Source organism: Urocitellus parryii, chromosome 5 (genome assembly GCF_045843805.1).
Source record: "Urocitellus parryii isolate mUroPar1 chromosome 5, mUroPar1.hap1, whole genome shotgun sequence".
Taxonomy (NCBI): Eukaryota; Metazoa; Chordata; class Mammalia; order Rodentia; family Sciuridae; genus Urocitellus; species Urocitellus parryii.
In genome coordinates this window covers 98,793,024-98,865,112 of record NC_135535.1, presented here as the reverse complement: position 1 = coordinate 98,865,112, position 72,089 = coordinate 98,793,024, and the positions used below count along the sequence as shown (strand labels likewise).

Here is a 72,089-nt window from a genome sequence, read left to right as displayed (position 1 = left end):
AGAGAGAGAGAGAGAGAGAGAATGAATGAGTGTCTAGGTATATTCCATGCTATATGTTAAATTTTTTACATTTTTTCCCTTAAGTCATGAGTGAAACTCCTTGCTCAACTTTTTTTTTTTTAAAGGAACTTGAACAGAATAACATGACTGATATTAGTTATGCTCATTCTTTTATCCAGATTGTAAAGAGTACTTAGGAAATGGCTTTTGCATAGATTCTCTTCCTAAACAGGTGTTGTCTGAGAAGCAGATTCTTTGTGAAGAAACTTGATCTTAAGGGCAATAAATAGCAAGTGCTAGAATAAAGTCAACCAGAAATTACTGACACAGAGATGACCTAAAGCATTACTCAGGAAACTAAACCATAGACCAGGCAGAGGAATTTTGAATTACTAGTTGATCAGTCAAATGGAAGTGGTGCAGCAGAGATGTGAATGGAGCACAATTAAGGGCCAGACTGAAAATGTATGACAGAAAGAAAGGGGAAACTGAAAAGTGTAGCCCAGATGCAGTTTATCATAGGCCAAAGTAAAATCTTAGAGAAGTTAAAAAGGCAACACAGACCTAACATTTGTCTTCAGAGGATAAGAAGAGATGCATGAGCCCTGACATTGTTAGAGGAAAGGGAATGCAAAGATGAGAAAGTCTGAACTATACACAGCAAAGGATTTATTCATTAGGTCCTGGAGTGCCTAAAGATATGCATCCAAAATAAATGGCATAACTGGAAAAACAATAAGAATAGGCCCATTTTTTGTTGATTTTTGACACAGGGTCTCACTTGGTTGCCCAGGCTGTCTTCAAACTCCTGGGCTCAAATGATCCTCCTCAGCCTCCCAAGAAAAAAATTGTATTTCTTTTTAAATCAGAAAAGAAGATTTGCTTTTTTTTTTATTGAGAAAATAAGATTTGCTTTTAAAAAGTCTATTTATAAATTCAATATTTCACATCATGCAGGTTATTTTTCTACATGTCAGCATCCTGACAGATGGCTGCCTCAGTTTATTATTTCCAAAAATTAAAATAACTGAGTGTCCTGATGGATAGAGAATTGCTACAGCCTCTCCAACCATTATAGTTAATATTTGTTCTGTTATAAGATAGCTAAAGGTCACTAAGAGAGAAAACACACAGTAAATAAAAAAGAAGAAGAAGAATGAAGTTATAATTATCATGGCTTTCACATGAGCCTGTGTGTTGGGGTCTCTACAACTTTTAGAATTCATTTTCATTCGGTTAATATGTCTTCTTAGGGATATTATTAAAAGAAAAAATGAGATCAGTGAAAAAATGAATGGTATCATAGAAAACAGGTGAAATAAAGTTATTGGCTCAAAGTGTTGAATTTTACTCATTTCAGTGATGTTTCTTGTATCTTTTATAAGGTAATGAAGTTTATAACCATAAGTCACTGTTGGTGATACTATAATGCCAACCGAAAAGGAGATGGTGAAGCATCCCAGCAGGACCCAGTGAACCATTCTATCAGTTTTCCACTTCAGCCAGAGAAAAAATGGGTGGGAGAAATTGGCTATCTTGAGGCAATAGAAGACATTCAGACAGGTTGTAAACCACATACTTAAGTAGTTAAAGAATGTCCAGAGGCTGTTAACAACTACGTGTATTTTCTGATTTTTATACACATCTAGGTATAGTGTTACCAAAATACCATGTAGTACTATAATTGCAATCAAACACATTCTTGAGATAGCTAAACTGGCCAGGACATAGTCAATTGATGAGATCTTTCTCTTTTTAATCCAGTCAATCCAGTTGACTAGTCCAATATATCCATTGCCTAACATTCCTATTATGAATTCTGCAGTGATCACAATCGTAAAGATATCTTTGATACTGAACATGCTTGTAGAGAGAATATTCTAATCTCCAATATCACTGCAAATGGTTTAGTTTACAGATGATGAGTTAAAACATGATTAATACATTCTTCAAAGCATGACATAATGTTTTCATCTGTCGTTATTTTGACATTGATCCCCCTCCTGGAGCACCAGGATCTCACCTGAGATAGGATTATTTTTACATTCATAAAGACTAAACCAACAGTTTGATCCGAACAAATGTCTTGTCTTTTTTCTTTCTTTCTGTCTTTTTTAGACTGGAAAGATTATAATTATTACCTTTAGTGAGTGATGACTGAAGCATTCGGTTGAAAGTGCTCTCATGCAAATTCAGATAATTTATTTCATGAATTTGCAATAGGCTTCTTGAAGTAGGTTCTTTTAACTTGGATCTGTGAAGTTGAATTTTGAATTAGGAGTCATTAAAAAGCACAAAACCCATAAGTGTTAACTAAAAATAAAAATGCGTAAATGAAGCTTCATTTTCATCATCATAGTTAAAATTAGACACAAGTCATGTCTACTCTGGAAACAGGATTTTGTTTCAGAAAATATTAGTACAATTAGATCATACAGAAATAATAGTCAGAGGATAATAAATTTTGTCTTCATTAGATGATCAATTAGGGAAGGTTATGATACAAGTCTCATTATAAATGACAAATTGTTACTAGTCAGACAGGCACCTGGCAATAGTTACTAAGAATTTGTTCTGTGAAGTTGTTTATTAGAAGTAAAACTGCCTGACAAAGATTTGTTGTCTATAGTTTTATTTAATGTTAGAAGTGCTCCCAAAGATGGTTCACAACTTAAAGCATTCTCTTTTGGATATTAAGCATTGTCCTCTAAAATTAAGGAAATTTACATTTTATTCTAGTTCCAATACATTTCTTTTGATAAGACTTACCATCTCATAGCACTCATTACAGTCATGTCTCTAGATAGGGCAATCACATAAAAATATATATTTTTAAAATGAAGTAGCATTTACAGGGAGTAGGACTAAACCTACCATTAAATTAGATTGATTCTCCTTTTTGGGAAACATGACTTATCCCACAAAATATTTGAATATGGGTAACACAAATCATAATAATCCAGGGTGCTTGGAAGATCAGGATTGTGAGATTGTCCTTTAGTTTTGTTTGTTTGTTTGTTTTTCAGGGGTGGAATGGGGATTGGGGATGGAGCTACATCCCCAGCCCTTTTTATTTGGGACAGGATCTGGCTGAGTTGCTTAGAGCCTGGCTAAATTGCTGAGGCTGGCCTTGAACTTTCAATCCTTCTGCTTCAGCCTTCTGATTTGTTGGTATTACAGGCATGCACCACTGCACCCAGCCTGTCTTTCAGTTTGAAGTGGGCAGGTTTTCACCAGCTGACTTTATAAGAAGGATCAATGAGTTCTAAAATCTTCCTCACAGCCTGTGTGACTGAAATTCTTCTACTTACTGAGTTTAAGGCCTTTGCCAGCACATGGCAGAAAGAAGTAGAATATTTTTTTTTTTTTATTTAGTCAGTGACAGGACACGTTATTGTGGGATTTATGTTCATTTTCCTGCGAAGACAATGAAAATGTGATTCAATGACAGCATCAGATTCAAAATGAAATGAGAAAAAAAAATGCAAAGGAAGACAAAAAGAAGCTTCAGAATAATGTTAGATGTTAACAATTTCCAATGGCATGTAAGAAGAAATGAATGAAAACACATAGGAGGTGGGAGAAAGTCTTTGGTTGATCTCTTTTTTTTAATCTCTTGAATTAAAGATATTCTCTAGGGCTCTCTAGGGAACAGAGGACTTTTTTCCTTTCTAGAAACCATCCAGGAACCTTAACACCTTCAGAAAGGCTTCCCTCAGTTTGTTTCCCATTTCCAGGAGGAATGAATGGTGTGATGGGAAATAACAGTGAGACTGCATCAGCACTGACTCTCCCCTGAGGAACCAGAGAGCCAGAGGTTATTACCAGAGACCCCCACGACACACAGTGAGGCGGGGTGTCGAGATGATTGCTGCCTTCATAGCCCTTGTGCGCACCACTTGCTGGGATCTCTGGACCCTGTGGCATGGAGTGTCATCTGCTTGGTGTGTCTAAATAGGGAGAAGAGTACCAAGAAAAATGAAGTCAGGCAAAGAATACATGGAATTATAGCACACAGGTTCACAGAACTCTAAGGATTCTGTGTTTGGGATTGAGGTCTTTGATAGCTTCATGACTATGTCATGCTTGGTGATTAGGAAGTTTCTGTAAAAAGACACAGAATGCTTGGCTGCTAGGAAGTTTCTGTGCAAAGACACAGAATGCCTGACTGCTGGGAAACATCTGTGCAAAGACACAGGATGCCTGGCTGCTGTAGCAATGTCCTTCATGAGGAGGCTGTATGTTAGAGTCTTCTCAGCCTGGACCTTGATCTCAGGCACACAACTCCTTGGAATATAGGGACTCGGTAGTTAGAAAACCACAATGTTTCACTGAACCTAAAGCTGTTCACATAACAGTAACTTTATACAATGGACTTTCTTGAGAGCCACACAAAACTCCTAACACTGCACATTGCAACTTATTATGTAACTGAGGAATAAGCTGCATAATGTTGCTAAGTCCGTAACCTGCCTACCAATACAATGAACAATATGTACTAATGATCAATGACCTAAAGTCACTGTTGATATAAATAAAGTTTGGCAGCTTGGCCTCTCTGCCATTCTGCCATCTTTCCTGCCTCTGCATCTTGTCTCTGTGTCTCATTTTTATTTTCCTTACAGAAATCTGTTTCAAAGCATTTAGGATTTTACTCACTTTGAATTCACAAATTATGTTTTTTTCAAGATTGACCTTGATGAAGTGACACCCTATGTCGTCATGAGAAAGAATGCCTGAATCCCAAGGATGACACAGTTGATTTTAGCTTGATCCAGAGGAAAAGTGGGTGAGATGTATAGGCCACCTTGAGTCAATAGAAGCTGCTAGGACCAAAAGTAAACGAGGCACTTTTAATTATCCAGGAGGCTAGATAGCTTATCTCTGACCTCCGTGTCTGGAGACAGCAGCATAACAAAACCATTCAGAGGCATTAAACGTAAGAAGCACATTCTAGAGAAGGCCAAGCTGAGTGAGAAGATGTCATCCCAGGAGATAGCTCTCTTGAGCCGGCCAATGCAGTTCACTAGGATGGTGAATCCATTTCCTCAAATCCCTTTAGACAGTTCACCAGCAATCAGTCATAGATATTGTCTCTATTGCACTTGATATGTCAGCAGAGAGTTCTGATTTGGAATTCACTGATGATGAATTGTATATGGCTGCTGCTCATGTCATGCTGCAGTTGTCTTTATTTGTCCCTGTTGTCAGCTGTGATTCAGGTCAAGTAGATAACCAGCTCTGCTGTGGGCTAGGACTGCCTGAAGAGTTTCCTGACTGAGGCCAGTAACTTCTTATTTAAATAGTGGTGATTGCAAGGCTCTAAGATGCAAATGAGAATGGATCTGATTTCTTGGATTTGCACAGTCTTTCTCATTTTAAGCTCTTTACATCTTGTTTCTTGTTTTTAAATCATAGCTCTTTGTTTTTTTTCTAATTGACAGAAAGAATTGTATATATTTATTATATATATTTATTGCAACATGAAGTTTTGAATTCTATATACATTTTGGAAGGATGAACTCATTTAACATGAATTACTTCACATAGTTATTGCTTTTGTGGTGAGAATACTTAGCATCCACTCTTAACATTTTCAAGGTTATGATATATTATCATTAGCTGAACTTATGTTGTCTGATAGGTGTCTTGAATTATTCCTATTATTGAACTTTAATTTTCTATTAATTGACCAAGTACTCCCTGATCAACTTCCTCTACTTCGTAACCACTCTTCTGTTCTTTACTTTATGAGATCAATCTTCTTATATTTCACATTAAGTAAGGTCATGCAATATTTGTCTTTCTGTGCCTAACTTAATGGACTTAACATCAATGTTTTCCTGTATTCCCTTCTATTTATGAATTAATACTATTCCACTTTGTATATATACCACATCTTGGGTATAGCACATAATGATGCTATAAACATGGGTGTGCAGGTCTATTTTCAACATAGTGATTCCATTTCTTTTGGATATATCCCAGCTGTATGGAAAGTTGAACAATATTTATTTTTCCTATCCATGAACACAGGATATCTTTCCACTTATTTGTGTCTTCTTTAGTTTCCTCCATTAATGTTTTACTGTTTTCAGTGTAAGGATCTTTCACCTCCCTGTATTTATTCTTACATATTTTGTGTTGTATTATAAATGGCATTTTTTGATATTGCTGAATTTTTGTGATAGTTCTATTTTTTATTTTTTTGGTATATTTACTGACCACTTCTATGTCTTCTTTTGAAAACTGTTTACTCAGGTCTTTTGCCCCTTTTTTAGCTTGGTTATTTGTTTTCATGCTACTGAGTTTCTTATGTGTAGGGTATTAATTCCTTATCAGATGGATAGTTTGCACGTACTTTCTCCCAATGTGTAGTTTGTCTGTTCATCTTGTTGATTGTTTCCTTTGCTGAACAGATGTTTTTAATTTGATGAAATTCCTTTCATCTACTTTTGCTTTCATTCCCTATATTGTCAAGGTCATATAAAAATATCATTGTCTGGACCAATGTTGTGGGGCTTCCCCTCTGTTTCTTTCTAGTGATTTCATAGTTTTAGTCTTACATCAAATCTTAATTCATTGTGAGTTCATTTTTGTCTATGGTATGAGATAGAACCTAATTTCATTCTTCTGCATTAGGATATCCAGTTTTCCCAGCACTACTAATTGGTGAAACTGTCACTTCCCCTTTGTGTGTTCTTGGTTCCCTTCCACTTATTTGCATCTTTCTTCCATGTTTTATAGTTTTCATGTAAAGATATTTCACTTCCGTGGGTTTTTTTCTTACATATTTTATGTAGTATTATAAATGGGATTTTTATATCTTTTTTGACAGCTTATTCTTTGTGTATAGAAATCTTATTGATTTTTATGTTAATTCTGTATCCTACAACTTCATTGAATTTGTTTATTGGTTATAACAGTTCTGGGTAAAACTTTTAGGGTTTTCTAAATGTAAGATCATATAATCTGCAGACAGTGTCAATTTAACTTTTTTCTTCAATCTACATGCCATTTATTTCATTCTTTTATCTAATTGCTCTGGCTAGGAATTCCAGCACTATGTTAAATAGAAGGGGTGAGAACAAGCATTCTTGGCTTATTCTAGATCTTAGAGGAAAAGCTTTCAGCTTTTTCCATGGAGTGCAATATTGGTTGTGGTTTTGTGATTTATGGTACATTACTTCTGTGCTTAGTTTATTGAGAGTTTTCATTATGGAGGGATGTCAAATGTTGTCAATGCTTTTCCTGCATCTATTGAAATGGTCATATGGTCCTTATCCTTTATTCTGTTAATGTGAAATATCCCATTTATTGGTTTGCATATGTTGAGTTATCCTTATGTCCCTGGAATTAATCCCATTTCATTATCATTAATAATCTTTTGTATTGTTGAATTTTGTTTGTGAGTATTTCATTACGAATTTTTGGCATCTATATCCATTGGAGTTATTGTACTATAATTTATTTTTCAAGATTCTGATTGGAAAATAGAGCTAAAATTTAATTTAACAGTTTAAGTATCATTGCATTTGCTAATATCTTGCACTGTCCCCCAAAAGTGTGGTCTACTTTGCCCAAATATAGACTTTGAAGCTTAAAAAGTGATTATGAATTTAGAGTTTAAAAAGTTAACATGAATACTTCTGCCATCAAAGTAACCCATTGGCTTCATTAATTAGAAAATGCAGATACAGCAATAGTAGTTTTTAATTTTCTGGAAAAGACACCATTATTTGAAGTCTAGCTATTTCACTCTGTAATATGGGAGAAAAAAATATTTTAGTTGTGGTAGGTATTCATATTTGCATTAAATTTATTATGGTTCATTAAAAAATGAGTATAATCTTTAGAAGCTTTTATAAGAATGGATACTCATTTCAAAAGCAAGACACATCTGATTAGATTTTTATTATTTGCATACTTTTTGTTTTTTTATAATTAAGGCACACAGCATCTTAATCCTTAAAAAAAAAAACCCCCAATACAGCAAGATTATCTTGCATTGACTTCAATATTTTGCCAACTGAACATATAATTTGGAAACTTTCAGCCCTTATTATAATAGGAGACAATCTCTATCAGAGTGAAAGGACATTCAACAAATGCCCAGAATCATTTTGCATATTTATTTTGAGAATGTTGGTAGTAACCTAAACTATGTATACAAATTGGAGACAAAGAACCCCACTCATCAGGTGGGGTGAGGACTCAAGTTTCTTTTCATGAATTTATGAGCTATTAAAATTCTCTTTTTGTCAACTGTTTATATTCTGCTCATTTTAATCCTTTTTTTGTGGATTTCTAGGAGGTCTTTATACCTTTTTATGAATTAATAGGATGTTGATATATAAGCATGGAGGGAAATAAATTTTACTGTGGTAAAAATTTACAGTAATTTCTCAGTTTTCCATTTGTCTTTAGATTTTTCTTTTTCTTTTTAAATTAAACAGAAGTTTACAAATTTTAAAAAGATATGTTTGCCAGTGATTTTCCTATAACTTCTGAATTTGGAATTATAACTTTTCCATTGAAATTTTCATGTCTCTCTGTGTGTATGTTTTTGTGTGTCTTAATGTCTTAGTTTTCTTTTGCTATCATAAATGCCTGATGCTGTGGATAGTTTTTAGAGAAAAAGGTTTATTTAGATCAATGTCTTGGAGATTGAAAGTTCAAGATTAAATTGTCTATCTATTTGGCCTCTGGAGAAAGTTTCATGCAGATGAAATTTCAATGGCAGGAGTACATGTAGAAGAAATCTCATAGTGAGGTAGGAAGCCAAAGAACAGGGATGGGGGTCAGGTTTGATCTTTTATAATAACTTACTCCTGTTGGAACTAATTGGAACCCCACAAACACTACCTTAATTTTTTTTCTAAGGGCCATGCCCTCAATAAGCTAATCACTTCCCATCAGATCCCACTTTTTTAAAGATTCCATCAACTTAATGGTAGCACACTAATAATCAATAACCAAGTCTTCAAGTCATGAACCACTGGGGAACAAGAAGAATAAATGAGAGGAAGAGAGAGTTCCAATAATTCTGACTTAGCAATTCACCTTCTCCCTTGCTTTAAGGTGCCAACATTGCTTAAATAATTCACCTTTTATATTTGCAGACCAAGAACTAGAAATATGACTGGTTATAATTACATAAGAGAACTTAAGAGCATTGAAGGTTTTAAATTTTTAACTGATGAAGATCATAAATCTTCTATCATCACCCTGAAAAATCCTCTTATACCATTAGTCAGACCTAATGATTTATTGTGGATACAATAGAGTTACTACATGAGATGTATTCACAGATATACTAAGTCTCACAAATAAAATTTGGGGCAATAAGTGGGAAAGAATAGGATCTCAGAATGAAGAGAAATAAAAAAATAATAAAACTGAGAAAGAGTATATCTGTGTGGACTTGGATAGATAAAGGTAGGAATCCAGAACTCTCATTCTAGTGGAAGTAATTTTTCTTCCCTTGTTGGGAAGGATTACTCTCACTTTACTCCAATACTGAACAGTAGTCTTTTCTAGGAATGACTGAGATGTCGTCACAATTTCTCACCAAAGATGAAAACACTTTACTCCAAAAGTGGACTAGACACTTGAGCAATACATCAGAAAATGGATTTTATAGTTTTTAGACCAAGAAGAAAATATCACACTGGCTCCTGGGCGATGTAATTACCCCATCACAGACATTGGATTGAAAGTGTTAGTTCATGTAACCAGTTTACTTGTTTGGTTGACCAAAGCTTGAAATAAGTTGTTACTTACATTAAATGAGATTTTAATGCCCAAACTGATAGAATGTACAACAAAGAATTCTAAAGATGTAGGAAGATAGATACATTAGTTGAATTTATTTTATGTTGCCTTTATCCTTACCCCATTATTATATCACTTGAGAGAGCCTGAAGGACACTCTTTTTACTTAAACATTGAGAAATAAATTATTGAGTGAATTACCAGTATTCTTGAAAAACTCTGCAATGCTATCTCAATAGAAAGTGTTATGGTGATAGATGCTTGATATGGCTTTCCTAATTTCATTGGAATTATGGGATCCTGAAGAGTCAGATCTTAACAGAAGCCAGATGGGCACAAATACTATACTTAACAGCAAGAACTTAGTGGTGATCAGAATGCTTTGATCCTCAGTTATCTTCAATAGTATCTAATTGATCGTAATATTTACAGAATGAAAGAGATGGGAAGCTGACCAAAATCCTACTAGTCTTTACAGCAGTAGCCATTCTACACTGGCACCAGAAAGCTGGCTTGAATTGCCAAAAACAGACATGGATTTCACTTGGTTTTCAATCATAAGTCACTGTACAAATTCAATGCTGTTTAACTGCAGATGAGGCCAAATTCTTTAGAGGAAAGGCCTTTAGCTCTCCCACAAGTATCTATCTGTCTATCTTCCTCTAACACATCCTCTGCTGCATTTATTGGGTTGACTGCAAAATACTCAGAGCTTTGATTGAGTAGTGGACATAATTTCTAAGTTGACATTTATTCATGAGGACCCCAAACAATACTATAGTTAACTGATAAAAACATAGAGAATTATATTTGTGGGTATGAAATTATACTGGGACCTAGAACTCATGCGCTGGTCTGTGGTTATTTTTACATTACTTAAATGTGTAATTGAAACAGGCATACCTAAAAACCAAGGAAAGGAGAGATCCAAGATGGTGGAACAGAGGAGATTGTGTTCCTGGCTGCTTCATGGCATGAAACTAAGAAAGCAGACAGGCAGCTTCTTCACAAGATGGGTGAAAAAAAATTAAAAAAGAGGGGGGGTACTTTACTGGAACCTAAAACGAGGCAGTCAAAGCAGATTGAGGACATAGAGGGGTGTATAGAATAAAATAAGAAAAAAATCCCCAGCTGCATGGCTGCTTCCACAGTTGGGCTGGGAGCTTCAGCCACAGCAGTCCCTCCATGAGTATAGTAGAGGGATAAAGAAATCAAAGAAACCCACATTTTTGGGAGGCCAGAGGTGTGACTGAGTACAGAGCCATTTAGAGACCAAGGACATTGCCCAACAGACCTGAAGAACTCCCTGAATAATATCCAAGTGTGGGGAAAGAACCCTCCATCACTCCAGGTGACGTGTGGCAGACAAAGGAAGGAACAATTTTGCAGCTGTGGCATGGGGGCTGGCAACTGAGGAAGGCTATTCCTGGGAAACCCAATTTTGGCTTGAAATACAGGCCCAATAAACACACAATGCACAACAGAGAGTGTGCTTAACTGACCAGAAGAAAATCAAATGTGGAGAGAGGTTTACACAGGGGACAACTGGTCACGGAAACCCACCTGGCTCTACCCCTCCTCCTCCAATCTGATTGCTTGTAGGACCAGCTGAGAGAGGTGCATCTGGCTGGGAACTTGGAAGGGCTGGGGTGGGAGATATTGTTTAGAGACTGAACCCGATATCAGGAAAAGTGGCGTCTGTAGGTGACATAAGGGACTGAGAATTGGCTCCCTTACCACAAGAATGGTACCCAGGGAAGCCCTGGGGTAAAGTCTTCCAGGGTGGACCAGCAAATGTTGGTCCCTGGAGGTACACTGATATCAAATCTCCAGACCAATTAGCATTTAGGGAAGAGCCTGGAGCCAACCTAATCCTAAACTCTGCCTCCAGGAATTCTGCCTATGGGATTACCTCTCTCACTCTAGCATCCAGAGGGTGGAGCATCACTCTCCAGAAGACCCCACCTAAAACTGCTGAGAAGAGAAGCTGAGACTATTTTGAACTCCAACAGAAATAATTCTTTAACTTTTTATCAAGATTTTTAAAATTCTTTTTCACTGCTTAATTGTGACCTTAATGGTACATGGACATTTATTCAGTTTCCTATTTTTTTTTCTTCTCATCTCTAGCATCTTTGAAGCCAGTTATTTCACATGGATTAGTTTTTTGTGAACTAAGTTGTTATTTACATTAAATGAGATTTTATTGCCAAAACTGATAGAATGTACAAGAAATCTAAAGATGTAGGAAGATAGATACATTAGTTGAATTTATTTTATGTTGCCTTAGTATATTTTATTTTATGTTGCCTTAGTATATTTTATTTTATTATTTATTTTATGTTTGATTAGTACATTTTAAGTTTTTAAATATTCTTTTGTTTTTATTTTTTATTTAAATTTTTGCTTTATATATTTTCTCCTACATATTTCCCTTGATTCTCTCTTTTCTTCTGCTAATTGCAAATCTCTATTGTTCTTTCTCACTCTTCCTTTAATCTTTTATTTCTCTTTTCTCTCCTGTTTTGTAATCTTTTCATCCTATATCACTTCTGTTCTCTCCATGTCCACCATTTGAAAATGTAAACCCTCCTGCAAACTTGCTATTTTTATTATAGGCATAACTGATCATATCATTTATGTTTGCATTGGTTGTTATTATTTGTCTCCTTCTAAACAGTGAGATACTGGAAACCTTCAGGGACATGATAAGTTCACAAAGCAGAAACTCTACTGCCTTATATTTGTACAGTTAGATAGGTAGACACACAAACAACATGAAAAAGCAAAGAAACAAATTGCCCCAAGCAAACCAAGATACTCCAATAACAGAATCCATCAATACCACAGTGGAAGAAATGTCAAAGAAGGAGTTTAGAATGTACATAGTTAAACTGATCTTTGAAGTAAAGGATGCTACAGATACATGTAGCAAAAGATTACTTCAAAAAAAAGAGATGGAAGTTCTGAAAACAAAACAAAAAGACAAAAATCCTGAAAATAAAGGAAACAATAAACCAAATTAAAAATTCAATATAAAACATTACCAAGAGACTAGACCACTTGAAAGACAGAACCTCAGGCAATCAAGACAAAATATATAATCTTGAAAATAGAGTTGGCTATGGAGAGAAGATGTTTAGAAACTATGAACAGAACTTCTAAAAATTATGAGATAATATGAAAAAAATCAAATTTAAGATTTATTGGAATTGATGAAGGCACAAATGCTAATCAAAGGAATTCACATTTTTTTTCAATGAAATAATATCAGAAATTTCCCAGTTCTAAAGAATGAAGTGGAAAATCAACTACAAGAGACTTACAGGCCCCCAAATGTGCAAAATTACAACAGACCCACATCAAGTAACATTATAATGAAAATGCCTAGCATACAGAATAAGGATAAAATTTTAAAGGCTGCAAGAGGATAATATCAGATTATATATGAGGGGAAACCAACTCAGATCTCAGCTGATTTCTCAACCCAGACCTTCAAAGCTAGAGGGTCCTGGAATAACATATACCAAGATCTGAAAGAAAATGGATGCCAACCAAGGATCCCATATCCATCAAAATTAAGCTTCAGACTTGCAGATTAAATAAAAACCTTCCATTATAAACAAAAACTAAAAGAATTTGCAACCACAAAGGCTGTACTTCAGAATATTTTCAACAAAATATTCCATAAAGATGAAATGAAAAAAAATGTGAAAACTAGTGAATGGCTACTACACAAAAGGAATAGTTATTCAAAGGAGAAACTAATTCAAATTAAAAACTAGAAATGAACCAAAATGACCAGGAACACAAATCATATCTCAATAATAACCTTGAACATTAATGGCATAAACTCATCAATCAAAAGACGTAGACTGGCAGATGATTGAAAAACGATACCCAACAATATGCTGTCTGCTGTTGTTCAATTCTCTCCCTTGTCCCCCCCCCCCCTTTCCCCTCACATCCTCTTCTATGTAATTTTGTGAACAACAGCAGATGAGGTAGAGAGGGATGATGGGAGGGGAGGGGAGGGGGGATAGTAGGGGATAGGAAAGGTAGCAGAATACAACAGTCACTAATATGCCATTATGTAAAAATGTGAGTGTGTAACCGATGTGATTCTGCAATTTGTATTTGGGGTAAAAATGGAAGTTCATAACCCAATTGAGTCAAATGTATGAAAGATGATATATCATGAGCTTTGTAATGTTTTGAACAACCAATAAAAAAAAATGCTGTCTGTAAGAGACTCACCTCATAGGCAAAGATATTCACAGACTAAAGACATAAGGATGGGAAAAAACACATCACTCACATGAATCAAATAAACAAGCAGGGATTTCTATCCTCTAAAAAAACCAAGTTGTATAAGCTATATAATTGTGATTATACAATTATAGTATTACCTTAATACATTTTTAGCATTTGTAAAGTTGTTTTGTTGGCTCCCTTTCCACTGCTATTAATTTTTTCTTGATTAGACTTGTTAGATTTTTATCAGCTTTTAGCTGTATTATTTCTTCTCTATATCACATATTTCTGCTCCTATTCTTATTTTTTTCTTTCTACTACCTAATTTGAAAATAATTTGATTGTTAATTTAGCTTCTTTCTGATATAAGTACTTTAAGTTATAAGTGTTCATCTGAGTACTATTTTGTTTCAGAGATTCTGATATTTTAATCTTTTATTATCACTTAGCTCAAAGCACTTATTATTTACTTTTCTTGTGCTTTCTTCTTTGATCTATGAGATATTAATAAGTGTGCTGTTTAATTTTGAAGTAGTTGAGACATGGGGGTGGGGTTCTAGATATCTTAAGGTGATTGATTTCTAATGTAATAAATCACACAGGAAACACAGTCTGCATGATTTCAAATTTTTAAAATTTCTCAAAGCTTATTTTATGACAGAATATAGTCTATCTTTATTAACATTTTACTTGTCATTTTTGTGTATAGTTTTCTATAAATAACAAGTAGGTCAAGGTGGCTGATAATGTTAAGCCTTCTATATCATTACTCCTTCCAGCAAAGTGAGGAAGCTCAAAATCTCTATGATTGTGGATTTGAAATTTTAGTTTTATTAATTTTTACTTCATATATTTTAAAATTTTGTTTTTAGTTACATAGACATTTGGGGTTGTTATACTTTCTTAAAGAAGTTACCCTGTTATGGTTATAAAATGTTCTTTTTTATCTCTGAAAATACTTTTTCTTTAAATTTATTTATATTAATAGCTCTTCTTAGATTTCTCATGCTTATTTCTCCCTTCTTTTGCTTTTAACCTATTGTTATATTGATATTTAAAGTGTTACATATGTATAGAGCATATAATTATTTTTATATAGTTTGTTTTTACACATGTTGAACATTTATATTTTTAAATTACAATATCTAGTTCATTTATATTTAAATTAATAATTGCTATTGTTGGAAAAAAACAAAGAACACCTGACATGAACGTCAGTGGAAAGTTGGATAAATGATAGGTTTGATGATATAATATTTTAGAAAATGGGTTGAATGTGGGACGGGTTCCTCTTCCCCTGTAAGGCTGTCAAGCTCAGAGAGAAGATTGTTAGAATGCTTTTGTTGCAATTATTCTTCACTCATTTATCATAAAGTACACTGCAACAGATTTATTTTATTGTTTGTTAACACTTTTTACTTTGCAAATAAAAATAATATATACATATATGCAAATATATACATACACACACACACACATATATATATATATATATATATATATATATATATATATATGGGTATTTTTTATATGTTCATTTGCCATTTGATTGTTGTCTTCAATGAAATACCTGTTTATGTGTTTTGTTAATTTTTAACTGCATTATTTGCTGATTGTTGAGTTTTCCAGTCTTTTTGTATTGTGTAAGCAAGTATGTGTATTGCAAATGTTTTCTCATAGTTAAAAAAGAAACAACAAAAAAACAAAGTCAGGCACAGAAAGACAGATGCCACACATTCTGACTTACATGTGGGTGGTAACGTTGATCTTATAGGAGGAGAGAGCAGAAAGTGGTGACCAGAGCTTCAGAAGATATGGGATAAAGGGGAAGGTTAACAGGTACAGAGGTACAGTGGTATAGGAAAAATTACTTCTAATGTTCTATAGCAACATAGAATAACTATGGTTAACAATACTTGATAGTGTTTCAAAATGGGAAGATTCTGAATATTCCCAATGAAAAGAATTGGTAAATATTTGAAAACAAAATATTTGAGGTGGTTGATATACTAATTGACCTGATCTGATTATGCATTGTATATATGTACTAACACACTGAAGCTCATAAAAATATGTACTTGCTATTTTCCAAGAAAAATTATATGTGAATAATTATTTTATATTCATTAAAAAATAAAAATAAAAAATTAAAATACCTCCCAAAAGAAAAATCCCATGTTGGCTCTTATAATCATGGAGTGAGAGTTAATATAGTTAAAGTTCCATGAAGAACACTTCCCACAGAGAGAGCAAAGCTAAATTTTGTATTTGGCAGAATTGCCAACATTTGTTTTATTATTGAAGACTTGAAATATGCAGGAATAGTGAAATTTTATGATATGTCCATTAATAATGTATTAATTAAATATCTATAAATTCTAGATAAAATTAATTTATTAGATATTGCTCTCAAGAATGAGTGATGCAATTATGAAATATCTTTTCTAAGTTCATGGGGATGATAACATGTTTTTTCCCCTTTGGACCTCTATAACTCTAGTTAATTATTTAGATAAATTTTCTAATATTAATTTATTTTTTTATTCATAATGTAAATTCTACTTGGTCTTGGATACTATGATAAGAAAACTCTGTTATTTTTGCTTGTCAATATTTATAACTTTATTTTGATATTCCCAAAATTTAAAAAAAATAAGATTAGGTTGTAGTTTTCCTTTTTTTTTTTTTTTTAACTCACTCTGGGCAGGTTCTGATACCAATGGAACATTTCAGAAAAAATTTAGAGTTTTTATTTTGTTACATGGTTAATGTTAGTCATCACTTCAGTGCTGTGATCTTTATACCTGACTAGAACAACTGAGAGAAGGAAAAGTTGTTTTCAGACTCACAGTTTCAGAGCTTCAGTTCATCACTGGTTGATTCTACTGAATTGGGCCAGAGGTGAGGCAGAACATCATGGTGAAAAAGGTGTGGTGAAGGAAAGCTTCTTAAGTCATGGCAGCCAGGAAGGAGAGAGAGAGAGAGAGAGAGAGAGAGCAAGGAATCTAATCCCCAAGGGCACTTTCTTAGTGACATATTTCCTCCAATCATGGTATACCTGCCTAAAGTTATCACCCAGTAATCCATTCAAATTGTTAATGCATCAAATGGATTAATGAAGTGATGTGATGACAGGTCTCATCATTGCCTAAAAGCCTCACATCTGCACCTACCTGAATTGGGGACCATGCTTCCAAAACATGAGCTTTTAGGGGGGCATTTCCAGATACAAATCGTAACACTTGAACAGCTTAAATAATGTTAGAATCATCTGTTCTTTTAAAGTGCTGGTAATTTCCCCCCCAGAGCTTGCAGTTTTCATTTTTTGGGTTGTAATTCCTTAACAAAATTCTCATATTCTTTTAAGAAAATCAGGATGTTTATGTTTAATATTTCTCCTAAAGTTTCATTAAAGCTATGACACATTGTCCCATTTATTCCACAGAAGTTTAAAAATTTATTTTCAAAGAATTAGCTTGCATACTTGCACTTTGTCTCTTCCCACTATTTTTCTTGATTACACTATTTGCTAACTAGTATTAATTTTTTCATCTCAAAAGAGTATGCTAACTCACACATTTAAGCATTTAATTTTACCTCCATTCATTCTTCTTCTTATTATTAGAGTTTTATAGTTATACATACAGTAGTTGGCTTCATCCTGACACACTTCACTCATTTGTGCACAGAATTTGATTTCAGTTCATGATACCCTCTGATCCTTCCTGTTCTCCCTCCCCTGCCCTGTTCTTCTTCTACTCTAAGAGATGTCCTTTCATTCATTCATTTATATTTATTTGATTTCTTCTTTTTACTTATACATAAAAGTGAATTTCCCTGTGATATATTTATATTTGTGCATAACATGATTTTTAAAGAATTAATTCTGCATTGCCTCCCCTTTTCCATCCCTCCCCTCTGTCTCTGGATCTCCTTCTTCTAGATTACTGATCTCTAGTCATTCTTTCTGCTTTCTTCTGGTATATTTTGTTTTTCTTTGTTTGATTTTCTGAGTTGGGTATTTTTTGGTATTTGCAATTAAATATGAGTTGTCCTGCGAGTGGTTTTAGATATAATCTGTGGCCTAAGACTGTTAGACTTAGAAAGTCCCACTTTTTAAATTGTTCCTTGGTTGGGATCTGGAAACTTAGATTTCTGGAGAGCTTCTTCCTTTCCCTGAAGAGAGTGGATCATTGTTCTTAAAACCCTGTGTATAAACAATGTGGATTTTGCTCAACACCTGGCTTTCTTCTTGGGAACCTGGAGTTTCAGTACATGCAAGATATCACATACACATATGCACACACATTATTGTATAAGCAGCAAACTTATTCTAAGTACCTCTTTCATTCTATCATACTCTTATAATTTTTGTCAATTGTATTATTATTACATTCTCTTGGCCCTTAAAATATAATTAATTTGTTTTAGTGTTAGTTTTATAGTCAGATATTTTCAAGTGTTAATGCTAGTTCTTCCACTATAAATTGTTAATCATCTCCTGTTGAGATATAGCTCAAAATAATTTCCTTCAAAAAAATTTTGAGTTCTTGCATTTCTTAAAAGATTGTGTGTGTGTGTGTGTGTGTGTGTGTGTGTGTGAGTGTGAGTGTGTGAGAGGGTGAGAGAGAGAGAGAGAGAGAGAGAGAGGGAGAGAGAGAGAGAACTTTGTGATGACAGTTTGGAGAAACAAAATTCTTGGGTTATGCTTTATTTTCTTGAACTTGTAAAAAAAATCTTAAAGTAGAATAATAATAAGCCATGCTTTTTTACAATATATGTTTCTATAAAAAAATCTGAGTTTAGCCATATTTTTAATCCTTTATAAAATGACTCAACTTTTTATTCTGGCTTACCAATCAAAAATTGTTTAATTCATATGTCTAAATTTGGCTACTCAGGATCTGTTAAAACTGGTAATGTGTGTGGTATCTTAAAACATATTCTGTTCAAGTTTTTATTACTTTAGGAATTATCTATTAAAGTATACATTCACATATGTATAATTTTCAATCATTTTTATTTTCTGCTTTTGGAATTCCATCTATCCATATCTTGTACCACTTTGGCCTATTTTTGACATCCAATGTTTTTATCTGCATCTTTTGAACTTTTTTTTTTCTTAATTTTGCTTCATTTCATTTGCTTGTTCTATTTAAAGCCTCTGCATGTCATTTGCTGTGTTTCCCATTGTATTTATGGACTCATTGAACAATCATTTTTTGTTTCTGAGATGGTTTGTTTCTTTCCTTCCTGAGTTTTATTAGTTTAGGATGACTAATGGCTTTCTGATATTTCTTCATAGAGAGTATTGCTTTATTATTTAAAAAAAGATCCACAGCAAATTTTGATCATGATTTTCATCTACTCTGTGCTGGTATTTTTCTTGTATTTGACCCTTGTTAATGTTATAACTTTTATATTAATTTTCCTTCTTTTAATATTTATCTTTACTTATATGTTATGCCAGTGCAATAATTGAATGGGTTGGTTGCACGCTGTTGGAATAGCTATTTGCATGTTTTCTGTGTCGTTTTCATCATCTAGAGGCTCCCTTTTCCTCTGTTTCTTCAGGCACAGGCTGAGTCCTACTAATAGAATTGATTTAAATGATGTTTTGTATATCCTCACCTTCTCCATTACGCTTAACCAAACCAGGATTAGTAGAGTTTTGCTCATGAGCTCTACTTACATATTTCTTGCAGCTGGTGTTGCAAATAAGGGTTACAGGTTTTGCATTTCATCATGCAATCCTCACGCTCAGGATTCATATTTTGGCTGTTGCTTTCTGAGATTGCAGGCTTCTTATCAATCTCTGTGCTGCTTCTTTTCCTTTTTTTGTACTTTCTTTTTCACAAATTTAGTTCAATTGTAACTGCTTTTGGCAGCTCCCACATTTTACCTATTCATTTTATTTATTCACAGCGCTGGGGATTGAACACCAGGACTTGTGCATGCTAGGCAAGCACTCTAACACTGAGTCAAATCCCCAGTCCTATAGTACATTTACTTTAGAATCAATATATTATACCTGCTTTCTGGTTTCATCCATAATTTTCTTTTCCTCTCTGACTTTCCCTGCTTTCTAGGATAAGAGGAAAAATAGTGATTTTTACTGTTACTGTAAATTGTACATATATTTACTTAGCTTAAGAAACAAGGCAGAGGCAAGGGCTATTTTAGAACGTGGAAACACAGTGATTTAAAATCCATTTTAGGGAGTCAGGTGTCAGCCGAAGACGGCTGCCTCTGGGTGAGTGGGAGTAAAAGTTGTAGCTTAAGCCCCAGCCTGTTAAAGGAAGAACTGGAGAGGCATGGACTGTTGGGAGGAGAGCAACAGGGTCAAGATTGAAAACTATAAATCACATGATAGTATCAAGGAAAATTTAATTTTTGATATCATAAACAGAAAAATTGAACAACTACCAGAAGCAAAAAGGAATCTACTTGAACATGAATCCACATATATTGGACTTAAGGCTGCTGTCTGTGGCCTAATAGAAAACAGTCTTTTTCCACATGTGGTGCATGTAACACAGGCCCCAATAGCTGCTGGTTTACCAATGGCAGTGCTCCCATTTTTGACAGCAAATGCATCTTTCAAAGGTTTTGTAAGTTTACCTTTGAGTACCGGTGATTTGAATTGGGAAACCTGTACCATGACACAGGGTGGACTTGTTGGCTTTGTTTTAGGAGGTCTGTACCCTGTTTTCTTGGCTATTCCTGTAAATAGTGGCCTAGCAGCCAGGTATCAGTCAGCCCGGTTACCAGAGAAAGGAAATACCTTAACTTACTGGATTAAAATTTCTTAAGCCTACCTTCAGAAAGATGTTGATTCCCATTTTTCTTCAGACTGTTTGTAGCATACCTTGGGTCTAGACAATAGAAAGTAATTGTAAAGGCTCTTCTGTTACCTGAACCTGGCTTCGAAAATCACTGATTTTAAGCAAATGTGTATACAAAAATACAATTGTAAAGATTAAAAAAAAATTTAGAAAGCACATGTGAATGTAATTTTATTTTAGCAATGAGAAATTTTCATTAACATGTCACTAAAAAGAAATATGAGAGGAAGTAAATCTAAAGGAAAAATTTAAAAGGCAGACATTGAATTGTAATGCTATTGGTAAAAAGCAGTCAGAGATTTCTGGTTAGGATAGTAGAATTTCTTAGGGTGGTTTTGCTTTGTATCCGAGAGTATCCTCACTATGTAGAAAAAGTCCTTAAGTCTTAGTCTCTTTTAATTTAAGAGACAGGAAACAGATTTATCTGTGCTATGGAGAAGGAAAAAGGAAAGGTTAGAAAGTGATGTTTTGGAATTAACAAGCCTAAGAGACATGTAATTGTTCAATCTGAACTGAGTAATGAGAATACCTGCTTTGAATTTTCTTACCTATATATTTTGTAGACAGTGTACTATCATATTAGTATGTAATTAAGGAAACAAACACATATTGTTTTATTAGGACATATTACAACATGTCATTGAATCAAATGGACAAATTGGAAATGATGGAAATAAATGCACAGTGACATAGTTTCCAAAATTTTAATTATTAGTTTAACTTTTAAGCTAAATATTGCTATTACTAATAAATGAACTAAAATAATATCTGTAAATATGTAATGATATAATGTCTCACCTGCTCCTCTGTTCATTGCAAATGACTGTGTTCTTCATATTTGTGCACCAATAACAATAGAATGCTGCCAGAGTGATTCTATTTTATAATAACTTATATTTTGTATAGTTGCTGCCCTTATCACTCACTCCATTTCAAACTTTTCAGTGGATCCACTGAAATCTTTTCTGTTTGAACTCAGGGGGACTTGAACTATTTTGTGCAGGGCTATTTTGGCAGTCCAGTGCCTAGAAAGCTCGCCTTAGAATTATGTTTTCAAACACATGAAATAAAATATGCAGAATTTCTAAGGACTCCAGATAGATTAAAACACACACTAATGTGATGCAGCAGTCTGTGTGCTTCTTAATTGACATCATAATAATATCTGTGAGAAAGAGCACTGATGATAGTAAATGCCTGTTAACTGTGATAACAGGGATCTGTGGTTTCCAGAAGCAGGAAAATCACAGGTTCTGCAAATTTGAATGATTGTTAGTTACATTCAAAATGGAAGGATTGCTAGATATGTTAAAGATAGATTGCAAACAATGGGTAATTGGGTGCCCATGAATTTTTGTCCATCACTGAATTCTCTCCACGCACCTCTTCGTTTTGATACCCTAGAAGGACATCCTGCCTCTCTCTGAAGGTGTTACCTTCCCTAATTCCCTTTTATGCAGCAACTCTTTACTCTTCCTCCCATACCACGAAGTCTAAAGCTGGGGACATTGTGTGCCTCCTTGTGGCTTCCAGATCACTCTTCCTACACTTCCTCATAGGGCGCACAGGAACTTGGACTTTCCCATCATCAGTTTACACAAAAATTACCTCTTTGTTGCAATCACTCACCAGCCCTCCTTTCTTGATTTTGGCCATCTATGATTAAATATATTTTATTTCACCTTCATTATTTTTGCCCAAACTCTCTGAACCTCTATTGATTGGATGAAGTCTTTATTCTCTTTCTCCTACAGCACTAGTGAATGCACTATTTCACAAATTTTTACCTGTGAGAAACATTCCCTCACTGCCTGAATAGCTTTGATAGCTGAGACAGCATGTCTTAAGGAAAATGATAGTGACTCACTTTTTTGCACTGGCAGATTATTGATTTTTTCTATTATTTTTTGTTAGGTATTATACTATTCATCTATCTATCTAAAACTCATACTGAATAATCAGTTTTGGGTTGCAAAAGAGGACTTATTTATTTTTTGTCTTTCCATATTTTTTATTGGTATATTTTCATTGCACATAAAACAATAAAGGATTTATTTTTTTGTACATGCTATAAATCTTTTTCCACAAGCAAGTGATTTTCCCCCCATTATTTCTATTTATTTTATTTACTTATTGTCCATACTTTTTATTAATGCCTTAGCTAGTTACACATGTACGATTTGTTTTCTTTTCTATCAAAATTAAAGCTGTAATGCAACACAAACATGTTTACTGTAACTGAAATTTCAAGTGTATACTGGAGCCATTTTAAATTAGGTAACTATGTGGTCTAGAACAGGTGTCCAATCATATCTGGAGCCCTTTTCCGTGCCCTCCCCAATTTCAAATTAGCTAATTACATAGACTGTACCAACAAAGTCTTCCTATCAGAATAAGGGGCAGTGCATTGTTAGGGATAAAAACTGGTTGACTGCCCACCCAGGTGTGCTTACTCCCTGGATTCCCTTTGTGGGCGCACCCTTCTGCAGAAGTACAGATAGTGCCTTGCTGACCCACTTCTGAGGTTGATTTCTTGTGGCATCTCAGTAATTCTAACAAACATCATGGTGAGGTTTGTTGTTATATATTTAGATTTGGTCTTTTTGTCTATTGACTCAGAACCATTTTCTTTATATTTAAAGTCTTATCTGATTCAAATGTATGATATGTCAAGGTCATTGTACTGTCATGTGTAACTAATTAAAAAAATTAAAAAAAATCAATAAAGTCTTAGGTTATAAGATCTGAGGTGACTTTTCTGAATCCAATTTTCTATGGACACTATGTCTTTCCAATATATAAAGTAAAGTAATTTATTTTAGAAAAGCTTTTTTTTGAGCATTTTTTTCTGTTTCAATACTTTGTTTTGTTCTTTTCAGAGATTCAGTTACTTCTTCATCTCAAATCTCCATATTTGTCTCTGTCTTTTTAGTATTATTATCCTTTTTTATTGTGAGCATTTTTTCCTCTTGCTCATTTCTGTCATTTATTGCTTTTATAGTATTTTATTGAGCTGGTGTGTTCTTGTGCAAGTTAAAATTCTCTTTATTTCTAAGGTGATTATCTCTCTTTTTTTCTTGATTGCTATCTGCTTTTTGTTGTATCTGTCTGTATATGAAGTAACTTTTATAATGTTCCTCACTTTTAACCCCTTTTAGTTCCCCCAAAATACACCTGCTTTCTTCATGGTGTATTTTTGCATGTATGCAGATATTATTTTTGCAATTGTAATTCTTGTTGTGGTAGTTCTTCTTTAAATTTTATTGTTATTCCTATACCAACTACCAGCAAAAGGATCTGGTAGTTCAAGGGCTCTGGGTGTCTTTTTTGCTTATTTCTCAGTTCTTGGGGTCCTTTTGAATTGCTTCAGTCTTGCTGATTATGAGATGGTACTAATTTTTGCACTCACATCTTATAGTTTTGTCTTGTTTCTCTCATTTTCTTGGTTTATATTGTCTTATTCCTTGAAGAAACAATGCTTCAGCACCCCGTGAAGCCTTTCTCCCCTTCTGAAAACTTGCTGCTTCCCTAAGCTTACTCACAGTACAACCTATCTTTTCCTTAGGGTGTGAGTCTCCGTTGATGGCATCTGGGTCTGCCATTTCTAGAATCTCTCTAAAATTTCTCCTCCTGCGCACACATTAGCTGGAATTTTCCTATCAGTATAAGCTCTGTTGCCAAATCTCCACCCATTTCTACATCAATTGTTATCCATAGGCCTTCCATGTGTTATGATTTTGCTGTGAATTTCAGTTGTGATTGTTATTTAATTTCTAAGAGCCTAGTTAACGTCTTTCAATATGAAACAGCAATAAATGTTTCAGAATGTATACAGAAACCCTTTCCCCAAAGTTTTGGAAGATGTATCAGTAAAAGCTGAAATGAGGTTAGAATAAGCCCATATAACATATGGGGAATAAAGTTTAGTAAAGAATTTTGCAAAGTTTATAGTGTCTGATATTTTTGAAAAAAATCTTAAAAAACTATATCTGGATATCAGGTAAATAAAACTAAAATTTCAAGGTAGATCAACACATAAATATCTGTTGTTTTTCTACATACCAGTCATGAAAAATCTTTAAATTAAAAAAATCCTATTTATAATAACATCCAAAAGAACCAAATATTTCACTAAGGTAACAAAATACTAATGCCCTGAAAAATATAAAATATTGCCGAAAGAAATTTAAAAAGACACAAGTAAATGTTCATTAATAAGAAGATACTTTTGTTAGAATGTCGATACTACCCTATGTTAGCTACAGGTTCAGTGAAATACATTATTAAAATTTCCATAGGCATTTATGAGAACACATTAAATTGATTCTCAAATTCATGGAATTATAGAGATCCTAAATTCCATTCCAAATTAAATATTAAAAAGAAAAAAGTTGGAGGACTCATACTTAATGATTTTAAGACTATAAGGCTACAATAATTAAGACTGTGGTATTGGCATAAGGACAGACATTGAGACCAAAAGTATAGAATTGAGTCCTGAAATAAACTCTTAAATTGACTTATGGTCAATTGATTTTTGACAAGGAAAGCTAAAGAATTCATTAGGACACAATCTTTTTAGCAAATGCTGCTGGGATAACTGGATATCTACACAAGAGAATAAAGTTGGATCCTACATTATACTATATACAGAACTGAAACTGAACTCCATATGAGCCAATAGCATAAATAAGAGAGCCAAACAATAAAAAAAAAAGAGAGAGAGAGAGCCAAAGCGATAAAAATTAAAAGAGAAAAATCTATTGGTAAATCTTTATGAACCTGGGATTTGACAATGAATTATTAAATATGACATGAAAAGTATAAGCACAACAAAAAGTACATAAATTGGACTCAACTCAAAATGAAAACTTTTCTGCATCAAAAGCTGGTAAAATAAATTGAACAATTTACAGAATGGGAGAAAATATTTGCAGATTTTATACCTGAAAAAGGTTTAATATTCAGAATGCATATAAAACTGCTACAACTCAGTTACAAAAAAGACAACCTACAGTGGTGGCACACGCTTGTAATTGCAGTGGCTTGGGAGGCTGAGGCAGGAGGATCATGAGTTCAAAGTCATCCTCAGCAAGAGCAAGGCGTTAAGCAACTCAGTGCGATCCTGTTGTAGTGCCACCCCCTTCTTCACAGAAAATCTTAATTAAGCTTCTCCAGAGACCCTCAAAAATTCTGTTTAACATAATTGTACTTAGACTATCAGCAAGAATTTCTACAACAGAGTTGTCAGGCAGGAGATAATGTTTGCTCAAGCAGAGTGTAAGACTAACCCAAGACCTTCACAGAGGCATTTACATTTTTAAAGGAGAGTGGAGAAATCCTTGAAAACCAGCTCTTCAAAGGAAAGAGGAGAAAAACTCCCTTACCCAGACACTGATTTTCACAGAGGATGTCCTAGGCCTGAATTGGGTGCCCAGAACAGTGAAAAAGCTACTTTTATGTGAATTTTCACAAATTGTGAGCCCCTGAGCCGTTCCCCTTACATACTGGGCATAAAGTTCTAAAACTTTCTAAACTCGGGGTTCAAAGGGATGATTTGAAGGAGGCGAAAAGCCCCCCTTTTGAACATGGCTGCAGCCAATAAGTCTGCTTCCTGCTATGCTTCGGTGTCCAACTTCAACTGTTCTACTTCACTGTCTCTAAATAAAATACAAAATAGGGCTGGGGATTGTGGCTCAGGGGTTGAGTGCCCTGAGTTCAATCCCTGGTACTCCCCCAAAAAACAAAAACAAAAAACAACCAAACCTAATTTTGAAAAGAGAAATAAAAAAATAGACATTCCCTCTGAAGATTTACATGTTATTAGTCATTAGGGAATGCAAATCGAAATAGAAATACCACTTCAAATCAACTAGGAGAGTTACAAATAACAAAAACCTGGAAAAACAAGTGTGGGTCAGGATGTAGAGAATCTGGAACCCTTGTACCCTCGTTAGAAGGGAGGTAAAATGGTTCAGTTACTGTGGAAAATACTTTGGTGTTTCCTCAAAACGTTAAACATTGGAGTTATAAGGTTTGGTCCAGTAATACCACTCAGTGTAGTGTTTTCATAGAATGGAATGCTATTCAGTCATACAAAAGAATGAGGATCTGATTAGTGTGTGAATCTTGAAAACACTATGCTGAGTGAAATAATCCAGACACCAAATGACAAATTTTGTGTGATTCCACTTAAATGACATTTGTAGAATAGTCAGATTCATAAAACTAGAAAGTACGCTACAGATTACTGGAACAGGGTGGGGGGAAGGAAGATTATGGGTTATTATTGCTAATGTGCTCATAATTTCTGTTTAGGATGATAAAAATGTATTGGAAATAGTGTAATGGCTGCACAACATTGTGAATATAATAAATGTCACATGATTATGCCCTTAAATGGTTAAAATGATAAATTTTGTTATACATATTTTATCAGTTTTTTGAATAAATATATAAATAAAAATCATAAAACTCCAGACCATATTCACACACAAGATGAAGTATGAGATAAAACCAATTAAAATTCTTTACTTTATTTGGAGCGAAGAGAAAGTATTGATGTTTAACTCAGCATATGAAATTCTGGTATCAGTAGAAACAGGAAAGAAGGAGAAAACAAAACAAGACAAAACAGAAAAAAAGCATAAAAAAGAAAAAACAGATGGGACAGTAGAAAGAAAAATAATATAATCACATTGCAATGAATACAAAAATAACTAGTCAATGATAATTAATTTTAACATCTTATTAAATAAAGTATCAAAACTAAAAATTTGTTTTCTACAAGAGACATTTAAAAAAAAAAGAAATGTAGGGATGTAAGAAATGTTACCAAATACAAAGCAAGGTAACAAAATTAGTGAATATTAGCACAGATAAAATAAAACTTAAAGTGGAAGCATGCATAAGTTTTGGAGTATTGAAAGAAGGTTTTCAATATGAGTTAAAATAATTGTAAAAATGTAATGCTCATAATCAGGTTCTATAGCACATGCCTGTAATCTCACTGCTCAGGAGGCTGAGACATGATGATCATGAGTTAAAAGCCCAGTCTCAGCAACTTAGTGAGACCCTGTATTAAAATAAAAAATAAAAAAGGATGGGATGTGACTCAGAGGTTAAGTGCCCATGGGTTCAATCTATGGTTAAAAAAAAAAAAAGTAATGTCTTGAAATGCAAATGCAATATCAGTATTGTTTCCAGTTCAAGGCCACTTTAATTGAAAAAAATAATGAACAAAAACAAACAAATCAATAATTAAAGTGTATGTTTACTAACTTTACTTTTCCAAGTTGGTATACATTATGCAAAGATAGAGGTAATATAAGTAATAGGGTTCACATAAATTTAACACTGGCACTATAAAACTCTTTTAAGAAAACTTGGTACATTCATAAAAATAAATCTTTATTTGGCCAAATAAATATATCCTATGCCAAATATCATACAAACATGTTGTCTGACCCAACTTCAGTGAAATAGAATATTATTACAAAAAAAGTTACCTAAAATAAATCTCATAGCTATAAAATTACTGTGTTAAATGACCTTGGCATTTAAAGGAAATTATAAAAAATATATTTTTTTTAAAGAGAGAGTGAGAGTGAGAGAGAGAGAGAGAGAGAGAGAATTTTTTTTAATATTTATTTTTTAGTTTTCAGAGGACACAACATCTTTGTTTGTAGGTGGTGCTGAGGATCCGACCCGGGCCGCATGTATGCCTGGTGAGCGCGCTATGGCTTGAGCCACAACCCCAGCCCAAGAATATTTTAAAATTTTTGAATTAAAATATAAAAACCATGTGCCAACATTTGTAGAATGCATATGATATCCAGGCAGAAAACAGTTTTGAATACTTTTTAAAAATAAATGACAGTGGAATGCATTATAATTCTTATTACACATATACAGCACAATTTTTCATATCTCTAGTTGTATATAAAGTATGTTCACACCAATTTGTGTCTTCATACATGAACTATGGATAAAGATGTCCATCACATTCCACCATCTTCAAAAAAAAAAATCTCAAAGTTTTTAATACACTTATAAAAAATGTAAAGATTGAAAAGAAGGATAAAAGAAGGCCAACTTTTGCTTTTAAAAGTACAGTTAACCACATGTCTGCAGAAATGCTTCCAGTTCAGAATATACAAATAAACTGAAAAACATGTTTTCAGAAATATTTTAAGTGGGTGGTCCAACTGTCAGGAGGTAAGAAAAAAAATACTCACTGTTTTTATATTTTAAAAAATGCACTGTAGGGCTGGGGATGTGGCTCAAGTGGTAGCGCGCTCGCCTGGCATGCGTGCGGCCTGGGTTCGATTCTCAGCACCACATACAAACAAAGATGTTGTGTCCGCCGATAACTAAAAAATAAATATTAAAAAATTCTCTCTCTCTCTCTCTTAAAAAAAAAAAACGCACTGTAAAAATGGTGGGAAAGTGCAAAAAAAGAGAGTTTTCCCTGGGGCATCACTAATTGTCTTGAAACCAGAGTTTCAAGTTCTACAGACAATGTGCATGTAAGATAAGAAACCAGGCATGCATGGGCCTCTCCAGAGCTGGAAGTTAGACTGGACACCATCAATGAGCCAGGATCTCTGGAAGGCAAGAAAGTAATGGGCAAGCGAAAAAACAAGGACACCCAGCCAAAGATTAAAGTGGGGATGCTTACCTGTAAACAGAATGGAAGGGGAGGTAGTTCTGTTGTTTTGAGTTTCTACTGTAGCCTTGCATACATGTATATTTGGGACTATAATTTGCTCTAGAATCTGATTTGTCTAAAAATTTACAAAATGAAAATTCAGTTTAAAGAAGTCCAAAATTGATAGGATCCTTAGTCAGTCTTTATGGACAAAGTAAAATCCTTCCTGGCAATATGCACTATGTCCATAAAGACACAAAATATGAGAAAACCAAGCTAACAAAATCAAAAGTCAGTGTAAACAACACAGTAAATTATCAGACCAACAAAGACAGCAGACATTTGAGTTGGTACTTACAGAGCTTATGGAAACACGGAGGAAGGCACTGCATTTATTTATATTTTTATTTTTTTATATTGATTTTTTAGTTGTATTTGAACATAACAGCTTTATTTTATTTATTTATTTTTATGTGGTGCTGAGGATTGAATCCAGGGCCTCGCACATGCTAGGCAAGTGCTCTACTACTGAGCCACAACCCCAACCCTATTTATTTATTTATTTATTTATTTTTATTTGTTCATTCATTCATTCATTCATTCAATGAATTGAATACAGGGCCACTTAACCTCTGAGCCACATCCTCAGCCCTTTTTAAAAAAATTTTATTTTGAGACAGGGTCTGACTAAATTGCTTAGGGCCTCACTAAGTTGGTGAGGCTGGCTTTCAACTTGCAATCCTCCTTTCTCAGCTTCCCAAACCACTGGGATTACATGCATGTGCCACCTTCTCATATGGCCTGGCTCTTTCTCTCATTTATTAAAGAACTTTAATCAAACAGACTTTTTTTCATGTCTTTTGTCTTTTATTTAACTATCTTTTCTGATTACACAAACTATTTCATAGAAAAGTGAACAATTTATAAAAGATTAAGAAAATAAAAATAATCTATAATTCTACTACTCAGGCATAAGAAACCTATTTATTCAGTTTATATATATATATATATATATATATATATATATATATATATATATTAATGTATGAAACAGATTCCTAAGCAACAACCTATTATCTATCCACCTATCTTAAAATTTATTTAAAATATACTAATAATGGTTAAATATTTCAAACATGATTAATCAATTTCTCCTTCATGCTTTTCTGTGCTAATTTTAGGTGCAATAAAATCACATTGTTTTATAGTAGAAAATGGAACTATTGAAAAAGGGAAAATAATCTATAATTAATAAATTAATATTGGCAAAAATAACACTAGAAGAAATCATGAATAAAACTTGTAAATTTTGATTTTTTAATCTAAATTATAAAGGCATTTCTACAAACACCACAAATTATTTGCTCAAGAGCTAATTAAGAGAAAAAAATCCTAACATATAATAGTGCTAATGTATAATCACAAAATTGGTAAGAATAGCCAGAAGACTTGAAAAAATAAGAGAAAGTAATTCCTAAAATGTTTAAATCCTATAAAAATTTGTAAACACCCTAGTAATCAAATATATACAAATTCAAAACTCTTTTTATAACCTAAGTAGCAACATTAAAAATAATAACCTTGAGTTATTTTGAGATTGGAATAAATGGATTTTTTTTTACTATTAAAATATTGGTTCACTATTGCTGCAGAGTACTTACCAATTCTGCAAGGAATGTATCAAATTCATTTTCGTTAGCATTTCTGTTAAAAATAATTTCAATATTCTCTATATGCTCTTCCAGTTCCTGAAACTGTGTGTGGATATGCCTATGCCCACGTGCCTGTGGAGCCCTGGGCCATGTTTTATTTTCCTGACCTTTTCCTTGGTCAGTCTTTTGTCCCTTGGTCAGAGATCATGTTGAGTCCTGTGGATCTGTAGATGTGGCAGAATCCTTACTCAACTGATTTGATTCTTGACTTTTCATCTCAAATCACTGTACTGAGGAGTCTGAAGACTCATTTCATACGTATTCTGATCCCCTCTCCCTAAGGCAGACTCTTTCTCTAATTTTCACTTTTACCAATATGATTACTCGTACTTTAACAAACATACCCAAGTTTTTATTTAAAGCACATTAGGATTTTAACAGTGAATATAAAAGTAACTTTCTAAATTATTGAAATTGCACACACAAAAAGTATCCTTTTCTGTTTCTCAAGTCCATATCATAACTGTCAAGATTGATCAAGATTTTCTGTCTTGGTTTCTTTTTCTGTAGATCTTCCTGAGGAAGAAGATGGGGGTTGGTGCTTCAGGGCAGTTGGGCAAAGCACAATACAGAGGCTTGTTTTAAATGTCTCTTCCCAACACAATAGTCTTTACCTAGAATAGTTCCAGGCTGACATTTTTCCTTTGGGAAGAGTATGAGAAGATGTTGAAGAGTCAGGAACTTGCACATGAGACTAAAATCTCATCAGAGAGAGATATTCTCTGAGACATAGTAGAACATATCATGGAAAATTGAATGAAGTTCCATAACACAGTTATAGAACAATAAAAGAATGTGATGCAAAAGAAGGAAAAAGGTCTTTGAGGATTTTCTCAGCGGATTATTCTCCTGGAACATACGTTTCTGTGCAAGCCTGTCTGAGGCTCTGAGATTTTTTCCTTTCTCACAGCACTTTAATTGCTGCAGTACCCTCCAGCAAGTTTGCTTTAGCTTGTTGTTTCCTAGAATTAGGATAAAGGAGTGACCCCAGGGATATATGGCTGTGGTTGTGAAACCAAAAGTAAATAGCAGTTTGTTTTCTGGCTTACTACCACATACTGCTTCTATGAGGATGCCTATCACATGCAAGATAAGGAGGATGATAAAAGATATTAAAACTCCCATGGCTTTCACATGAGTTTCTGTATTGAGGTCTGCGAATTTTTGTTCAGTTGCATATGACTTTTGTGTCTCCACAGGGAAACGATCAATAGGACACAGGTAATTAGGAATACTGTAAAGAAGAGAGTGACTCCCAGATTGAGAAAAATCTGTTTAAGTAAGAAATCACTTCTCTGTAGGTGAAACAGCTATGATGTGTTTCTATGGTTCATTTTATCACCACTAATCACTTTCACAACTTGTAGAAAAGTAAGTAACCATGACACAAGCAAGCATCCAATCAGAAAGGCAAAAACTCTATTGATTCTTCTCTTCAACCAGAGAAATATGTAGTGGGAAAAATTCGCTGTCTTCAAAAAATAGAAGATGCTGAGGTTGGTAGAAAACCAGATATTCAAGTGACAGAGGAACTAAAACATTCAACTAATGTTAGAGTCTGTAAACAAGTCAAGATGGCACCTGGTATTTTGCAGAGGGAGTGGTTTGTGAAGTAACACCAGCAAGCCATTAAGTGTGGAGATTCCTTATTGGTTGACTGCTGTATCTAGTTTATGTTAATTAAGATAAGCTGTGTGGAATGTATATATACCCCTCCGGTCCTACAATAAACGGCTTCCACTCCTGCTGTATCAATCTATACAAGTTGCTCGTCACCCTCCGGTTATTTTGCTGCAGCCGGACTTCGGCAAACTAAGTAACTAAAATATTCAGTTAGGTCACTAGAAGTATGCATATCTGGAGAGAATGACTTTATGACTCCATCAAAACTTATGTACCATATTATAGAAACTCTGGAAATAGCCAAGCCTGTGAGAATAAAGCCATTAATAGAGAACTTCTTATTCTTAACACAGTCCATGCAGTTTACAAGCCCAATAAATTCATTCCCCAAAACCCCCAGTACTGAGTAGTTGTGACCAAAAAGAGGATTTCTACCACGCTTGGCATATCTTCAATATCCAAGGTCACTTCTGTTGCATCTGCTTTCAATTACCTGCTCCAAAAAGAAGCATATATTATCGGCTTGATGGGAAGTGTGACTTTCTTCTCTTTCTTTAAATAAAGACTTTAAAGTGCCTTGGTAATGACTGGTGATCCTATCAGAAACGTCTTCACAGAAATTGATCCAGTTATTTCTATATAACTTAGCTAGTCTATGGAACATATATCTAGACAGATGCCTACTTATAATTTGTTAATATGCAAATGAAAGTTTCAGTTTTATAGATTTTCCTTGTCCTTCTAAGACTCTTTTACATTTAATAAACTGAATTATGGAGTAGAAGTGCCAAACTAGACCTACAGGATAAGAAACATATCAGAAACAAACATTGGACTTCATCTTTTTCAATATCAAATCACCATCATTTTTATTGTCTATGATCACAGTTTAAATATATATATAAAGGAAAAACTAGCATATAGAAGCAACAAATTAATGTAGTCATTGTAGATGCTTATCCTGAAAAATTAGTTAAACTTTTAATTGAAATGTAAGTTCTAGCCAGGTATGGTGGTATATGCCTGTAATCCCAGCAGCTTAGGAGGCTGAGGCAGGAGGATCAAGTTCAAAGCCAGACTCAGCAACTTAGTGAGGCCCTAAACAACTTAGTGAGACCCTGTCTCTAAATAAAACATAAAGAAAGGGCTGGAGATATGGCTTAGTGGTTGAGCACTCCTGGGTTAAATTCCTGGTACCAAAAAAAAATATTAGTTGTTTTATTGGCATAGTAAGTTTCACAAATATTATCTCACAGAGTTGTTGCAATGTTTTTATGCAATACTCTTAGTTGTTGCATCCAGGAATTCAGAAGATAATGTTCACCACTTTTAGCATGAAAGCATAGTTTCATTTGCTCACATCCATCCATCATTTATTCAATGAATATTTCCTGAGTGTCCAAGTATACCATGCTTGCTTCTGGCCACTGAGGGCAGATGGACTTTCAAAGGTTTTTTGACTCACGGATTTTGTGTTCTAATATAAAAAGCAGGAAACACTCAAGGAAACCAGTATATTGATCTAAATGTTAAAAGTAAAATCTAATATTTAGCCCATATTATGTTTTTAGTGCTGTTAAATACTTATTTATTATTTTTTTCATTTCAACTTCACAATAAGGCTTCAAGTCTTTAAGACAGGAACTGTCTTTACCTTTTTCTTAAAAATGAATAAATGGAGCTTTAGTGAAGAGAAGAGCTTGTTGCTGTTAACACTGGCATGACTCCCAAGAGCTTAATCACAGAATGAGCTCACAATGAGGCTTGGGAATGTCCAGGAATGACATTTTGAAAAGAAAAAAGAAACAGACAGGCTTAATCTTCATATGGACTACACATGTTAGAATCAACAAGAATTTGTGTGCTATATCAGCTATGAATGAAGTGTGTACAAATACAAGAGATACAATTTCAGAAAGAAGCAGTAGCAAGAGATACAGCAAAAGGTGCCATCTTGGAAGCAGATAACAGCATTCACAACTCAAATCTGCTGATGCCTTGATTTTGGATTTCCCAGACTCTAGAACTATGAGGAAATAAATTTCTATTGTTTATTAATCACTCAATCTAAGGTTTTTTTTATAGCACAAACAGATTAAGACACCCCCCGCATACTAATAGATAAAACAAATAGATAAAACACCAGTAAAGGTATAGAGAATTCCAAGAACACTGTCAAGTAATTTTATTAAATCAACACTTACAGAGGATTACTTATAACTCCAGAATATACATTCTTTTCATACACACACAGGATTCACCAAGATTAATTATACTTTGATTCATAAAACAATTTCCAATAAATGTCTAATGTTCAGAATGGATGTGGTGGTATTTTGTGAATTTCCACATTCAACTAGAAATGTAGTGGATCCATAGAAATTCTGCATTCAGAAATTAAAGTGCTTTTCATCTTGAAAGAGAAAGACTGGGGGTGAGGAGGGAAAGAGGGAAGAAAACCAAAACAAGTACTTTGCAATTATTTCATCTTTATATTTGTTGATGTGCTGCAATTGTTTTTTTTTTTTTTGTAAATTTCCTAACTAAATCTATTTTAAATGGCATTTCAATAAAATTATAATAAAGAAAGATTTGGTATTACCATATACTTAATCTTAAATTTCCAATAGTATACTTATATATTTACTTGGGTCTTAGGTATAACTCATACAGTGTTTCAAAATTTAAAGAATACAGTCTCTATTTACTACTTAAAAGATTTTTCTTGGCTCTTTGTGCTTTTGATCACTTTCAGAAATGGGGAAAGATGTTTGCAATGTTTTCTAATGCATTTATGTTGAAATCCAAGAAATCTCTGTTATTTGAATATTTATCTTGCATGCAGTATCTTTGTTAAATCATTCAACTAAAAAGAATACTTTTTCTTATTTCATTCTGTTTTAATGGACTGTGTACCACCTGCAAATTGGTCTTATTCCCTTCTAAGACTGATGGTAAAAGCAGGAAGACTGTATGCATTTCCAATTCTGGAGGTAGCTAAACCCTTCGGATGAAGTCAAACAAGATGTTCTTGGTTTTGATTTATTCAGTACAAATTACTAATCCAATGAATCCATTTCCCCAAATCCTTATTATGGATTCTAAACTTTCAATTATTATTAAAAACTTTTTGAATTCACTTGACATATCAGAAGTACATTCTCATTATTTCTGCCAAAACCGAATGATTGTTTTCCAGATGACTTTTGGAAAATGATACAACAGTTGAAAATACTCTTCTTTGGGCTTTTATTTTGGAGTCTGTTTCAGACCAAAAAAATATCTAACCCTGATGTGAGCAAACACTACTGGAAGCTCCATAAAAGTCATTCCAAACACAAAATCCTTCTAAACAGCAATCCTTGTATCAGATTGATTATCAAATATATCTTTTTGCCATTGTCTCAGGCTGAATTTCTCAGGTTAGCTGAAGGCTGAACTCACGTTTGCTAAAATGCAAATGAGAAGATTCTATGACATCATTTTGTTCTTTCTTCTAACAGGAAAGTTTAAATTTACTCATCTAAAACTTTAAAGTAAGAAGTTAGAACGAAATTTTATGTTTCCTTATAAATTCTGATTCTTGAGATTAAATATAGCCAGAATCCCCTACTGGTTACAGCTTTAACTTGGGGATTCTTCAGGGTTAGAAGTCCTGTGTTCAGCATTTGTAAATCTCTCTTTACCACACTGGCTCAGGCCCTCTGGGCTTTTCCATCTGGAGAAAGACCCAACTAGGTCTGCACCACACACCTCCTCACTCCTGAGCCACAACATCCCATTTGACTTGAGATCCCATTTCTAAAGTATATCAGAGGGAAAACAGGAGGAAAGTATTTGTCTCTCCAGGGTCTCCTCCTTTATTCTATGTCCTGTCTGGTCTTGTTTGCATATCAAACTGACAAATGTCTCAGGACCCACCTGATTATAGCACCTGAGAAGAAAATAAATTTTAAGGAGGGATATTCTCCCTCCACTTACTCCCTCCATGTAGAGCTCCAACTCTTATTAGGATAGAGTAATTGGTGGAAGTATCTTTTCTTAGGATAAAAGTACTGGAGCTAAACCTGGTACCTCTGAATGAGACCTTATTTGGAAAAGGGGGCTTTGCAGATGTAATCATCTCAGACTTAGGGTCCTAAGTCCAAACTGACTACTATTCTTGTTTTCTTTGGTTACCTAGATTTCCCCAGGGTCATTCCCTTCCTTTGTCTCCTTTTCATCCTCCAAAAGCAATTTTTATGAAACTGCACACTTTAAATTCCCTTCTGTGTGGTCCTTGTTATCATCTGCCAGGATTATTTCAGAATTTTTGCATTTAAGGTGGATGTTTTTCTTCTCAGGGAGAGATTAGTCAATTCTTAGATCCCCACTCCACTTTTGTGTCTTTCACACAAATTTTCCAGGGACCTTCCATGCCATGACCATCACCACCAAACTCTATAGGGCTTACAGCAGGGGGATAGAGAGATTTTTTGTGGGAATTTGGTGTGCAATTTTCTATTTAGAAAACACCGGAACATTTTATTATTTTCTATCTTCTATTTAAGCTGAGGGTGTGGAATTTTGTGGCTTTAGTCTATCTAGTTAACCTATGTAGTTTTTGGAGAATGTTTGATGAGTTTCCAATAAGTGGAAATTCCTCAGAGTGAGTTTATTCTTAGGCTAAGATTCAGTAATGTAAATCTGAGGAAGAACAATGGTTGGATAAGAAAAAGTTCCCTATGGCTGAAATCACAGGATAAAATAGACACAAGTTAATAGTGATTCTTGTGTCCTCATTCTGTACTAAGAACAAGCAAGATAAAACTACATTTATGAGTCTTAGGGGAATATTTACTAACCACACAATGAATGTAAGTGGTTCAAAAACACAGTATATATCAAGCAGCATGATCCTCTTCCCTCTGAACCAGCAGAGCTATGGATGAAAATGTAAAAAGTTTTTGTACAAGCCAGATATGGTGGTACATATCTGTAATTCCAGTAACTTGGGAAGCTGAGGCAGGAAAATCAAAATTGAGGTCAGCCTGGGCAACTTAGCAAGACCTTGTTTCAAAATAAAAATAAAAAGGGCCAGGGATGTAGCTAAGAGGCAGAGAACTCCTGGGTTCAATCCCCAGTAATGTTCAATCCCCAGTAATGCAAATCCCCATGGTTCCTGGTTTATAACGTTCTAAGACAGGTTATAGAAAAATCGTATCTTTCCTGGCTATAAAGAAATTCCCTGATCTACTTTGTTTGATAATAGGTCCTCCCCATTCCAGTGTGGTCCTGCTTCATACCCTGGAGGAAAACATGCTGTTTAGGGAGCCAAAGAAGAATCTCAGCAGGCAGGCCTTGCTAGTTTTCTGTGCACAGTCTGCTAGCAATCATAACTAAGTCATGGCATTTCCATTAAAAACCCAAAGGGTCAGAGTTCAGAGTGCTTCAGGCAGCAGAAGACGTGGTGGAGGTTCTGCAGGGTGGTGCACCCAGAGACTGCACAACAACTTTGCACCTTTCCCATTCCTTACTATATGCATCTCTTTGTCTGTGTCCACTGTAATATCCTTTAAAGCTGATAAACATAAGGAAATATTTCCCGAGTTTTGTGGGCCAAGCAAATTAATGGAACCTAAAGAGAGGACTGTGGGAATCCAGACTGATAGCTGTTGGGTTAGGAAAAACTAACCTGGGGTTTGCAACTTGTATCTGAAGTGGGGAGCAGTCTTTGGACTGAGCATTCACTGTGAGGGATGCAACTTGATCTCTAGGTAGATAGTGTTAGAGAGTGTAGATAGTGACAGAAGTGTCTGCTATTGGGGAACTCATTGCTCACTGGTGGAGAAATACTCCCATAACTTTTAATTTTATTCTATTCTGTTTTGTTTATTAGAGCTTTATAGTTATACATAGTAGTTGGGTCCATCCTAACAAAATCATAGAATTTGATTTCATTTCAGGATCCCCACTCTTTCCCCCCTCTTTTTGCTTCCTGTCCTTTCTCCCCTCCCATGTTATCTTTACTCTGTTAGACTTTTTTTTTGCTCATCTATTTATTTACATTTGATTGGTTCTTTTACTTACACATAAAGGTGAAATTCCCTGTGGCCTATCTATATTTGCACATAACATGATTTTTAAAGAATTCATTCTGCATTTCCTTTCCTTTCCCATCCCTTCACACTGCCTCTTGATTTCCTTATTCTACATTACTGATCTTCTCTTTATCTTTATAATATCCTATCTTTGCTCCCCCTTGTGTTTATTTTATTCTAGCTTCCATATATGAGGGAAAATATTTGACCTTTGTCCTCATAACTTTTGAGAGTGCAGAAATCTTCTGTTTATTGTGGTGTGAAAGTAGAGGAGAAACAGGCTTTTTGTTTTTCCAAGAACACAATGTGCATTCTATATATGATAACTCCTCATTGCTTAGATTTTACAATATGCTATTTTAATCAAATTTCAGGAAGTAGTACCTAGGCTGTCATGACAGCTGTTTAACAGTTTCCACAAAATCTGGACTATCTAATTTCTGTGGTTAGTTACATCAGTGTCAAAAATATTCATGAATAAAAATTTATTGTAAAAAGTTAGCAAAATATGAAATAAAGGTTAAATCCACATTAGAGAGACAAAGTTGTTTCCTAAAGGAAATAAATTGTTGGAGATAATGGCACATTTGGCATAAACTATGACTTTCTGAACAATAGTTTACTTTGCAGATCCATATTGACTTCATAATTCCACAAAACACTGACTGATTCCACCATCCTAACTTTTAAGCAACTCAGTATTAATAATCAGTGACTTTCAATGTTCTGTGAATATGTTTTCTATTTAACTTTTTCTTGGTTACGTTTCACTATCTCTTACTCATTCTACTTTGATGACCTTTAATTTCTGACAACATCCATCTTCTGTAGATTGTTGTGAGTAAATACTTTAAAAAATATAAAAGGGGCAGGGGTTGTGGCTCAGCGGTAGAGTGCTCACCTATCACGTATGAGGCCCTGGGTTCAAACCTCAGCACCAAATAAAAATAAATAAAAATAAAAGTATTGTGTCCAACTACAATTAAAAAATTAAAAAATTAAAAAAAAATAATATAAAAGTTCTAACTAAGCTTGAAGTCCTCTGATGTATTTTCTCTTTGCTTTTTTAGTTTGTTTGTTTTTATTAGGTTAGAGTTCTATCCAAGTCTAGGAATAACTTATGTGATCCTCAGTGTCACAGTGCACATACAAAAGAAGAATCCAATGAAGACAGGTATATTCTACAAAATTCTCTTGCAGGCCTATCTGTGTAGCTTAGAGTACCTGTCTTTTTAGGATAAGCTTCAGGCTTTTCTCATTTGGACATTTACAAAAATCACAACACACAAGTGACCTGAAGGATATAGAATTCCTATGACAAAACAAATATCACAACCAGCTTGTTCTGTAGCAAACAAAACAAAAATACTCCCCCAACCCACAAACTCTCAAATGTCATAAAAAGGATAAATTGATACAGAGGAAAGGACAAAAGACACAGTAAGAAAAAAAGAGTAACTGCTTTGATGTGGGCCTCTACCGTGGGATCTCTGAAATGGCCGACATTAAACTTAATATGCTTCATGCATTTCCACAAAAAAGGGAACAACAAAAAAGAGGAAATACAGGAGAGAGGGACAAAAAAAAATAAAGATAATAATAGTTTAACTATAAAATTTTGTTTCATATGAAAAAACCCTGCCTTATTTCTTTCTATTTTTGGACATGATACCAGAAGACATCAAAGCTATGTGACAAAGCAAAGCTCATGAACAGGAAAGGCACAGAAACCAGTAGACTCTGAAACCCACCTTGTTAATCCTCCATTTTAGCCAATGGAAAAAAAGGAGAAATTGGCAATCTTCAGGAAATAAAATGCAGCAAGATAAGTAGCAAAGTAAGTGCTCAGGAGGTTGGCTAATATGTAGGTCCCAGTTAGCATGTGTCAGGGATTTCCTGGGACAGAACTGAAAACACATTTACAATTGATAGCAACAAATCAACAGATTCTGTTAAAGGCTAGACTAGTAAGAAAGAAGTCATCCAAAGAACTTCTGATTTCTAATCCAGGCAATACAACTTATGAGTCCAGTGAGTTCATTCCCTAAAATTCCTGTCATAAATTTCCCATGTGTTGCAATCATGAAATTTTTCTCCAACATATTCAACATGGCTGTCAACAGAAAACTCTACACTGTAGTTTGCTGGTTGAGGAATTGTCAGATGACTTACTAAATAATGATATAGATCTTAAGGTTGATTATGCAATTAGTATTCTTCTCCTTGTTTTTGATGTGGTTTCTGTCTTTAACTATGAAGCCCACTGTTTGCAGTAGGACTGTAGAATTACTCTTCATAAGCCATCGAACAGTTTCCAACCACTTCTGCTAAAAATTTCCAGTCTTGATCCAGATGTCAATTACAAACTGTTTTTTTCCTACATATAGATATGATAAAAGGTCCAAACACTCATTTGCTAACACGCAAATAAAGAGATTAATTTTCATTCCTTTGAATGAAAATACTTTTTGCTCTCCCAAAGAACTATATCATTTGATTTACAAATCTGAAGTGTGAAATAGGAACCTTGAACACCTATTTTTACCATAATAAAGTTCTTCAACAAGTTAAAACCAGCAACGATCCCATTGGTGATTAGTTATAGAGCATTCACAGTGTAGGTTGCTGAGTTACAAAATAAGATACAGAGTTTGAAATTTTCAGGAAACTTGTAGGCAATATATGTCTTAAACCTGAGGACTATAATTCCCAAGGAAATGTTTTTTTCTTCCTGCCATAAAGAAGCAGGCTTTTCAGGTCATATCAATATCATCTTAAATACTGTTTTAAAAATGATAAATTTTGGATGAAATATAAGCATGCAATATTTTAGCATTTAGCTGTTCATTATTTTTTCTTTTTATTATACACAGAAAGAATTACAGTTTTTATAATGCTGAGGTCTAGCTTTTAAATCAGCATTAGAATTTAGGGACTTTTTTAAGCTTGTAAACTCTCTACAACAATGATTTTACTAACTTTATAATGGTATATCAAGGACATACAATATATTTACTCCTCAGGAACCCTTATTTTGGGGTATTATATCTGTCTTCCTCTCTCCTTCTACTTCATTTTTCTATTAAACAAAATTATGTAATCAGTATTGTAGTATGTAGAAATAATTCTCTATTTACTTAGATAAAACATCAATAAGTTGAATAATGAGTTTAAGTGTACCAGTATTTTAAAGTTTTTTGATTGTCAATTCAAATTGCTATTGTAGATAATTTTTGTAAAGTAGTACTATTAATTAATTAAAATGTTAATATGAAAATTGGAACAGTATTTTTCATTATTCATCTTAAAGTGTATATTTACAACCATAACTATTTATCTGAGGAAGCTTGGTGGTTTTCTGACAGATTTCCACCAATTCATTTCATTTTGGAGTTATAACATATTACCTGTTTTTTTTTTTTTTTTTTTGCAGGAGAAAAGTTATTAGTTGGCTTTCTACTTTTTACATATAGAAGTCGTTCATTCATATTTTAAGAATGTATAAAACCAGATTATTTATCAGCATCTATACTCTTCTTCCAAACAAAAAGTTTGTAGTGTCCTTTTAATATAAAACTTCAACCCCACAATTTCCATTGCTACAGTAAATTCAAATCTAGTTCCAGGTTATTGCTATTGTTCAAAAACCTTTCTTTACAAGGTCATCAGACTTCACAGGTATATTATCAAGACTTCAAATCAAGTTTTATTATTTCTTATCTCATATATAATCCAAAAAAATTAATTCAAAATTTGTCATGAAACTAAAATGGATTTAAAGGTAGAATCCATAGGAAAAAAATGTAACACGAAAAAGAGAGAGAAAAAAAAAAGAAAACACTGAAACTTTTTTTTTTTTTTTTTTATAATCTAGGAGAAGGCTTAAAATAATGAAGCTGGAGAAAAATATACTATATCCTCTGGAGAAAATATACTATGTTTTAGAGAAATCTATAACTTTACCACAATTCCAGTCAAAATCCCAATAATATATTTGATGAGATTTGAGAAATTGATTCCAAAAATCTGCTAGAGGGGTAAATATTGCAGAATAGCTCAGAAAGAGGAAAAAAAAATCCACACTGGCAGACTATGAGCAAAAGTTGACTGAAAAATAAATTTGAACACATTATAAGGAACATGTACACAAATTTATGTCAATGAACTCTACTACAATGTCTTTACACATTTACATGCTTTCCTTGCACCTGCAGGCACTTAAGTTTGCAGACCTCCTTAAAGCTATATTAGTGTATTGGTGATTTATTTAAACTAATCAGGTTCCCCTCCTCACAAAATATACAAATTATGAATTTGATTACAGATCTACTTGAAAAACACAGAGATTATAACTAAAACAAAAAATAAAAATATTTAAATCATTTAATATGAAAGTCCTCCTAAGAACATAATTCAAAATCTTAGAAATGTAAAAGAAATGTGACAGTTTAAGCTCACATAGTTATAAAACAGTTCTATGGGGAATAATATCACATAACCAAATAATAAATAATTTGTTGAAAGATACTTGCAGTATTTTTAATATTCATACTTCATAACAGGATCTGATGAATTTGTAAAAAAATGTTTGCATAGCTCTGTAAAAAATGGACAAAGTTTATGACCAGACAAATAACCAGATTGAGAAAATATAGTGAAATAGCTCAGATTCTTCTGATATATCAAAGATGTCATGCTTCCAAAAAAAAAAAAAAAAAAAAGCAGTTCATTCACCCTTGAGGAAATCTCTCAAGGTCCTTCTTTATGCCCTGCACAATCACCAGAACTAGCACTCTCCCATCAGAAAGCTCCAGCTTTCAGACAACAGGAGATTTAATATGGTCCAAAGTGATGGCTTTTAGACACCTAAACTAACCAAGGCACACCCATAATTTAAAGTCTTAAAATTCAATATCTAAAAGGGTGGATTGGAACAAGTGTCTGTATTATTTCTGCTGAATGACAGACCACTGGAAGTTGTAGAGATATGAAAATTAGAACATGCCCTATTTGAAGGCATTCATAGTTGAAATTATAAAATACTATTGTAATCAAAACAATAACAACAGAAAACAAGAAAAACAGTAAAAAGAGTATATTTAGTCTAAATCCTGTCCAATGATTACTCCTGCACATAGAGATACTATAAAAAAATTAAGGAAAATCATAACAATAAAGAGAAATCTTAGCTGGAACTAACGAAAGAATTAATCTTTAAGAAAGTTCAGTTAATGGAGGAGACATGAGAGAATATTAAATAAATCAATATTAATTTAATTATTAAATTAATAGAATGTTAAATAAATTATTAAGGCACAATTAATAATTTAGAGGAACTTGGAAGTCTTCCTTAACTAAAAAGCTATTATAATTTTCAAAAAAAGGTAAACAGAATATTTGGGAATCTTAATCATGTTTGTAATTTTTTTTTTTTTTTTTGATGTGATAGTAAATGCTGGACTGGAGACCAGACTTCTAAATAGTGAATAGTGAATTGGAATTCCTAACCCAACAACTTGCGCATTTCAGAAGCATTAAGAAATGAAAATTCTGGTTTCTTTGGGAAAATAACAAATGTTGTAGTGGGAGGGTCCAGAGGCTCTGGGGGCCTGGAAATGGGAGGCTGCAGTCCAGGAAGGATTCTGCAGTGGCCTCTGAGATAAGGCCTAAGACATGGAGTGGATCCTGGTCACCAAGGTGGGCCACCTGGTCAAGAACATGAAGATCAAGTCCCGGGAGGAGACCTAGCTCTTTTCTCTGGCTATCAAGGGATCTGAGATCATTGATTTTTTTCCTGGGGGCATCACTCAGGGAAGAGGCTTTGAAGATCATGTTTGTACAGAAGCTGACTCATGCTGGCCAGCAGCCGAGGTTCAAGGCATTTGTTACTATCGGGGAGGTAGCCACTGCTATGGAGGGGACATCATCCTGGCCAAGCTCTCTATTGTTTCTGTGTGGAGAAGCTACTGAGGGAACAAGATTGGCAAGCTCCACACTGTCCCTTTCAAGGTGACAGGATGCTATGATTCTGTGCTGTTGTGTCTCATTCCTGCCCTCAGAGGTACTGACACCGTCTCCGCCCCTGTACCCAACAAGCTGCTGCTGATGGCTGGTACTGATGACTGCTACCCCTCTGCCAGAGGTTGTACTGCCACTTTGGGTAATTTTGCCAAAGCCACCTTTGGTGCCATCTCCAAGACATACAGCGACCTGACCCTGATCTCTGGAAAGAGACTGTGTTCACCAAGTCTCCCTGTCAGAAATTCACCCACCATCTTGTGAAAACTCACACCAGAGTCTCTGTGCAAAGGATCCAGGCTGCAGCTGCAACATAGGGTTTTTATATAAGAAAAACAAGGTGAATAAAACCTCTTAAAGAAATAAAAATTCTGATAGAATAAGAGACGTGAATAATAAGAATAAGAATATCATGCAAATATTTATCTATTGTTAATTTAAAGCTAAATTAAAATAATCAAACAAATAAATTAAAAAAAAAATCTGAGCCGAATAACATTCGGCATAACATTTAGAATTAAAGGTTATTCTAAAGGCTGAGCTGAGGACATGTTTGAGGTTTCAAGAGAAAAAGCACATTCATTTTTTATAGTAGTAATAAAAATGATAAAACACGTAAATAAACTATACACATAGATACATGGAGAGACTTATACATTGGAGAAATTTATACATTGCAAAAATAAAGATAAATGCTTCAACATTTCAGAGATGGTCATACCCACAAAACGCTGCTTGATTCATATTACAGGAGAAACTTCAATTTTTATGAGCCAAATTCTAAATTAAGTCCTACAATGGAGAATCACGGTCTCCCACTCTGTTCGGAAACCTCAGCCCATTTATAGATGCCAGCAGATTTTTCTAAGTAAAGCCCTTGCCGCTCTCCTTTGGGTCTATACAATATATCTTCCCTACGGTGTTCTTCCAAAGAGACCTGTGCCCATATAATAAAAAGTGCACTGCACAAGGGGGAATATCCAGGTTACTCTGAGAGATTGCGAGATACAGCCCTTGAATTTACACTAATTCCTGAGTGTTGGTAGCAGGCCCGCCCTGGCCCCTGGGGACTCAACCCCCAGTCCTTTGTTATGCATGTCAATGTGGCCAGCTCACAAGGCCATGACTCGGGCTTGCAGTTTCCTGTTTATCTGCCTGGAGCATATGTGCTTCTCGGGAACATCTTGACCTGTTTGGAGCCTCCTGATAGGGGACGGTGGCGTAACCCAAGGACGAAGTTACTACTCTTCCCTCCTGGCTTTTGAGTAATTTCCCCAGCTGTTATAAAAGATATATAAGGGGAACAAATTTGGCAATAAAGTAAGCTCACGCAAGAGAGTGGCCGATAGTTCGGCCCAAAAAGCGGAGGTTGCAGCCTTGATATTGGCTTTACAGACCTATAGCTCGGTGCCCCTTAATGTTTTCACAGACAGTCTCTATATCGCCAGGCTCACCTCCGCGATCAAGACGGCACCTTATATTGGAAAACAATCCACTATCATGGATCAACTACAGACAGTGCAGCTTCTTACATGGGCTAGGGCAGACCCCCTCTTCATAGGTCACATTAGAAGTCATTCCGGACTTTCAGGTCCTCTGGTGGCGGGCAATGCCATGGCGGATGCTGCCACACATGCCACTAACCTTGTATATACAATAACTGAGTATGATAAGGCCCTACAGCTTCATAATAAATTTCACCTAAACGCACAAAATTTGCGCTTCCGCTCAGGATGTTCCCGGGATCAAGCTTTAAAAATTGTCTCCCTATGCCCTACTTGTGCACCTTTTATCCAATCCCCTTCTCTGGGAGTCAACCCAAGGGGCCTTCAGCCAAATGACATCTGGCAAACTGATGTAACTCATATTCCTAGTTTTGGAAAACTATCCTTTGTGCATGTCAGTATAGACACGTTCTCTGGTTTTATCTCCGCTACTTTACATTCAGGAGAGAAGGCTAAGGATGTGATACAGCACTATGTAAAAACCTTTTCCTTTATGGGAACCCCTCGATGCATAAAAACAGATAATGGCCCAGCTTATACTAGTCAAACCTTCCAAAAATTTTGCTCACAGTGGGATATTATACACAAAACAGGAATCCCATGTAACCTCCAAGGACAGGCCATTGTTGAATGGGCCCATCAACATCTTAAAACCTATTTGCAAAAAACTAAAGAGGGGGAGATATACCAGAGTTGTCAGGGACCACATGCACTATTAAATATAACTCTATTCACTTTAAATTTTTTGCTCACAGACGCTGAAGGCCGTACAGTGGCGCAGTGTCACTTTTCCCCTCCCACCATACAAAAAGCACAGATAAGATGGAAGGATCTGGCTACAGGGAAGTGGCAACCCCCTGCTCCACTCTTGGCTAGAGTGAGAGGAGCTGTATGTGTCTTCCCTCCAGGGACGGAAAAACCCATTTGGGTCCCGGAACGCTGCAGGAGACCGGTGGTCGCAGACTCGGGAAGGAGCGGTGACCCTGGGACTTCAGGTTCGGCCATTTTCGCTTCTCCAAAGGAGTGACAGAATGAGTTTTGTGGGTTGGATCTTCCTTATAACAGTCCTGGTATGCAGGCCTGTGGATGCGGGAATGGGTCCCCCACCAGGTAATATCTACCAGCATCTTTTTGGGACCCCCTGCGAGTGCAGGGGAGGGATTTGGAATCAGGCCCCCAGTAGTTGGATCCAGACTGCCGATTGTGTAACCAGGGTAGCCTACCTCTGGGCTGAAGTTCATCAACAAATTGGGGGATTTCACCACCCTGAGTGGGTATGCGTGAACAAACCAAAGATTAACCCCCCTGGTCCCGAAAAAACCCTCAGTAACTGCTCCGCAACTTGCACTTATACTTCAGCAGTTCATGTCTCTTGCTATGAGACGGCCTCGATTTGTGTACACAAGGGATGACAGTATTTTGAGGCCAGATTGACCAAGACCCGGTCGGGGGAGGGGGTGGAAGTAACTTTTCACTTCTCTCCGTTTCTTTTTGGCCAAGGAGGAGTTGAATCTAAACTCCGGTAGGCTGGGTGCCAGGGTGAGGTTGGCAAGTCCTCCTGTTGGCCCACTGCAGCCCCTACAGGGATCTCTGATGGGGGGGAGGGGGGACCTACTGATTCTGTTAAACATCTTCAAGTTATCAAGCTTTTGAAACTGCAGACCCCTGAGCTCGTATACCACCCCTTGGTGCTGCCTAAGTCACAGCTCCCGGATCTGGATGCTAACACGTTAGATATCTTAAGGACCACCTTTTCCTTGCTTAAGACTCCAATCCCACACTTGCTAATGATTGCTGGCTCTGCATGACAACAGGGGCGGTTATGCCAGTAGCTGTCCCTATTAATGTCACCGTGCATAGTGATGATACTTGCCAGCCCGGATTACCTTTCAAGGTCCAGCCCAAGGGTGTCTTTACAATATGCCTTCTGGGTATGATGCAAAACAATACCTATGATGTGGATGTTGGAGTGACCTCCTTTGGGAACTGCTCGACGGTGAAGAATTATTCCTCACCCACTCCAGCCCTCTGTCCCCCTAATGGAACTGTTTTATGTGTGGGGGAAATTCTGCCTTCCCTCGACTCCCTGCAAATTGGACAGGTGTCTGCGTTCTCACCCTGCTCCTCCCTGACATAACCATTGTCTCTGGGGATGAGCCCCTGCCCATCCCCAGCCTAGAGACTCTAGTGAGAAGACACAGGCGAGCTATACAGGCTCTACCGCTACTCGCCACACTGGGGATAACGGCTGCTGTGGGCACAGGCACAGCTGGACTGGGTACAGCGATACATTCTTATCGCCGTCTATCTCAGCAGCTTATAGATGATGTGCAGACCCTATCTGGCACTATTAGGGATCTACAAGACCAGATTGATTCTTTGGCAGAAGTGGTCCTCCAAAATAGGCGAGGCCTAGACTTACTGACTGCCAATCAGGGGGGAATCTGTTTAGCCTTAGGAGAAAGGTGCTGCTTCTATGCCAATAAATCGGGCATAGTTCACACTAAAATCAAGGAGCTTCAAGAAGACCTAGAGAAAAGGAGAAAAGAATTATTCAAGAACCCTCTTTGGACTGGGATGAATGGGTTCCTGCCCTACCTTCTTCCCCTCCTGGGGCCCTTACTGGGTCTTCTTTTGATTGCAACCTTGGGACCTTGTGTTGCAAATAGGATAACTCAATTCATTAAGGACCAGATTAACATTTTAACCTTCAAGCCAATACAGGTTCACTACCAACGTCTGGAGATGGACGACTCCGCCCACAAGGTGTACTTACGACCCATCCGGAGATGAGATGTAACTGGACAGGAGCCAATGACCGAGCCCTCCTGCTTTTGCCCAGGTCCCTGCTTTTGCCCAGGTCCCTAATTACCCTGCCGACTTGGTGCCGTCATCCCAGACCCTTATGTTCAGAAAGCTCCCTGGTCATAGCTATCCCACTGGCAAAGATGATGACTGGGATCCTCAGTTGTGTCCTGCTGGCCATGACACCCTAACTGAAAAGTGTCCATTTACGTAGGACAAGAGCTGATCTTGTAGTACCCAGTGACGGGCAACTTCCACGCTTGCACTGCATCCTAAGCCAGGGGAATGGGGCCTCCCCAGAGATGGGTAAGCAGTGCAGGGGCGGTGGATGACCTAAGACAGGGGCTACTTGATTCCCTTTGACATGCAAAAAACAAAAAAGGGGGACTTGCTGGTAGCAGGCCCGCCCTGGCCCCTGGGGACTCAACCCCCAGTCCTTTGTTATGCATGTCAATGTGGCCAGCTCACAAGGCCATGACTCGGGCTTGCAGTTTCCTGTTTATCTGCCTGGAGCATATGTGCTTCTCGGGAACATCTTGACCTGTTTGGAGCCTCCTGATAGGGGACGGTGGCGTAACCCAAGGACGAAGTTACTACTCTTCCCTCCTGGCTTTTGAGTAATTTCCCCAGCTGTTACAAAAGATATATAAGGGGAACAAATTTGGCAATAAAGTAAGCACACGCTTCCTCCTGGATGAAGAACCTTGGTGTCCTGTATATTTCTTAACCCCGCTGTCTCTTGCTGGACTCGGCTCCGTTAGCCGGATGTGGCACCTGAGGATCCAAAGTAACCACCATAGTCTACCAATTATAATAAGAGCTTATTTTGGTCACATAATGCATGGAGTCTTGGCAAATATTCGAATGAACATTGGCCCATAGATCATTGACTCAACCCTGAAAATACAACTGGAATAAACATATTTAGTAACTGGAAGAAAACTGATATCTGATATTTTGCCCTTAAAGAGAAATATCCAAGTAGCAGACTCTCCCCACCAAATTAAACCAGGAGTAATACTGCCTCCCTGTAAGTTTCAGGGATCACTGACTGACCTTAAGTCTCCATATCCGTGAGAATGGTGGTATCTGTCACATCCCCACTCAGCATGCTATCCTGATGGATTTTAGATAGGTGGATTTTGTAGAATGTCTTCAGTTATTTCAGAAATAGCATCTGTAGTAGAGCAAATTAACAATTTCTGGCATCTGAAATGCTGTTGTTGATCTTTTGGTGCTTTTTCTGCCATAGCAATTCATAAGAACCATTGGAAGCAATTTGCCTTTACTCTAGTGGTACAAATGGTACATGGTCACAGCTTTGTCTGAGGCTTTGTCAGCCCTCCTACTCCTCATCATAAGCATCACCTGGTCCATTACATTGTTACCAGTTTGTGGATTCTGACAATCAAGAAGTAGCAAGTACTTCAAATGCCATAGTAAAATATATATTAATCAAAGCATGAGAGATAACCTTCCCCCCTAAATTCAGGAGACTGCTACCTGAATGAGGTTTCTGATAATACAGGGATTTGAAGCATGTTGAGATGTCTCCTCCAGTATGAAAGACAATTTGCTGAATCCTATACCACTCACCACTAAAAATCGTATGGCATTTTTTAAAAAATTATTTGTTCTTTTTAGATATACAGGCCAGTAGAATATATTTTGACACATTATACATACATGGAAGATTACTTTTCATTTTTTATTAGTTAATTAATTAATTTTTAAAATTAATTTATTTATACCTCCCATTCTTGTGGTTGTACCTGTTGTGGTTACAGTGGTCGAAGGACACAGCATTTTATAGGCCTCTTGATTTCAGATTCAATAAAAATCTGACTGTGCTACTTTGTTCTCAAATTCTAGTCTGCTAGTTGAGTTCCTTTTTTTTTTAATCTTGAAAAACTTTGTTACTTGATGCTTTTTGTTGCAGGTACAAACAAGTCATGAATTGTATTAGGAAATAGCCACTGAGGACATAGACTTTTTAACAACTCAAATTTTTGGTTCACATTTTTTAAGAAATGTTTTATTAACTTCTCAATATGTTACTTTGTACATTCTTCTCATTTTGATGATCTTTACTAGTTTTAATTGAAAACTTAAACTATTCTTTAGGAATTAAATCTATATGTATTTGTATGTATATGAATGTATCTGTATTTTTTAAAATCCATGGCTATTCTAAATGTGTTTGTATATATAAACATAAACACATATATGCTTTTTCATATCGATTTAATGAAAATTAAATTAGTTAAAATGTCAATTATATTGCCTAACAAAAATGTGTTAACCATCTGATTTGACTATTAATATTATATGTTGCTACTTTAATTTTACTATTAAGTATTAATATTCTGATGGAAACAGCAAAATTCTCCTTTTTTTTAAAGAGAGAGTGAGAGAGGAGAGAGAGAGAGAGAGAGAATTTTTAATATTTTTTTTTAGTTCTCGGCGGACACAACATCTTTGTTGGTATGTGGTGCTGGGGATCGAACCCGGGCCGCACGCATGCCAGGCAATCGAGCTACCGCTGAGCCACATCTCCAGCCCAGCAAAATTCTCTTAACTGATTTCAGGTAGATATTTTCTTCTTCCTTCCTTCCTTCCTTTTTTAAGACTTTTTTTCTTGGTACTGGGAATTGAAACCAGAAGTGCTTAATCACTGAGTCACATCCCTACTCCTTTTTAAGAATTTTTTGAGACAGTCTCACTAAATTTTTCAGGGCCTAAGTTCCTCAGGTTGGCCTTGAACTTGTGATTTTCCTGCTGCAGTCTCCTGAGTTGCTGAGATTGCAGGCACACACTACTGTACCCAGCTCACACAGATATTTTCAAGGAGTTCAGTGACCTATCAAAGAACATGATAAAAGATGTTGGGTTAAATGAAAGAGATGTTCATGAAGTCCTATTTGTTATCTTTATTCTTGAGAAACTCATGGATCACTTCAGGCATTTTTAGGAATACAGATTTCCTTACATTCATGAAACACTCTAGGACGCAAAGAGAAGCCTATTTTAGTTTGCTGTTGAATAAAATCAGAATAAATGGATGGCTGGATAGATAAGAAAATATCAGTATATGAGCAGAAGTCCTTGCCATGTCCCTTTGTGGAATAGGATTGGTCCACTTTATCACAATATTGCTTCAAAAGTACATAATGAAGAGGTGTAGGAATAAAATCATTGATTTCAGATTTCCTGTGACCTCTGTGTTAGGATCCCCAGAAACTGTGCCCTTCCTCTTCCTGGTGTGGTATCCTAAAGAGAGGATTAAAAGGAGAAAGGATTTTAGTGACATTACAAAGGGGATGATGAAGATCATGTTGAGAAGCATGTGGGAAGTTAAGCTACATTTTCTCACTAAGATGTCCCATATTAAATTTCTGTCAGTGTTTACATGCTTTTTGATCCAGCACTTAGTTGTAGTCTCTAAAAGAAAGAACAAACAGAAAGAGAGGTTTTTCCTGGTACAATTTTTAGAAACATCTTGGAAGTTTTCCATTGTATCCACTGGAAAATGAAACTGGGAAAGTTAGCTACTTTTTTTTTTTTTTTTGACTGAGGTGTCCATACAGAAATAATTAGATCCTGTCCTGAGGATGTCACAATTTATCACTGAATTATTTATATAAAATTTTCTCACAGTTTACATTGTAGTTCATGAATTTTGGAAATTGCTAAATAATTGAGAATGAAATCAATCACAAGGAACTTCCAGCTCCTGATCTAATCAATGCAGTTAACTGATACAATGAACCTGTCTCCCCAATGCCCATTATTTTAGTTAGCTTTTTCACTGTTGTGACCAAGAACAATTAGAGGCAGAGAAGTTTGTTTGGAGCTTAGTTTCAGAGGTCTCAGTCCATAAATAGCCAGCTCTATTCCTCTGGGTTCAAGCTGAGTCAGAACATCATGACAGAGGAAAAGCACGTCAGGATATGGCCACCAAGAAGGAGAGAGAGAGACTCCCCTTACCACAGACAAAATATACACCCCCAAAGGCACTCCCCCTAATGACCCACCTCCTTCCAGTCGCACCTTACTGGCCTACAGTTGCCACTCAGTTAATCCCTATCAGAGGTTTAACTCACTGATTAGCTTAAGTCTCTCACAGCCCAAACCTTTCACCTCTAAACCTTGCATTGTCTCACACAGGAACTTTTGGGAGACACCTAATATCTAAACCATAACACCCATCATGAAATCTATAACAGAAATGACTGCATATACATTCTTCAATATGCTTGCCATGTGTGATGACCAGGAATCTGTCTTCAGCATAACACTGACTTGTAAATAAGGTATTATAGATTTGTGTATACAAAGTTTTACTATTCAATGTTTCTTATTTATTTATTTATTAAAATTAAAAAAAATTTTTATTGGTTGTTCAAAACATTACATAACTCATGACATATCATCTTTCATACATTTGATTTAAGTGGGTTATGAACTCCCATTTTTACCCCAAATACAAGTTGCAGAATCACCTAGGTTACACATCCACATTTTTCCATATTCAATGTTTCTTTTGTGCTATACAATTGGTGGCCATGGACAAAGAATGTAAGGCTTCCAGGGTTCTGCAAAAAGTCTTAGTTATCTTTTGGAAAATGAACATTTCTCTCTAAATCTCAATTTGTGATTTTCAAGACAGATACGATGTTACCTGCTGCTGTGGCACTGCTTATAGTTCCCCTGTGAAGCTATGCATTGGAATTTGAATTGTGGTTTATTAAAATGCAAAAGAGAATTAGATTTTTAAATATTTTTGTCTTCTTTTCCTTGAGATTTAAACATTATTGATTCATTCTTCTTAGTTAGAAGCTGCAAGTATTAAACCTGTCTATAAAAGGTAGGGTCTTAATGGATTCGCTGAGGAGGAAGCCATGTCTGAGTGAGAAAGGAAGCAGAAAAGAAAAAGATAATATTTACCTTATCACTTATTAATGTCTTTAATTTCTCTCAACAATGTATTGCACACATTTTCAGGGCACAGATTTCAAACATTTTTTATTAATATTTTTGCCTAAATATTTGTATGCTACTGTAAATGGTATTTTCTTTAAATTTTATTTTCTGATTATTCGTTTCCGGTATCTAGAACTATAGTTATTTTTATATATTGATTCATATACTACTACGTTGCCCAAAACTCATTAGTTTCAACAGGTTTTGCTTTAATATTTTTTTTCTTTTGAAGATTTCATGGAAATTTCTACCTATTCAAGATATCATCTGTGAATAAAAACAGTTTCATTTCTTCATGTTAAAAATGAATGCCTTTTTATTGCCTAGTTTTACTGGCTACAACCTTTTTCATATTAATGGAATTTTTTTGTTATGTAGTATACATATATATTCCACATGTATTTATTATGTTCTCTCACTGATAGAGACATTAAAAAAAAAACATGCCCACCAGGCCATTAGAGTACTTATCAATATTAAATGGGAATTTTGATAGGAAACTTGCTTGCCTTGTTTCTGACAGTATTTACTATTTTTTCTAAATGAAATGTTACCACTGGCCTTTCCTAGGTGCCCTGCCTCAGAGAAATTTCTCTTTTAATGCTACTTTCTTGAGAGTTTTATAATAAACAGATGATGAATTTTGTAAAATTTTTTTCCAAATTTATTATAATGATTGTGATTTTTATTCTTTAACCCATAAATATAATAAACATCAATTTAAAATATTAAATTAACCTTACTTTTTTGATAAATCCTACTTGATACATTATATGTATATATTATATATATATATACACACACATAGCAACGAAGACAAGAAGTTTACAGCAACACCCAAAGGCCAGTGCCAGATGGCTTGAATAAAAGTGGAGGAAAACATCACCCAGCTTCTCCTCATCAATCTGAGCTAAAGCCAAATCTGAACCCCACCCAGCCCTGCTCTTCTGGTGAAATTTCAGATTCTGACCATGGGATTTCAAATGCAGAAGGAGGCAGAGGCACGGAGTTGGTGGAAGCCACCAGGATGAGGAGGAGGAGGCCAATGCCTTGGGTGTTGGGATGGTGTGGGGTGTACCATTGTGCTTCCCAATAGCTGTGGCCAAAGCCTACTCTTTATTGATTGGAAAAAAAAAGTTGAGTTCAAAGAAAACTCAGAACAAGTAAAATTGACATAAAATGTTATCATGACTCATAACACTGGGCCACATTCAGGACACTCTTAAAGAGAAATAGAAGACACTAGAAGATTATCTGGAATGCCATACAAGATATTTGTACAAGGATGACAACTTCCTGAGGCTGCTTTGAAGAATACCTGCAAGAGGGCAGTGATAGTGCTACAGGGATCAGGCCCCATCATGTCCCTGTTGAACTCTCTGTTCCAGTCATGAGATGTGCATTATCTGTTGCACCTAGGCACATGATATTTACTCACCATGGGTTTGACATCTAGGTGAGGACTTGGACTCACATTCTTTAAGGTCCTGGATGGTTTCCTGTGATGTTCAAGGTTAATCATTATCAGATCTCTATAATTAGAACATCAACTCCACCAAAGTACCCCAACAGGGAACTTTGGGCTGATCACCAATTGCATGTATGTTGAACAGGACAGAACAGCACTGATCTTTTTATAAAGTGAGGTAAGTCTTCAGTGTCTTCAATATTTCGCTCATGTTTTGGGATATCATTTTCATTTCAGGCTAATAAAAAAATTAGAAACCAAACCAAACCAAATAAAAACTTAGCTTTTAGTTTTATTGTTTTTTTTTCTGAATGTTTATCTGTTTTATTTATTCCAATATTTATTTTCTTCCACATTTTTTTATTGGTGCATTACAGTTGTACATAATGATGGGATTTGTTGTTACATATTCATATACGCACATAATATAACAATAAAATTTGGCCAATATCACCCCCAGTACTTTCCTCCTTCCTACCCTCCTCCCATCCCCTGGTCCTTTTTTCTGTTCTACTCTGTCTGTTCCATTTTCATGAGATCTCTGACCTCCCACTTTTCTTTTCCTTTTTTCTTCTCTAGCTCCCACATGTGAGAAAAAATACAAACTTTGACCTTCTGAGTTTGACCTATTTCACTTAACATGATGGTTTCCAGCTGCATCTGCTTCACTGCAAATGACATAATTGCATTTTTCTTTGTGACTGAATAAAATTCCACTGTGTGTATATGCACCACATTTTCTTTATTCATTAATCCACTGTTGGACACCTAGGGCTTGTTCGATAGTTTGGCTATTGTGAATTGTGCTGACGCCACATCCCCAGTCCTTTTTATATTTTATTTTGAGACAGTGTCTTGATAAGTTTCTTAGGGCCTAGTTGCTGAGGCTGGCTTTGAACTCCTAGTTTTCTTGCCTCAGCCTCTTGAGCTGCTGGGATTATAGGCCTGTGCCACTGTGCCCAGCTCACTTTCATTCTTGAAGGATATTTTTGCTGGATGTATACTTCTGAGTTAACAATTCCTTATTTTTAGTACTTTTAAGATGCCGTGGTTTCTCTTAAGACTCCATATTTTCTGATGAGAAATCTGTTGTTTGAATTTTGTCTATATGCAATGTTTCATTTTTTCCTCTGGCTCATTCATTTTTTTTTCCCTTTAAAATTGGATTTTAGCAGCTTGACTGTGATTTGTCCAGCCATTGTTTTCTTTGAGTTTATTCCTTTTGAAATGTACTGAATCACTTGAATCTATAAATGTATGGCTTTTACCCAATTTGGAGTTTTCTCTCAAACATCTTTCCTGTAGTTAAATTTTTTCCCATTTCTCCGGGATTTCAGTGGTATCAGAGTTGAACATATCTAATCTATGAGGTCAGAGGCTCTTCCACCCTGAATTTTCAGTCCCTAAGGGGGAAAACTGAATCTCTGGAAACTGATCCCTAAAGGAGACATGACTGTTGGCCGTTGGAATGAAATCAGCACCTTGCCTGGGGTCAAATGCCTAGTCGATGCTTCCAGGTTCTTTCAGGCTTTGGTCTGTTGGGCACAAGAATCAGGAAGGAACACATCCCTCTGCAGGACGTTCCCAGCTCAATATACTTTCTAGAGGCATCTCACTCTGGAGGAGGTGGATGAAAAGTCTTCTGAGTGTAGTTAGTACTGTCAGGACACTTTCTCCAGTTTCTGCCAGGCCCCAACTTTTAATGATAATGTGAACATCAACTTAATACAATCAAACTAAAGCCTCAGATTTTCCAGAGAGAAGGATGACAGCACTTTCACCCCTATACTTTAATCAGACTGAATAATTGATAATTTGTTTTTATTCTAGTGTTTTCCTCTTAGAAGGCCTTAAGTAAATAAGTTCAGATACTAGTGACCAGGAATCATCTAGATATTTATTTATGAATTTATATTAATATATAATATATACATATGATAAATAATAGCTTATGCTAGGTGCAAAACTATGCTAGATATGGGGTAATTGTGAGCACAAGATAGGAACAAATTTGACCCTTAATTTTTTTTTTTACTTTTTTAAGGTGATAAAGAAATCTGAAAGTAAAATGATAATCAGTGTCTTTGACACCTGAAGAGTGAAAATGGACTGTGTGTGTGTGTGTGTGTGTGTGTGTGAAATTACATATACATATTCAGCCAATTGTTCCCATTCTTCCCCAAGAATAGAACTGGAATTGGTGGGCTAAAGTTATATTCAGTTACTGGAAGGAACAATTGGTTAAAGACAAACTGTTCTCAAGGCACTGAGTCTCCCACTGCTGGGATGACAGAGGGGTGGACATGTTACATGAGGAAAAATGCTCTTCTAGTTAATATAAGACCCAGGATGTCTGACTGAGTTGGATGCTTTTGAAGAGACCTTCAGACCGTGAGATGACATGATTCTATAACATTTGGGAGCACATATCAGAAGCCAAGAAAGTGAAAGTATTATATGAATATAATAATGGAGCCATAATCCCTTCTAATAAAATCCCTACAGGTATAACTTTACAATTTCCTTGGCTGTCCCCTGGCAAAGACCTGGCTTCTCTCTGGGATCCTCAGTGTCAATTACCCACGGATTCTTGGGGGCAGAAAAGCAGCACATTTCTGTCCCCAGGACTGGAAAGCAACATGTGCCCCATTGCAACACAGTGGTCATCAGATGGACACTCTTGCCCATGGCAGTAGAACCTGAGGGAGAACATGGCGCCATGACCTGTGGAAGGATGTTATAAGCAGGCTTCTTGATTGTAGGCTGTTGGGAGCAAGACAAAGCTGCTAGAGGGGGGAGGTCACTTTGCCCTTTGGTTCCCTTTTAACTAGCACATGTGAAAGTTGATTCTTGCACATTTTCATGGCAGGAAATATTTTCACCTTAAACCCAATGCAAGGAAGATGTCCCCTTTTTTCACTAGCCTGTGACTCATTGCCTCACTATCTCCTTTGAGTCCTATTGTTTACTGATTTATTTACCTGCAATTTCTTCACAGGTTTCTTGCTTCCCAAGCTCCTTACTATTTCCTTGGTGAGGCCTTCTCATTCAGTCTCAAAGTGTTCTCCAGTGTGTTAGTGTATCTTCCCTTCATTAGGATGAAGTCTCTTGTAATGCTCCTTTTCACAGGAGAAAACCAGCAAGCAGAAAATCAGAGAGATCAATATGTCTGGGGCAGAGAGGTGTGGGAGCAAGTAGTAGAATGGTTGAGACTATAGGCTCTAACTTCAGACGTAGGTGTGTTTGCTTCCTGACTTTGTAACATTTATTGTGTGGCTTTTCCTAAGTTAACTAACCTCTCAGGACCATGATTTGCTTATCTATAGAAGGAGGATAATGAGATCACTTTAGGGTTATCATTAGGATAAAGTGATATATACCTATAGCATATAAATATTTCATCAATATTAGCTCTTATTTTTATAATTTTGGAGAAGATTCAATGATAACACCAGCCTTGAGGTTTCTGAGAATCATTTATTAGTTGTGAACTTCTAAGTAAAGAAAAGTGAAACCTAAAGACCTCAGTGGGACTCTGTGATGGGAATCTTGCACATCAGTTGAAGAGCTTCTTTTCAGGTACAGGTGGCGACTTTTAATTAAGCAATGAGGCTCACATACATGAGCTGGTCCCTTACTCTTCTTATGCCTATTTCCCATTTCTTCCATGGGTTAAAGTCTGTGCTACAACTAAGGATAGCCCTCAGCTTAGTATTGACCCAAGAGGACTGACAAATTCACTATAAGGGGCCAAAAAGTACTCCATATTTATGACACTACTGCAGAGAGTTAATATATTTGGTAAATACCGTGTCCCTCAATCTCTCAGCTTTAAGTATCTACACAGAAAAATGGGGATGATAATTTCTACTGTATAGGCTCATGTTGAGAATCAAATGAGATAGTATCTTCTCTGAAATCCTATTTTGGATATTGCTATTAGTCTAGTAGTAATAGTTATCATTCACCATGCTTTTTCAGGACCCTACCAGGATTAGGATATTGTTGGTAAATGTTTGACTCTAATAGTCAAAGTAGGCAGCTGACTCAGAGTCTTTTGTGAAAACCAAAGGCTTAGTTATCCTGAACTAAAACTTCTCGACTCATCTGGATACTTGCTCTGAAACCTGGTTCCACATTCTCAGCGAAGCAGACTTTTAGGAGCAAAAGTAAAGCAGTGTGTGGCTCCTGCTTGGCTGACAAACTTGCATCCATGGCCTGGAGAAGAGTCACCTGGCATCTGGTGGAACAGGAATTTCTCCTCCGAGAAGCAGATAAACCGAGGAAAAGGTAAGAGGGACAACACAATCTATTTCACAAAGAACTTATCAGTGATTTCTCCAAACATCCTCCTTGTTTCTCTCTCCTCCTACTTCTTTTCCCATCTTCCCTCAGGGGCATTCTCCCGACTGGGTGAGGGGTCCTCCACTCCAATCACCTTCGGAACGCCTCCACTAGAGGCCAGGGACAACCAGGACTATAAAAGTCCAGCACAACTGTCCTGAGCCACTTGCCTTCCTGTGCGCTCTTGGCCAGACTTCTGCCCTCCGAGTGATACCAGCACCATGCTCCGCAAGGTCCTGATCCTCCCGGTTCTGTGCGCCCTGGCCGTGGCGTTCCCTACACTGCCTCCTGGTACGTGCCCTGTAAGAGGTCTTTGGGGGAACCCAGCTAAACTCACTGTGTGATGGGGGTGTGGGGGATAGAAATCCCCCAATGAAGTTGTAAAGTGGAATTGGGCAAAATGTACAGGGACTCGGTCTGAGGGTCTTAGGTGGGGATGGATGGGCGGCTGAGCTCTGGGCCCCGGTAGTTGAGTGACTAAGTAATGATTCAGGCTGTGAATTCCAGTTGACCGCAGGAAGGTAATGAGGCTGAGCCAGGTGGGGTGAGGTGGGTGATCAGAGGTGCCGAGGTTTCCTGGGTGCCTTTCCCTGCTGGGTGTTAGACGTTATTCTAGTTAATTCAGGCTGAAAGTTCTGTGGCAGGAACCTCATTTCATAGTGGAGTACCATCAATTTTGGCAAGATTTAGCAGCCAGCTGGGTCACAGACAGTGGAAATCAGTGGGTCTGGAAAGGAATATGTGAAGCATGTTGAGGAAGGAAAGAAATGGGTGTCTTCCTAAGCAGAGAGAAAGGGAATTTCTCACCCCAAAACTTTCTTGTCCATTTCTTCCTGCTTTCAAGCCCATTTCTCAGGAAGAGGAAATGTGTGCTTATTTGCATTAAAATGGTCATTCCCCTGGCCCTCTTCCTCTCAGCTCCTCTTCTGGTGGCTCTGTTTCTGGGAGGCTGGGTTTGGTTCTTCCTGCATTTGGCTGAGGGGTAAAGCAAGGTGAGGACAGTGGAGAACTAGCGATTTGGGCCTCTTGGGCAGCAGCCCACACCTGCCACAGTGACTGCGCATCTGTCTCCACTGCAGCCTCAGGAGACCAGCTTGTTGCCCAAAAACCTACTTGACTATGATGGTTAACAAGCCCCATTGAGGACACTGAGCCCTAGACATAGTTCATTAATTAAATGAAAACACATTAGGAGTTGCCTAGTTTAGAGGCCATAACACTCTTGCTTGTACTTAGCAATAGCTATTTTCCCTCAGTTTTTTCTTTTTTCTTTTTTTTTTTTTTTTTTTTAGCTTTAAGGTCCTGGGAAGGACATAGAGGGGGAGTCTTCTGTGCCAGTCTGACCAGTGCATTCAGAGAACAGTATCTGGGGGCGCTGATCAGCTCCTGGGCAGCAGCTGGCTCAGGAACTTTTTACCCTTGGCAGGAGGGAGACTTATGTGAGATCACCGAGGCTTCAGTAGCCACCTTACCCTCTACACTTTCCCCAGAGGAAAGGTCTAGCCAGCAACAGGCAGGCATGGAGGCGGCAGAGACATTCTAACAGGAAGGCACTTGAACTGCTGTTTTCTTTTTGGCTCCTCTAGAATCAACCACTGACCTACCGGAATGGATCCCTGACTTAACCCTTGATGGAGAGGAGGTCAAGGTCCAAGATTCAATTGCTGACCTAGACCAGACTACTCAATGGATCCCTGAGTTAATCCTTGATGGAGAGGAGGTCAAGGTCCAAGATTCAGTTGCTGACCTAGACCAGACTACTCAATGGATCCCCGAGTTAATCCTTGATGGAGAGGAGGTCAAGGTCCAAGATTCAGTTGCTGACCTAGACCAGACTACTCAATGGATCCCTGAGTTAATCCTTGATGGAGAGGAGGTCAAGGTCCAAGATTCAATTGCTGACCTAGACCAGACTACAGACCCAGAGTCAACCACAGACTCGTACCTGGATGCCACACAGACTTCAGGTGAGAGTCTTGCTTTAATGAGGACTCAGGTGTTTCTGGACCCCTATCTTCTGCATTCCTGAGAATGCCTGCTTTTTTTCCATGTGCTGGATGACCACACCTGTCTTTCATTTGGTTTTCCCAGAATTCTCCACTGACCTTGAAACAGCCACTGCCACCCCTGTGGAAGAAGCCAGTGAGGCCCCAGGTAAGGGGGGGGGGGAATTTCTCCCTGAATCCCTTTTCTTATTTGTATTTCATTGCATAGGAATGTCCTGTGGTAACTTATGTTTGAAGTACCTTTGCTGCTTTGATCTCTGAAGTAAAATTTAGTCAAAAGTTCTTTGAAATGTGAGGAAAATGTAAGCATTTTCTCACCAGCGTAGTTGGAATTTGTCAACTATCAACATGGCTCCAGCCCTGCTGTCTGCCTCCATCTCCAGAATCAGCCTGTGGCTACTCTAAAGAGGAGCAGCTCCTTGGTGTCTCCGTGGGGTTGACAGATGTGGTGACAGGATATGGCTAATCACGACCTTTTCTTTTCCAGATGATTATGATGTACTTCTGTACGACATCTTTGCGAATGAAAATTTTTGTAAGTATAAATGTCATTTTAGACTGAACAAGAGAAAGGGGGATCTAAAGTCTTCATGATTTGAGCAGTGGTCCTTTATGCCCACTCCTTCTCACCATCCACCTTCTTTTTTTTTTTCCTATCTGCCACTTAGTGAAGGCATCATAGGATTTCAGTGCTTTCTGCCCCCACAAATAAACCCCAATAGTTTTGAGGGATACCTGAATTTTGCTAGAAAAGAGCCTTAGACTTTACCTATGAAAGAAGATTTCTAAGTAATTTTGCTTTTATGTTTACAAATAATACCTAACATTTACTGAGATCTGTATTCTAACACTGTACTAAATGCATTCAGGGATTACTGGTAGTAGTTGGAGGAATCTAGAAACTGTTTTTTAATAGATGCTGAAGGGCCTGTTATAGGGGATGGTTGTCTGGCTTTAAATTCTTGCTCTAACACTGTCTTTTTCCTAAAATGGACCTCATTTGTGCAATAAAACAATATCTCAGCATTGTACTCTAACTACCCGAACCATGGTGGTTAGTTAATAAGTTAACAATGTCCAACAGCCCTTCTTACCTGAAAATCCACACACACCAGGAAAATTTTCCTGTTTTACTACAAGGCAAGGAGGAGTGTCATGCCTGAGGGCATCTGGTCAATTTTGCTAATATACTGAATCCCACCTCTTTCAACACCTGCCTTTCAAGAGATGGTTTCTGACTATGGCAATTACTCACAAACTAAGAAGCTTCTGTTTTTAATAGAAGGAGAAATTTCCTTGCAGATTTTATTTTTAAGAACAAGAAATATTATTGGTTATTTCTATCAAATGTTAATTCTGTTTAATATGGAGAGCCCATGATTAGAAGAGCAGGCAAGGTCAAAGATTGTTGCTTCTTTTCTGATTTCTTGCTCTTTGAGGGATTCTTTTTTTTTTTTTTTAAAGAGAGAGAGAGAGAGAGAATTTTTGTTTAATATTTATTTTTTTAAGTTTTCGGCGGACATAACATCTTTATTTGTATGTGGTGCTGAGGATCGAACCCGGGCCATACGCATGCCAGGGGAGCGAGCTACCGCTTGAGCCACATCCCCAGCCCCCCCCCCCCCTTTTTTTTTTTTAAATCTTGAAAATCTTTCCAGGAAAGACTGGAGAAGTGGGACTCTGGCACTCTGTCCTGTTTTATAAACTTCTCACCTAGGTGCCATGTTCAGTTAGTCCTATGCCCGAGGTCACAGTGGCTAGTAAGCAAATATGGGGCAGATCTTTTGAGAACTAGTTCTTTTGTTTCTCTTTGTCTCTCCTGAGACTTATTTTATTTCTTTCTTTTTTTTTTTGTTTAGAAAATGAAGCATGTTCTCCATGAACTGGAGCCATGAACACTTTCTAAGAAGATTTTCAGCGTTTGAAGAAGCTTACCACTATAGTACAGGATATTGCCCAACTGTAGAAAACTAAAGAAACATGGGAAGTACCCAGTTGGAGGGAAATAGTTGAGACAGTGAACTGAGGGCTAAAGGGAGTGAACTGTACAGATGGGAGGGAGGTATTTCTTGACTATGTCCCCTTTATGTGAGCTCAATAAATGTTTACTGGAATTGCATTTTGAGAGTGGCTTTATTTCAGGAGGGAGGAGATTGCTTAGTTGCCTTGTGTTAATATCCAAGTTAATATCATTCCTTTCTGATACTTTATAAACAGGACCACAGAAAATTTGAGTATGTAAAGAAGTATAAAGAAAATACCACTCATCCTCTGTAGTCTATTTGTCCAGGGATAACCACTATTGGCATTTTGTTTTGTCCTCTCGTTCTGTGTACAATGTTTTCTACAATAGTGACCCCACTGTGTGCACAGTGTTATTCATTTTCTTATTCACTATATCTAAGTATTTTGCTAGAAAGCGAGAAGCTGGTGTTCTCTCTGTTATAAATGACAAAGTTCTCTTGAAATATTGGTCTAAAAAATGTAGAGTTTTTCTATATTTTTCAAGCAATTTGCCTAGGCAACAAAAATTTTGTGTTTTATATTACTTGTGCTTCCTGTGGTATTTCATTGAGTCCTTGTTTACTTAAGAAAAGTAAGATTTCTCGGTATTAAAACAGCAAATTTTTTCTTAAATCTCTGTAACTTGTTTCATTTGCCTTTAAAATATTTTGTTACTTTTGTATTTTTTCACAGTGCCATGTGATCCCATTTAACTTTGTGACATTTTAGATAACTTCGCTAAATCAAATTTTAAATTCAGTTGTTTTTCCTCACAGTAACTTGGGTAGATTCCACAGGGCTATTGAAATATATCCCCAAAGAATATATTCTCTCTCCTTATAAAAAGAAAGATTGTAAACTAATTAAGTTTATTTGATGTGTTAAATTTGTAGGAGCAACATTGTCAAATGAGAAATAATGTTTGATTTTCTTTGAGTTATATAGATATGTTTAGAAGTTGTTTGAAATTCTTAAAAATCTAATATGACTTGTTATAATATTATCACTCATATCAATTACTATGTTAAACTATTTTATACCACACACATAAACAAATTTCCTTGTCAATTGCATTATGATGAGCTCCTTTCAGGTCCCTAACCAGGAACTTCTAAGTCTTGTTACTTGCAATTAATTGTTTTATTCTCATTCTTTCCTGAAAGCTTTTGCAAGCAATTATGATCTTAAAATGTTTCATCTTCAAGGTCATTTATAGGAAGAACTCCTGCAAGTATATGTTTCTGATAATTTTAAGACTATACATACATTTGGATTGGTTATGAATTTCTAATAAATTTCCTGTGAAGAAACTGAATGGTTTATAAAATTACTAACCCAACATCAAGCAGAGCAAGAATGAATTATGTGGGACTTAATAAACTGACAAAAAAGAATGATGAGTTCTTTATGACTTAAAAAAACTACTTGTTCATTGATATATCATTTTCTGGGTTTAAGAAAACTGTTTTTCTTAAATTTATCTATGTCTTACAGTAATTTGGTAACATACATTTTATGAACAAAACAGAAGCATTTACTTTTATTCCTTACCTGATCTCTAAAATTTAGAAAGTATTAGTGGGTGTTCTCTTTCTTTTATGGTGATATAGTTATTTGTATGAGTTTCATAAAGACTTATTCTCTTTAAAATGGGACATATTTAAAGTGCTGCAGTTAAGTCTTAAGGTCTACCTGTCTTTCTTCTCAACTCTGGACTGTAAACAATGGAAAAATTGACTGTGTTACCAGAGCTTTGACTGCCTGGTATCTGGCTCTAAGAATTTGTTAATCTTATAGAAGAAAGACCCAAGAAAGTTAAAAATATTTTCAGAATTAAAAAAAAATAATTTACCCAAATCTATACGTATTGCTGGTAAAGTGTGATGGCAAATTCTTAATTTACATGGATTCCTAGCCTAGATAAGATTTTCTCTCATATTTTTTTTATTGGTGCATTATATTTATCAGTATGTAATGGCCCAGATAGGATTTTAAAAGCCTAATATGAAATTTCTTATTAAGAGTTCCATAAAGCAGACTTGAAAAGAGACCATTGGGTCAATCAATATTGTTTTTGCTATGTAAATAATTGGGTCACCTCAATGTTTTCTGGCTACCATGAAAGGTAGAATGCAGCATCTAAATAAAAAGAAAGAAAGAAAGAAAGAAAGAAGCAGAAAAGTTAATTTACAATTGATTTTTGCACTTAAAATTTTTTAAAAAGGAAAACTATGTCAATTTCAAAAATGAAAATGGAAAATTTACTAGTGATGCATGGATTTTTAAAATAAATTCAATGATACTACATAATATTCTTATAAAAATGTAATTTTGGGGACAAGTGCATGGAGTATTGTACTTGTCCTATTCTAAAAGGTACAACCCATGATAGAATTGAAGTTCCATCTTTATTTGAGTTTCAGTCTGCTTGTTGAGATTATAAAAATGTCCTGTTCTCTCTATTAGATAGCACAAACATATGTATTTTGTCAATGACATTCCTATACCCCCAAATAACAATGGACATTAACTCTGTTATAATAGTCTCAACTCTATCTTTCATGTACCTTGTTATGCTTATATCTCTAAAGACATAGAAGTCATTTATTCTCAATAATAAAGTGGGGTTATAGTATTCCTAGTCATACATAGTGAAAGAGGTTTGAGCCTCAGCTTCCTCAGGCTCAGAAAGCTTTACCAAGATCCTTTGGACATGGCTGTAATCAGGAGGTCCTTCGTGTTACAGAGCATAGGAGACCAATAACATTATGTTCATATTGATACCCATGGTGGCTATTAAAGCAAAAGTGGCCACAAGCAGGGATGGCATGGGATTTTCATAGCATAGCAACACAAATACATGTTTCCTAGAATTAAACATGGTATTTCATATCTCTACTTCTTCCATTTTCCTCTCCTTTTTTGGAATATTCTAGAAGATTGGTTTGCAGCATTATTTTTTCTAAGAAATATTGTTAATAAATCACACTAATAAGTCATTGGCTGTCACCATGCACTTGAATAAGGTAGTCTGATGATCATTTCAAATTCAGTTACATTGCAGTCCCATTCTGTCTTATTCTCAGTACTTACACTGTTTTCTTGGATAGGGAATTAAACATAGAACTTTCTCTGAAACATTCTGGTACATCATTCCCCCTCACTCTCTTTCTCAAATTGATTTGTTGATATTTTATATTCTGAATCAATCCTCCCAATGTTTATTTATCTTCTTGTATCTGGCTCCCCCTGCCCTTGCATTTCGGGAGAATTCCTTTATTTAGTCTTCTAAATCAAGGTCTGTTCTGTTTGTCACTAGCATCATCCTTTCCACCTTTTCTCTCTTTTATACCAGGAATTGAGCCCTGTGCTTAACACTGAGCCACATCCCCAGTCCTTTTTATTCATTTATTTATTTTTTTGCAGTTGTAAACAGACAGAATGCCATTATTTGTTTATTTTTATGTGGTGCTGAGGATTAAACCCAGTGCCTTATACATGCTAGGTAAGCTCTGTGCCACTGAGCTACAGCCCCAACCCCCTTTTTATTTTTTTATTTTGAGATAGTTTCTCACTAAGCTTTGGGCCTCAAGTTGCTGAGGTTGGTCTCAAAATTGTAATCCTTCTTCTTCAGTCTCCCAAGTCACTGAGATTACAGCAATGTTTTTTGTTTGTTTGTTTGTTTTTTAATCTTAAAATCTGGTAACAAAGCATTGTGTTTCCACTGGGTCTTGTTCAGGTACCTGCATTGCTTGCCCTCTTCTCATCTGCTATGTAGTCTGTCATACCTTGTAGTTACTAGCTCACTCTATTCATGGAAGATCTAAATCAATCAGTATAACCAGATGTCATTTCATTCTCTTCCAAGTCTGTGTGACTGCTCAGTGTAGTGCTGGGATGGTGGTGATTTGAGGATACTTAGGAAGGAGTGAAATCAGGGAGGGCCATGATTGTAAAGATGATCCCCTTGTCCAGTGTGAACCATTGGGCCTGTGTTTTGCACATGAGTATCTGTTCTGGCCCTTTCTCCAAGTGTGCAGAGAATTTTGTAGGAAGGTCTCCTAAATAATGGCATTTGCTAGAGATAATGTCACCCTTGTAGGGTGACCAAGCTGGTGATTTTTAGTCCCTACCACAATTATGAATGTATTCTGAAGGGGAATATAAATGCAATGGACATTGCAAAAGGTGAAGAGTTCTGTGGGCTTTGTGAGAGACAGAATCATTGATTGGTCCTATCAGATTCCTCTGTTTATTGCAATGACAGTTTATATATTTTTTTATTGTCTGATTTCTGCAGATACTACTTGAGAAGGGAACCAGGTGATCAGTGATCCTTACCAGGTGTCTGATGATTGACATTCAGGTAGGAAAGAAAGGTCAGAGAGAAGAAGCAGAAAGGAGTACAAGGTAGTCATGCTCACCCTGTGTAGGCACTGTGGAAGTGGAGGTCCTGATGGCAGGAAGCCTTGTACTTGGCCTGGTGGGTGATGGCACAGCGCATGTGATTCTTCCACATGTCACTCAGCTGGGCCCTTTCTATAATTGTTATCAGTATCAATGACTGAAGGAGATAACTTTTCATAAAAGAGTAAATATTACCAGTGGACTCATCAGACACAACCAAACAGATGTTCCTGGAGATCTGGAAGAGATGACTGAGTTTGGCAAGGTGGATTGAAGCACAGCACAAGATTGTATTGTGCAGTTGAGGCTCCATAAAGTATTGAAGCCACAAGCAATCTACTTGCTTAAGGTAGTGTATATTTACCTGGATTGTCCCCAGAAGAATTTTTGATATCCACATCCTATAGCCTTTTGCCCCCTGCCAGCCCCACTCCCATGTTAGTTCAATAATGTTGAAAAAAAAAAATCACAGACTGGGTGGTATACAGAGCAGAAATGCATTTCTTACACACTGAGTGAGGGGTGAGAAGTCGAAGACTGAGTTGGCAGAAGTTTTGGTTTTTCTTAGACCTTTCTCTCAGGCTTCCAGAAGGGCACCTTCATGCTGTGTCCTCATGTGGGTTTTCCTCTGTACACATGCATCCCCACTGTCTCTCTGTGTACAAATGTCCTCTTTATATAAGGGCATCAGTCAGAGTAGATTAGAACAAATACAGCCTCATTTTAACTTAATTGCTTTTTTAAAGGTCCTGTCTCCAAATGTAGTCATAACCTGACTGAAGCAATTACCTGAAACCTATTTGACCCACAATTAAGTAAAGAAATGGATTTCATTAATTTCCAGGAATATCACTACAAAGATCTAGTATTAATAGGTCAAGTGGTCTTGTAATATAGGATTCCAATAAATGTCCCAGTAACTTTCCTTCTCCTAAGGCTCTGCCAGAGATGGAATTCCACAAATAGAAATGGAAAACAAAGACTCTTCATAACAATTTGGCTTTGTACAAAGAAGAGTAATTTCCCTGGAAGTTCTAATTCATATGTTTAAAACACACTTCCTGATTTGTAGTAATGTCACAGCTGTTTATTCTGATGTGTACAGGGGTGGGCACAGGAAAGGCCCGAGTTCTTTTCATTTTCTCTTTAATGGTCATTATGTGATTTTTTTCTTCAAAGCATATCCATTCTGGAGGAGATTCAAGTTGGCAGGGTAGAGGAAAGCTGCATTCCTAGTTGCTCCATGGCTCAGGATTCAAGTAGCAAGAGTACTGCTTCTCAGCAAGATGAGTAAAAGAGGAATTTCCCTAAAGTCCAATATTAGGCAGAGAATCTTAGAGACACAGAAATTTGGGCACATTAAACAAAGAAGAAAGAGTACATTGGAATCAAGCAGCAGTGCTGATTCACCACAGAGGAGAAGGAGAACACAGAGAAAAACCTGATGGACAAAGTTGGTACAGAAAAATTTGTGATAAGGAAAACAGGCTGAACTTAGCTGATCCAGAGGTTATACTGTGAACTCGTGCTTTAAAAGTGCTTTGTGTGAAGCTGTGTGTGGTGGTGCATGCCTGTAATCCCAGTGGTTCAGGAGGCTGAAGCAGGAGGATCACCGGTTCAAAGCCAGCCTCAGCAATTCAGTGAGACCCTACGTAACTTAGAGACCCTGTCTCAAAAAAAAAAAAAAAAAATGCTGAAGATGTGGGATGTGGCTCTTTTTTTTTTTTTTTTTAAGTGCTTGGTATTTTTCAACTGGTCACAGAGAGCTGAGGCAGGAGCCATTTTGAGAATGCCACACTGCAGCTGCCACGGAGCCAGGAGATCATAGCAAACACTGCCACACTGTCCATGTCATCTAGGGTATGCCTATTAGAATGTAAGTTACACAGGCACAGAGAAGATTTTACCCAGGGAATTAAAGTAGTAAAAGTGAAGGGGGGCCCTCATTGCTTCTCCTTTGGGTCTGGTAGCTCATGTGACCAGTTGAAGGGGGTCACGAATCGGAACAGTTGGGGGTGAAAACACCCAGGGATTAAGCCTGGGAAGGCTGTTTTTGTGGGCAGCAGAGTGTGTAAGGGCTGGCACCCCTACCTCATAAGTAGAATTCTTGGGAGGCTCCTGAGATTCAGACTTCTGACAGAGACCAGCAAGTCCCAGGACCTAGGGGTGTGTTGACCTAATCTCTCTAGAGCAGATGTCACTCAACAAAGTCCCTGAGGCCTGATTAGACCTAAGCTCCAGTGGCTAGAACTTCTTGCATACATCTCTATGGAATCCTGACCCTGGAAGTGCATTTCTTAGGTCTGCCCAGACAAAACTCCAAATGACAATACTTCCCTTTCCATCTTACCTTACACTGGTGAGAGCCATTGCAAACTGCTTCAATCTTAGGCCACTCCAACTGGCAGCTCATTGAGCAACATAAAAAGAGCAAGGGGTCAACAACCTCCAGCCCTTGCTTTTGCACTCCCTCTCCCTCTCTCCTCTCTGTCTCTCTCTTTCTCTCTTTGAGTGCACAGCAAAAAAAGAAACAATAAGAAAAGACATTTGGGCATAGACAATGAACATCCATCTTGTTGACTATTTGACCACCTCAGAGGAGATGATTCTGATACTTTTTATTAAGAATCTTTCCCTTCTTTTATTTATTTATTTTTATTTATTTATTTATTTATTTATTTATTTATTTAGTGTGCATTCTTGCTGTAATGATTGGTTCATATACACAAAAGTGTGTGTGTTTTTTTAATTTTTAGCATTTAATTTTTTTTATTTCTCCTTGTGTTGCTTTTTAAAGTTTAGCTTTTGGAGTTTTTATTTTTGTTTTGTTTTGTTTTGTGTTCATTTCACTGTTTCTCTTTTCTCTTTACTTATCCTGCTAATAGCCAAATTCTCTTATTCTTTCCTGTGCCCACCATTCATGCTAATTTCCAAGGTCACAGTGGCAAGTGAGAAAAAAATGTGGCTGATCTTTTCAGCATTAGTTCTCTTCTTTCCCCCTGGAAGCCCCCATTTCTCTCTGTCTTTGCTTTACTCCCCATATTTTTAAAATAAATGACACAAACGTTCCACCGGCTGAGTCCACCACCCTGTTTCTCACCACATGCTGAGAAGATCCTGAGCTACAGAACAAACCTGCCATTGCAGTTAGGAGGACTGCATAACTATAACTATAGAAAACTCAATGCGCATAAGACAGCTGAGGAGAAGCAGTTGGGTGAATGGAGTTGTGCACAGATCAGGGAGGGGTAGGTATCCTCAATGTTCCTTTAGATTCCATTTTGAGATTTGTTTTTATTTTATGAAAGAATGGATTGTTTTATTGTTTTGGATTACTGCTACAATAACTATTCTTCACCATTAGATTTTTTACACCCTGACTCCATATCTTGACAGGCGTTATGGAAAAGAATGGCTTGGACATATAGAAGTACATTTCCCTTATTACTAGTATAACATATGAATACAAATTTAGTTGCTTTAAATGACACAAATCAATTATCATGCAACTCTATTGTTCAGAAATAAAAATTGAGCTTCGTTGGTGTCAAAGTAAGGTGCCTGTCAGCAGGCTGTGTTCCCTCCTAGAGCTTTAGGAGGTATCAGCCTGG

General features: G+C 36.2%; 2 protein-coding genes and 2 pseudogenes across 2 annotated transcripts; 2 read left to right on the top strand and 2 right to left on the bottom strand.

Moving 5' to 3' along the window:
- Positions 1-944: 944 nt before the first annotated feature.
- Tas2r8 (taste 2 receptor member 8) lies at positions 945-1,862 on the bottom strand. Its single transcript, XM_026410900.2, has one exon. The coding sequence runs from the start codon at positions 1,860-1,862 to the stop codon at positions 945-947; it is 918 nt and encodes a 305-aa protein (XP_026266685.2).
- Positions 1,863-20,591: 18,729 nt separating this feature from the next.
- LOC113198215 (transmembrane protein 126A pseudogene) lies at positions 20,592-20,968 on the top strand (annotated as a pseudogene).
- Positions 20,969-30,663: 9,695 nt separating this feature from the next.
- On the bottom strand, positions 30,664-38,158 carry LOC113198214 (taste receptor type 2 member 114). Its single transcript, XM_077799076.1, is given in 4 exon segments — positions 30,664-30,743; positions 32,096-32,407; positions 32,410-32,767; positions 38,144-38,158. Coding segments are annotated over 4 exon segments (765 nt in total).
- Positions 38,159-40,818: 2,660 nt separating this feature from the next.
- LOC113198213 (small ribosomal subunit protein uS5 pseudogene) lies at positions 40,819-45,273 on the top strand (annotated as a pseudogene).
- The last annotated feature ends 26,816 nt before the right edge of the window (positions 45,274-72,089 follow it).

Coding starts and splice junctions, on each gene's coding strand:
- Tas2r8 (XM_026410900.2), bottom strand. CDS start 1,862: ATGTTCAGTATCAAAGATATCTTTACGATTGTGATCACTGCAGAATTC.